Source organism: Theobroma cacao, chromosome 1 (assembly GCF_053813885.1).
Source record: "Theobroma cacao isolate CCN51 chromosome 1, ASM5381388v1, whole genome shotgun sequence".
Lineage (NCBI taxonomy): Eukaryota > Viridiplantae > Streptophyta > Magnoliopsida > Malvales > Malvaceae > Theobroma > Theobroma cacao.
Genome location: NC_142639.1, coordinates 6,963,696 through 7,035,784, shown reverse-complemented (window position 1 = coordinate 7,035,784; position 72,089 = coordinate 6,963,696). Strand labels below are relative to the sequence as shown.

At 33.3% G+C, this 72,089-nt stretch overlaps 4 protein-coding genes, 1 long non-coding RNA gene and 5 pseudogenes across 10 annotated transcripts; 2 read left to right on the top strand and 8 right to left on the bottom strand.

The window, feature by feature from the left end:
* Window positions 1-13,585: 13,585 nt before the first annotated feature.
* LOC18611803 (uncharacterized) lies at window positions 13,586-17,184 on the bottom strand. 4 transcript variants are annotated; one of them, XM_088803339.1, is made up of 8 exons: window positions 16,959-17,184; window positions 16,318-16,419; window positions 15,656-16,138; window positions 15,404-15,553; window positions 15,200-15,298; window positions 14,981-15,043; window positions 14,478-14,914; window positions 13,586-14,373 (listed from the first exon to the last, which is right to left on the bottom strand). In XM_088803339.1, the coding sequence occupies exons 2-8, from the start codon at window positions 16,382-16,384 to the stop codon at window positions 13,726-13,728; spliced, it is 1,947 nt and encodes a 648-aa protein (XP_088659465.1). In that variant the 5' UTR covers window positions 16,385-16,419; window positions 16,959-17,184; the 3' UTR covers window positions 13,586-13,725. The 4 variants fall into 4 exon arrangements, with proteins under 4 accessions (XP_088659465.1, XP_088659457.1, XP_088659460.1 ...); XM_088803331.1 differs by having other exon boundaries at window positions 16,318-16,399; window positions 16,960-17,184; XM_088803334.1 differs by having other exon boundaries at window positions 14,981-15,028; window positions 16,318-16,399; window positions 16,960-17,184.
* A 17,269-nt stretch (window positions 17,185-34,453) lies between these two features.
* Window positions 34,454-36,757, bottom strand: LOC18611802 (uncharacterized; annotated as a pseudogene). Its single transcript, XR_016024138.1, has 5 exons — window positions 36,265-36,757; window positions 36,013-36,162; window positions 35,816-35,914; window positions 35,094-35,644; window positions 34,454-34,962 (listed from the first exon to the last, which is right to left on the bottom strand). The product of XR_016024138.1 is annotated as an uncharacterized LOC18611802 (transcript).
* A 7,321-nt stretch (window positions 36,758-44,078) lies between these two features.
* Window positions 44,079-45,238, top strand: MKS1 (MAP kinase substrate 1). Its single transcript, XM_007048242.3, has one exon. The coding sequence runs from the start codon at window positions 44,269-44,271 to the stop codon at window positions 44,935-44,937; it is 669 nt and encodes a 222-aa protein (XP_007048304.3). The 5' UTR covers window positions 44,079-44,268; the 3' UTR covers window positions 44,938-45,238.
* Window positions 45,239-46,835: 1,597 nt separating this feature from the next.
* LOC18611800 (Amino acid kinase family protein) lies at window positions 46,836-50,645 on the bottom strand. The gene is made up of 7 exons (XM_007048241.3): window positions 50,279-50,645; window positions 49,055-49,190; window positions 48,913-48,966; window positions 48,287-48,378; window positions 47,867-48,093; window positions 47,383-47,559; window positions 46,836-47,242 (listed from the first exon to the last, which is right to left on the bottom strand). Exons 1-7 carry the CDS (start codon window positions 50,503-50,505, stop codon window positions 47,133-47,135), a joined length of 1,023 nt encoding a protein of 340 aa, XP_007048303.3. The 5' UTR covers window positions 50,506-50,645; the 3' UTR covers window positions 46,836-47,132.
* LOC148764487 (uncharacterized) lies at window positions 49,724-50,272 on the bottom strand. Its single transcript, XR_016027978.1, has 2 exons — window positions 49,942-50,272; window positions 49,724-49,804 (listed from the first exon to the last, which is right to left on the bottom strand). It is a non-coding gene; the product is annotated as an uncharacterized LOC148764487 (long non-coding RNA).
* Window positions 50,646-51,458: 813 nt separating the features above from the next.
* On the bottom strand, window positions 51,459-52,072 carry LOC18611799 (TATA-box-binding protein 2 pseudogene; annotated as a pseudogene).
* A 1,310-nt stretch (window positions 52,073-53,382) lies between these two features.
* Window positions 53,383-53,997, bottom strand: LOC108661132 (TATA-box-binding protein pseudogene; annotated as a pseudogene).
* Window positions 53,998-61,789: 7,792 nt separating this feature from the next.
* LOC18611797 (TATA-box-binding protein pseudogene) lies at window positions 61,790-62,404 on the bottom strand (annotated as a pseudogene).
* A 782-nt stretch (window positions 62,405-63,186) lies between these two features.
* Window positions 63,187-63,789, top strand: LOC18611796 (TATA-box-binding protein pseudogene; annotated as a pseudogene).
* A 346-nt stretch (window positions 63,790-64,135) lies between these two features.
* Window positions 64,136-70,322, bottom strand: LOC18611795 (Transducin/WD40 repeat-like superfamily protein). Of its 2 annotated transcripts, none has more exons than XM_018114404.2 (8): window positions 69,362-70,322; window positions 66,987-68,792; window positions 66,790-66,880; window positions 66,526-66,683; window positions 66,378-66,429; window positions 66,165-66,244; window positions 65,982-66,075; window positions 64,136-65,148 (listed from the first exon to the last, which is right to left on the bottom strand). In XM_018114404.2, the coding sequence occupies exons 2-8, from the start codon at window positions 67,935-67,937 to the stop codon at window positions 64,592-64,594; spliced, it is 1,983 nt and encodes a 660-aa protein (XP_017969893.2). In that variant the 5' UTR covers window positions 67,938-68,792; window positions 69,362-70,322; the 3' UTR covers window positions 64,136-64,591. The 2 variants fall into 2 exon arrangements, with proteins under 2 accessions (XP_017969893.2, XP_088658998.1); XM_088802872.1 differs by lacking the exon at window positions 69,362-70,322 and adding an exon at window positions 68,930-69,116.
* Window positions 70,323-72,089: the final 1,767 nt, after the last annotated feature.

The following is a 72,089-nucleotide window of genomic DNA, read 5'->3' as shown; positions in this document are numbered from 1 at the left end:
ATTATGGTAATAACAAAAAGTAATAAAAAATAAATAAATCACTGCAAAAAAATTTGAAACTGACAGTTTCAGTATGCTAAGCCTTTCTCTCCCATAGTGAACTCATTTCAAGCCTATGGCCACCCTATTGCTTTTCTAATCACCATCATTTTGATACTAAGGAAATATCTTGCACAAGCCATTTAATGCCCCTTAGGCAGCTGGATTTGGGGTCACCTCCAACTGCCACCCATAGATTTTCTTTTACTTAAAGCCCCTCACCTGTGAAATCATGCTCAGAAAAACATGATTTCGCTTCTAGATTGTCCAAAAATTTGGACAATTGGGTTCTATAAGAACCCTCGTAATTCATAAGGAAAAGGGGCCATTTTTTCAACAAAAAAAAATCCCTAGTAGCTAGCCAAAACCCCTAAAATAAATTTCTAATTTTGTGAAAACCCAAAAACCAAAACAAAAAAAAATCCTAGCTTTTCTACTAGCAAATATCCTAGACACAATAAAAAGAGAAAACCAAAAAAAAAATTATAAACCATTGAGGGACAGGTTCTGGGTTTCGAAGGGTGAGAGATCTCGTGCTTTCTGCGACATCTCTCTCTTGGTTTTTTTTATTGAAGAAAAAGGAGAAAAGTTCGAAAGGTGAAACCGACAGTGATAGTGGCGGCCTTGGGAGAGAAATCGAAGTAAAATAAAAATAAAAAAGAGAGATAGAGGTTTTAGATTTTAGAGAGAAAATGGAGGAAAATCATCATTAGAGAGAGAAAATATGAGAGTAAAATGAATGAATGAGGTGAAAAGAGGAGGTTTTATACCTAGGGTTGGAGAGGTAAAACGGTGTCATTTTGGAGGTTTAGCAGAGAAGAGGCAAAGCGGCGTAGTTTTAAGAAAAGAAGTGCATAGGCAACCTGCGCCAGACCTAGTGGATGTTATTGGGTTCATTAGACTTTGGGCTTTAACAATCCAAACTTGGTATGGATTGTTTTTGACTTGGTTGTTTGGGTTATTTCATTGGGCTGGTTTATATAGGTGTTTTTGTTTGTTGGGCCATTTAACTTGTTAGTTTAATTTTAATTAGGCTTTATTATTTAAAAGGTTTGTTTTTAGTTTTATTTGAAGTTAGTGGTTAAAATAATATTAGTAATAATAGGAATGATAATAGTAATTGAGAGCATATGTGTGTGTGTGTGTGTGTATATATATATATATAGTTTAGGGTAAGAACATAAAAAATATATATATAAAAAATAGAAACTATAAGTAGAAAAATAATTGATAAATACTTGGCTAATAAAATAAATAAATAAAATATATAGTAAACAATTTTATAGACTTAGAAAGATAAAAAAAATATATAAAAAAATGAGTAAATGTTAGTAGTAAAAAAAATATATGCAGACTTAGTTAAGTAAAATAAATAAAAAATAATAATAATAATAATAAATAAAATAATACACACATGGGAAGTAAATGATATCCATAATTATTTAAGGCATAGGCAATATTAATGGTTAGGAAAGTAGAATCTTTTAGGTAAAGAAAATATATATAACACTAATAGTGAGGATAATCTTATTACTTGGATGGGACCAATGATGGAATATTCGTTTGGAATGTGAGAAGTCGCAATCGCAAATGAGTTTTTTTAAATTAGAAATTTCGATTAAGACCTCACCAGTATGATGGGAGAGTTTTAATTTCAAGTCCCAATGTTTACAACTCTAAATAAATGAAAAACATATTAACCTAATTATTAACCAAACAAAAATATAGAAACAAAAAGAAATAATGAAGTAATGAAAATAATAAATATAATAATAAATATAATAATAATAATAATAATAATAATAAATACTAAGGGGAAATAGATAAAATATATATAGTTTTACAAACACATATAATAATGAAAAATGATGATTTTCATGAAGGTAAATAAATAAAAATTAAATTTTTAGAGATGATAAACCCATAATAATAATGAATACAATTAAAATATAAAAGGCAAATAATCTAGTTACGAAGAATAGATTTATGAGAAGCTAAAAAAAATAGTTAGACAAAACGTAGATAGGTTAGGTTAATAAAAAATAGGAAAGGAGTTGAGTTACAAAAAAATACACATAAATAATAGTAATTATGAAGCAAAATGTTCAGTTTAAAAAAATATAATATTTAAGTAAAAGGAAAGTCTCTATAAGTAAATACTTAAATATAAAAAGGATATAATAAAATAAAAAAATATAGTCAGATAAAAAAATAATAAATAAAAATGTTTACAATGTTTATGTACACAAAGATGAATAATGAAAAAAGAAGTTCAAAGAAATAACAAAAGAGTTGTTAAAAAGTTAAAAAATAAATATTGCAATTTACGAGCATGTTACACATCATCACTGCATCATTAAATGTCATGGCTTGTAGACGTATTTTGTGTACGAGTCAAGGCTTTGATGATGGGACCTTTCGAGGAAGCTTGCGAAGGTGAGTTCTTTTAAAAAATTCCCTTGGTGAAAGGACACCTTCGAGTCCCACCAGTATGATGGGAGGTGTCATAGCCCAAATCTCAAGCCATGACCAACACAAAGGCCTAATAGGTACAGCCCACTAGGCCTAAGCAAGCCTTTCTATATGAACCTGTACAGTAGCCCATCTATCATCCATATTTCTTTAAAATCTATAATTCATAATATTCAAATATAATTTCTTTGAAAACAATTCATAAAACCCAAGTATTTACTCATAATGGCATCATCGATCATAATATACATAGATAGTCTAACAAATGAATCTTAGCAATTCACATTAAGTATACATATACACATACAATGAGCCTGACCGTCAGCACAGTGACTCTAGGCGTGGGTGCTAACATTTAGTGGCATGGTGAACCTACTGAAAGATGAATAAGAGGGAGCACCTCAACCTAGGATCCAACTACCTTCGATCCTGAAACCAAAACATGAATTTGAAAAGAATGAGTATAAACTCAGTGAATGAACATAAGAAGGGAACAAGCAACCAATACTGAAAGTTTTTGAAAACATGATGCATTCATTTTGAAAACAATGCAATTTTGTATGCCATAAACAAAACTCGATGCAATGTTGTCTTTTAACTCGTTTAAAACATTTAAGAAAATCAGCTTTCAACATTTAATACAATCACATAATATTTTCTTAACTTTTTCATAGCATATATAAACATCTCAATAGTGTATAAACATATAAACATACATGCAACCACCAGTCATGAGCTCTTGTGCACTCCCTACACGCGCAAGGCAATATCATCATGTGCACTCTCTATACTCACATTTCAATATCATCATGTGCACTTCCTACACACACATTTCAATACCATCACACGCACCCTTGCCCACACAATTACCAGCACTGTCATGTGCACTCCCACACCGCACATCCACGGTTATATTAATCAATCAACATTACATTTCAAAAAATAACACACATATCAACACATAACAAACATATTTGCATAGTACTATATCTCACATAATTCATTATTTTACTGGTCATAAACATAGTTGCACTATCCAATACTCAAAAAGAATAACATTATTCATTTTGCCAATAATTTAGGACATCTCTAGATTTCCAATACACACATGCCACAAATCAATTGGCAAATCAACATAACATTTCAAGTACATAACTCAGCACATTATTTATTCAACCACGTAAAAGAATTACTTGTGAAAAGCTTGTTTCCGTGAATAATTTTAAAAGAAATCAACCAAGGATATTCAAATATTTTATTCAAACACATATGCATTTGTTCAAAGCATTTTAAATGCAAGTTCACTCACCTTAACGATGCCACCTAACAAAATCTTAATCCAGGTAGTCCTGAAATACCGTTAAAACCTATATTTACCGATAAGCCATAACAACCTCCATCAAGTCATAATTTGAATTTAACAATTCTAATAAATATACACTATACAATCTACACTCTAACCCAACTTTTAACCTAGAATTCTAGTCTAATTCACAAACACATTAAACTAATTGTTCAAGTTTGAAGTTCCTTTACCTTGGTGCTTGAAGTATAAAGATCAACCCAACCTTTTAGCCTTAAAATGAAGATTTGAAGCCAAAATCCAAGTGTTGTTGAAAGTGGAGTAGAAATTGAAAATAAAGGAAAGGAAGAGAGATTTTTCTTTCTCTCTCCTAAGGTTTAGATGTGCTGGAAATTGAGATTAAAAGTTGCAGGTTTAGTGCCCAAGAAGCTAGGAGAAGAAAGAAGTAAGAAGAGAAAGGAAAAGAAAACAAGGACAGAAAATGAAAAAACTTGATATTTTTTTGTGAAACATGTAAATGGCGTTGGGATGGATGAGGAATAAGAAGAAAATATCTTGGTGGAGAGGATAAGGACAGTCATGGCTGAAAAAGAAAAGAGTCAAAGCTTCTCAAAGAAGCTTTGACCAAGTTAATGGTAAAATTACCATTTTGCCCTCTAAGGTTCTTCCCTTTTTAATTTAGTCCTCCCAATATTTTTTTAATTCCAATTTCCTTCTATTATCTTCTTTTACACATGTATAAACAAAATATAAAGTTTGTACCCCAACACGGTGTCACCATAATATTTAAAATATATTTTTACCCGAATTTTAGTTTTATTTTATAACAATGAATGGGCCCCACTACCTTCATTTTTCTCCGAAATTTTTTGTTCTTCCTCTCCCCTACTTAGATTGACCATATACTCCTCCTTCATGAAAAATTTCGACATCGATTAAAATTTTAATATTTTAATATTATTTTATTAATAAAATATTATTTTATTCTAAAATTTTTCATCTGTCTCCTTGATACCCAAAATACCTTATTATGCTTCAGTTCATTTCCGAATCACTTTTTATCTCACAAATTTTTCTTCGATAAAAATATTATTATTTTATTATTATTTCTTTACGTATAAAATATTTTATCTTAAAATACTCTTTTCATCTTTCATCACTTTTAAACATTCCAATTAGCCTCAATTAACATCCGATAAGTTTTATTAGCCACCATATCAAAGTACGGGATATTACAGGAGGGTTCATAGAATGTTTTTAATAAAAAGCTTTCGCTTGCATCAGGGTTTGCATCCACAAAAAATATTATTTTTAAATACAAATGATTACCCAGATGATGGGATTCACTCGTTAAACTTGCGAAGGTGAGTTTTTGGGTATTTCTCTAGATGAGAGAATATCCTTGGAGCCTACCAGTATGATGGGCAGATTCGAGAAATATCCTCAATAAAAGGTTTTCGTTTGGCATTATCTAGATTTGATGCCATGCATTTCATAATTGCATCATGTGTACACCACACCCGTAAAACCAAATAAAATATTTTGATTTGTTAATAAAATAAAAGATAAAATAAACCATAATTAGGGAAACATAAGAATAAAGTCGTTGGTTTAGGATGACATATGATTAAGTGGTACTATTCTTGGAACAAGCGTCACGGGGGTGCTAATCTTTTCCCGTGCGTAACCGTACTCTTGAACCTAGCTCTAAACTTGTAGACCAGATTATTGTTCTTTAGATAGACATAAAATCAATTTAGGACCCCGTCGAAGAGAACTAAAGCATTAGATGGCCAAGCACACCTAGATAAAAAAAAAGATTGGTGGTGACTCTTAGTTTTTTTCACTTTTAGCAAGTGGGTTCTCAGACCCGCACGTTACAACAACACCATACATGTAATGCTACCCTAAACCCAAAAACATTTAACCCACCACATGCTAGATTGAAGAAATATATGTTGTTACATACTATGCAAATCAAGTAAAATGTTATTACATGCCAACCCTTCCATGTCATGACACACCAACTATAATTACTGATTCGTTATACGAAGTACCTTAAAATACACACTTTGGTGACACGCTAAGGATTATGGCGACTATACGGTTTACACACAACACACCAAACAAAAGCTAGAAATACCAAAATAGTTAACCCATTACATGCCAGATTGAAGACCTTTTTATTCTTGTTACATGATATGCAAACCTTTTAAAAAATTTTGATACGACCTTAAACCATGTTAGTAAAAATGTTGTATTTCTCTCAACAATTTACCCAAAAACCATAAAACTAGGAAGAAAACAGTTAAAACATATCACAAGCAAAAACATAAACATTTCATAAAGCAACCTAGCAAAAAATTACCAAACAGAAGAAAGTTTTAATTGACACCTAACTGACCTCTTCACGCAGAATTGACATTGTTGCTATGATGTCATTAACTTTACTCAAAAGAAGTTGAACACTCTGGTCTCTTTGGGAATGACGAATGAATCAAACTCTGTTATTTCTTTCACACAACCGTTTATGAATGTTGAAAATATAATAAAATGTGATGGCCTTTTAAACACCTCAACCGTTAATATGAATGTCGTGGAATTTCAAACGACTTCCTCATTTATCTACATTTTTTTTCTATTTAAATTTATGTCGTGTCACATATTCAAGTCATGGCATGTAACATATTCCATCCATGGTGTGTCACATATATTCTCACCATATCGTGTCACAAATTCTCACCATGCCATATCACAGATTCTCACCTTACCGTGTCACACATTTTCACCATGCCATGTCACACATTCTCACCATGGCGTGTCACAAACTCTAAACCTTGCTGTGTCATAGTCGTGTCACATATTCTCACCATGTCGTCTCACATATTCTCACTATGGCATGTCACATATTCACACCATGGCGTGTCACATATTCTCACTTTATTGTGTCACATATTCCCTCCATGGCGTGTTACAAACTTTAAACCCTACTATGTCACAGCTATGTCACATATTCTCACCATGCCATCTCACATATTCTCACCATGGCATGTCACAAATTCTCACCATTTTTTGTCACACATTCCCACCATGGCATGTTACAATTCTAAACCTAGTCATGTCACACATTCTTACCATGGCGTGTCACAAACTCTAAATCCTACTATGTCACAGCTGTGTCACATATGGCTTATTGTAGCATGACTAGTTCGTGCTTTGGTTTCATATCTTCCTCCTTTCAATTCACCACTGTATCAGAGATTTCTGGTTTCACATCATTCTTGAAGCTTTGAATTCATCATGACTAGTTCCTTGTTTAGTTTAATATCAACCTTCTCTTACTATCTAAAACTCATTTTCAACGGAATACAATAATGCACATGTAACAACAAAACACTAAACCACATTCTCAATCAATATGGCATTCTAATCACTAAACCCACAAAAAAATCGACGTTCACTCACTGACTTATCGTATAATAATTGTAAACTTGTTCATACACTTTCTTATTCCTAACCTTGAATCAAAAGATCGTTCAATAGACCTGTCATGTAATATGCACAGCGTTTTTGTTTACGGCGATGTCCGAAATATTAGAAAAACCATCGCCTGCAACATGATTTTGTTTTGCACAAGCTTCTAGGTAAAAAATGGATATTTTGCACAAAATTAGAGGAAACAAATTCTTTATAGATTTGTTTTCCCCAATATGCGCATGAATGAGAGTGTGCATTAATGAAGAGGTTTCATTAAGGGTATTTTTGTCTCAAAATCTCATTTCTTTGCTAAAAATAATTAAAATTATCTAAAAGGTTATTTCCAAAAACACATTATAGTTTAGGGCTAAAAAAAATTTACCTTAAAAAAATAACATCAAGTTGCTTATTTGTTTTGTTGAAGGGTGCTTAGAGGTAGGATCACAATCAAAGCAGAACTAGTGAATAGGGGTCTTTTTAGAGTTGAGTCTGCATCTTGTGTCTTGTGTAGAAGGGGAATAAAAACTGCCAAACATCTTTTTTTTTTTGAGTGCGTAGAAAGTTGGAGAGTGTGGGTGAATTGGTGTAAAGTTTAGGGAGTTGATGGGTTTCCCATAAAGAAGCAATCTCATTTTTTATGGATTGGAACGAATTAGGTAAGGTTAGAGAAGAAGGGTGTGAAAGCTATTTTTTTTTTTTTTGCTATCATTTGGACAATATGACTCATAAAAAATGAAATGGTTTTTTAAGGATAAATGTGGGATAGAGAACAATGCCTTGACCTCATAAAAATAAAATTAACGTGGTAGGTAGAGGCCATATGGCCTGAGGACTGTGGTCAGGTTTAGGAATTGATAAAATGCCCAACGTCCACCTTAATTAGCAACAAAAGAACAAAGGTGAGGGACTAAGTAGAATGGGCAAACTAGACGAAAGGATGTTAAAGTTCAATGTTGATAGGGTGACGAAGGGAAACCCAAGACAGGCAGCGATAGGCGAGGTCCTAAGAGATAGTGAGGGATCAATAAAGATCATGTTTTCCAGGAGTATATGGGAGTCAAATGCCAATACAGCAGAATTTGTGGCAATTAAGGAAGCTTTCTTAATTTTTGGGGCATCAAAGTAGGTGAGGTCGAATGCAATAGTAGTGAGGAGTGATTCTAGGAATGCAATTAATTGGGTCACCAATCCAGAGAGGGCTCCTTGGAAATTAAAGACTATCATTCTCTCGATTGAGGAGGCAAATAAAAGGCTCAAAAAATGGAGAGTGAGTTACGTCCCACGATCAACTAATGAAATGGCTGATGAATTGGCCAAATCTGGAATATTGAGAGAAGAGAATTTGTTGTTGGTTTAGAATGACGATTAAGATTGAGATATAGCACCCTTTGTCTTTTTCTTTCAATCTCCGAGTCCTTGCTTTTATTTTCATTTTTCTTTTGGACTAATTGTAGTTGCTATGTTCAGCAGGTCTCCCTATTCCAAGTGATGTCGTTCATCCAGACTAACTACTCTCTCTTTGTTTGCAAGATCTAAGAATGAAGGTTTTAATAATAATAATAATAATAATAATAATAATAATAATAATAATAATAATAAGGTTTATTAGAGAAAGAGGAAAAAAAAGAGAAAAAAAAAGGAAGGAAAAATACAGAGAAAAAGAGAAAAAAAAAGGAAAAACAAAAAAAAGAAAGGAAAAAGTCAAAGGAAAAAAATAAAATAAAAATAATTTCTTTTTTTTAGAATAGCTCTATAATAGGCGGTTTTTGCTTTACGATCCTATGTTGGATAAGTTTTTTGTGTTTCCCTAGAACATGGGATTGGATGAGAGAATGTAGGGTTAATGGATACAGCAAGAAGAATGGTAGGAATCTAGGACATGAGTGGAAGGATGAACACATGGGTGAGGGGGCGCAACTGGGTGAAAGGGGAGCAGTTTTACAACTAAAGGTGAAGAAAGAAAGGGAGGGACAATACTTTAGAGTTTGCTTTTTGAGAATGATGTTTAGTGTCACGAACTACACTCCTTTGTTTAAGTATGCGATAGTCCATGTGGCACTTGAGTGAACGTTTCTACACAAGTCAGCCAATACTCGGTTATATTTGATCCAACATTAACAATAACAACAAATCAAACTAAGAGAACCCGTATCAAAATCAAAAGGCACAACGAATGTCATGTATGCAACCACTTAGTCATAAAACGAAAAAATGTTTTATTAATATGAAATTAATTATAAAGCGACCAAGACACGCCATAATCGGGTCATAAGGGCAACCCTAGATGATTCGTTATAAACATACCTTTACTAGTGAGGTAGCCCAACAATCCGTCGACTGCTCACCCCCTATAAAGAGTTTACGATATTTTACAAATATTCAACCAGTAGCCATTACAGCGCTTGAAATGGGCGAAAGGGGAACAATTTTACAACTAAAGGTGAAGAAAGAGAGGGAGGGACAGTACTTTAAAGTTTGCTTTTTGAGAAGGATGTTTAGTGTCACGAACTACACTCATTTGCTTAAGTATGTGATAGTCCGTGTGGCACTTGAGTGAATGCTTCTACGCAAGTCAGCCAATACTCGGTTATATTTTATCCAACATTAACAATAACAACAAATCAGACTAAGAGAACCCGCATCAAAATCAAAAGGCACAACGAATGTCATGTATGCAACCACTTAGTCATAAAACGAAAAAATATTTTATTAATATGAAATTAACTATAAAGGGACCAAGACACGCCATAATCGGGCCATAAGGGCAGCCCTAGATGATTCACTATAAACATACCTTTACTAGTGAGGCAGCCCAACAATCCGGCAACTGCTCACCCCCTATAAAGAGTTTATGATATTTTACAAATATTCAACCAGTAGTCATTACAGCGCTTGAAATGAGAACATTCCTTTCCTAAAAAGTCTTTCCCCCTAAAGACTTAATAAGTATTTTTGGAGGTATCACCACGAACCATTACATTGTTTGAAAGAGACACATTTCCCTTACAAGTACAAAAGACCCAATCTCATAGATAACTCTACCTTATCATGGTCTGATACAAGATTGACTCATGACACTTAAAGGACATTTAGGAATGTCGTTGACCGCGGGGGGACCCACTGAGCAAAAAACCTTCCTAATCGGATTCAGTGTGCGAAAAATGAAGGAAGATATCTTGTGCATGTGGACTGTGGAGGTGATAAAGATCATGTAAGGACTTTGAGGATCACAAGGAAGTGCTTTCGAGGTGGAGGAATCATGTTATGTTCTTCTGAGTGTGTTTTGAGCAAGCTGAGATTTTGGCTTAAGGTGGGGCATATCAAGATGATGATGGACAGTCTTTGGTTTTGTGTCTCACTCTTTGGTGTAAAATTTGGACCTTCAAGTATAGTGTTAGTTGTAAATGAGAATTTATATTTTGTACATTTTTTATTTATTAAAAAAAAACAAAGAAAGAAAAAAAAGAAAAAGAGAAAAACAAAAGAAGAGGAAACAGGAGAAAAAGAAAAAAAGGAAGAAAAATTTAAAGGAAAACGAAAGATAAAGAAGAACAAAACAGGAAAAAATGAGTGAAAAAAAATAAAAAGGAGGTGGTGGGAAGGACAAAGATTCTTGGGTGTGAGTTATAAGCGGGCAGGGGGTTCTCCCTACGTGGAAGGGTGAAGGGGTTCTTTGATTTTTGCTTCCAAGGAACGGTTCACCGTAGGGGGCTCTCCCTAAGTGGAAGGGGGAAGGGGTTCTTAGGTTGCCGTTTCACAGGAAATGATCTTGGGAGCTATGAGATGAGAATGAAGGAGGAGACGGAGTTGAGAAAGGAGGGCGTTACAGGGGTTTTAGAGAGGAGGGAGCTCGGGGGTGGAGTAAGATCCCCCTGGGAGAGTAGTTTTGGGTCTCTCTTTTAGGGATGGTGTCGATTTAGTTTTCTGGTTTCTTGAGTGGTCCATCGCCGGGATATGGAGGGAAAGCTTTCTTTCTTTTGGAGTTCATCTTTTTCTCCTCCCAGTGTTTTGAGTGTAGGAGGGCTGGTTGGATTTTTCCTTTCCTTGATATTTGAATGTTGCATGAGACTCTTTATGCAGGGGAGTCCAGCTTATGCAAGAGGAAGGAAAAGTTAGTTTCAAAAAAGGAAGAGTGACGGCTTGCATGAGGCTGCAAAATAGTACAGGAGCTTCAAGGGATCCAAAGCTGAAAAAGGAGTGGATCCTTTTGAAGGGGGAAACGTGAAGCTTCTTCCTTGTGAGCAAGGGGGAGGGATCTGTGGGTGACTTCTTCAACATATGTTCAAAGAGGGCGTTCTCTTTTTGCTCTATGGCTATTTTGAAGGTTCGAGAGGGGTTGCGGTTCTGTCTGCCACTCCTTGCTGTTTAAAGTTTAAGGTTGGATTGGATCATGTGTTCATTTTGGAGCTGATTAACTCTCTAATTACTGACGATTTCTAGTTGTCAAAGTTCAGGCTGTTTTGTAACTAGCTTAGGATCTTTTGTTGCCCATTGTCACTGTCTGGATTGGGCTTTCTTGTTTAGTCTTTGCTGCCAAAAGCTTTATTGCGCAACTCTCTTTTGCAAATTGTACAAGGGTAAAAGCCATCTTAAAGCTAGCTTCCTATGCCAATAGGAGTCTTCCACCAATTTTGGGTAGTAGACTTGCTATGGCATTGTAGCTTTCGATTCAATAAAATTCACCTTTCAAAAAAAAAATCCCTCAAATATTTATTCCTTTCTTGTTTTCTTTTCAAATTTAAGTTAGAATCAAAACTCATCATCAATGAAGTTAAGTTTCTTAGTATTATATTTCGTCCATAGAAAAGGTTGGAGGAAAATTCTTGTTAAAAATAAGAAATATTTGAATAACATGAAAATATGACTAATATACTTGTGATAAATTATTCTTAGAACTCTAATTCTTATTATGCTTTTGCAAAAGATAAAAAAATTGTCTCGACCTTTAGGAACAAAAAGAAATAAAAAAAATCTTATCTTATATTTTTCTTTATGAATTTCTTTTCCTCCATTTTTTCATAAATAAATAGTGCTAAATTTTTATGCTATTAAAAAAATTATATCTTATACACAGACAGTGAAGTTTTTAAACTACATAAATGAGATTAAAGAGTTGACACGTGTCCTATTAACATATATTTATGAAAATTAATTGTTAAATGGACATATGAAAATTATATAATCCAGTTTATAAAATTTAAAATTTTCTTTATTGGCGTATTGATTTAAAATTTACAATGTTCAAACAGCCACTAGGTTTTGTGAGTGGCACTGGCAACTCTATTTTGTATGTGTTGACTTCCTCTGTAAATCGGGGTTTCAATGCCATCACAGTCTGTGCCCAGTTACGCGGGAGACTTCAAATGACATCTAGGCTATGGATAATAAAATCACTTTTCAAAAAAAAAAATTTGTGCTATTAATTAATTCAAAAAAATAAAAACAATTTAGAGGTGGGATGATAGAAACACTGACATGAGAAATGTATAATGCCAACTTAATCACAAATCTTTTGTGTCTTTATTCAGACTTGTAATTTTAGATTGCAATTGCTTGGTAATGTCTATATTTTTCAAGTTGTAATATGGTTTTTGAAATTTTTGAAGCAATAAAAAATAAAATCGATTATACAACCAATTAAAGTTGCTTTGATTGAATGTAATAAGGTAATTGAATTTAAAAGATTAAAAAATATTATATATGCCAAAGGAGAAAAGGATGGCGGCTTACATTGTTCTATTTTCTACTCTTTTTTAATTTTTAATTTTTTTAAAAAAACAAATTAATCATTTACGGATTCGTGCTGATATTTTAAGCAAATGTTGATTGGAAAAGAAAAACTAATAAAAATTTATTGATTCATTATAAATTTATTGAGCTTGACAATTTAATATATTAAAACTTGAAAATCTTGAATTTAAACTTTGAAAAAGAGCAAATTTGTGAGATGGAAAATGATTATTACCTTCACCTATGATTGTCGTTTTCTTTAAAGAGAGTTTAAGTTTTAAGATGTAAATCTCCTCTTTCCCCTTACCACCTAATCAAATGTACCAAAAACAATAATAATAATAAAAAATTAGAGATGCCGATTTAGATTTAAGTCAGAGATCAGTGGAAATACAAAAATTAGCAAAAATTTTATAGAAAATTGTAGTCAATGACTTTGTCATTCAAATTGGAGGGCTTAATAAAATGGAATCAGTCTTTTCAAACTAGAGACTACTTATATTCCACGCATTACGAAATTTGATGAATGCATTACCAGCCAATTCGAATCCAAACATATGTATGTTCTGGAGCAAAATATGTCTCTTTAGGAAAGGAAGCAAAGTATGCTTTAAGAATATAAGAACATCAGATTGAGAAAAAGAGCATATGACCAATTTAAACCCTGTTGCTTTAGCAGTAGTACAGAATGCAGGTGTGACGAGCTAACGAACGCAACGTGTAGAAGAGCGGGTAGAACCTGATCTAAAGCAGGGCTTCTTCGGCTTGTCAAAGATGCCAGGTCCATAAGTGGAAAAGAAAATCTCAACCAGGAGAGGGAATTGCAACAAGGCGAAAAGGGTAACTGGAAGACTAGCAAGCAAAATAATTGGAAATGAAACCCATGCTATTCTTTCATGGAGAACAATGAACAGGGCAACTCCAAAGGCTATCATCATGGTTGCTATGGAGAAGAAAAGCATGGAAAGCCCAATCATCAATTTTGTAGGCACACTCTGGAGGAAATCTTCTTCTCCATATCGGGATGTCAGGATTCCTAAGAACATCAGCAAAGAAGTTGTGGAAGTGAAAAGTGACAATGCATCAGATATCATGAGAATCAAGAAGGAACTTCGATGCAAATAGAGCGGGACCCCTGCCTCATCATATCCTCCAGGCACTGTAAACACTACCGAAAACATAATGGTGACGATTAGAGCAGTAACAACCGTGCAAGATTCCGCAGTTTTCTTGGTCCATTGCTCCCCTTGTTCCACTAATTTCCTATGATGATCAGTGAACAAAGCTCGGGGTGTTTTGAAATGGTTGTTGATCATCTCCTTGTACTTGGGTTGTACAGCACTCTCCACTTCCTGCAATCAAAATAAGAAAGAATTTATGGATGAGTAATTTTTCTTTTACTTTAGTTTTAAACCTAAAGAAGCTTATGTATGTATGTATGAATGTATGTAATCACCTTAAACCATTGAAGCTCCCGTTGCATCTGCAGAGCTGCACCTGAAACACGATCAAGCTGAGAGGAAGGAGCTAAGAATGCTGCCTGGTGTAACATGTTGTTAAAATCCTTATCCCAATGAGTTGCCACATAGTTTTTCTTTGCACCCATTTTATATATAAGGCTGAAAATCTTTTCTTGGCGTTCAGCGGTTGCAACAAAAAATATGTTCCGGTCCTTGTCATCATGGAACCAAATCACCTCAGGATAATGTTTCATGATCTCTGTGACAAACTCAACTAACCCTTGCTTAACTGCTTCAAATAGTGCTTTCTTTACCAGAGATACCAATCTGTTCTCATCTTCTATAGTTGATGCCTCTCGGCAAACACAAGTTAACAGTTCTTTGGCTTGAACATGCGTCAACTTCAACTCATATATGCTTCTGACTCCTGGGACTGATGGCAACAAGCAGAGTAAGGCTCAAGCAGATATGAAAGGTAGGTAGAGTTGTTGTTTCTTACCAGTAAGTTTTAAGCATTTCCAGAATATTTGCGATAGTAGGTGAAGTGCTGCATAAACGAAACCTGATTTTCAAATTCAAGTACAAATTAGGTGATGCAGTATTTAGAAAAGTAGGGATTTGTGCTCAAATGATTCTAAAAATTAATGTCAGAACAGATCTAAATAAAAGAAAATGCAAATTTCTACTAAGAAATCTGTGACTTGTTTTATATATATACCTCGTTTAGTCAAATTTTTTGGATGAGTTGGACCTTCAGGAGGTTTTTCAATATCTCCCGAATTGTTGAGAGAGGCGTTATGTGGATGCAACTGAATACCTGAAGCCAAGAATGTACAATAATGCAGCCACAGATAAAGCTCAATTTAATGACTCTACTATAGCTCCAATTTCGAAGATAAGTTCCAAGTGAGAAGTTACCAACATTTATATATCCACCATTGCCAAGTTTTAAGTTGAGTTCCACTTGGAAATGCAGATGGCTTTTGAGCCAAAATACGCAGGGCCGTGTCTCCATCTGTGTCTTCAGCAATTGCCAATTGCGGATAGCCCTGGACTAGATCCAAAGCAATATCTGTATGGCATAAAGGAAGAACAGGTAAAGGTTAAATAAGAAACAATGAACAAAAGGAAAGAGTATAGAACCAGAAGAGATAGTAAAGCAATCCTCTCGTACCGTAAAATTCATCGATAATACAAGCAGTGAGAAGAAGGGCTCCATGATTTTTATTAGTTGGATCAAGCTCTTCCTTGGGAGTCTCCTCGTAAAGATACTGCACCAAATTCCTATGCCCATAGAGAGCAGCCACAACCAGAGGGATCTGGTCATATTCATTTGTAATGGTAAGCAACTCTCTATTCTTTTTCAGCAATAACTCTGCAATCTCTGTTACTCCTCCAACGGCAGCAAAATTAAGGGCTGTTGAACCAAATTTCTGTTTAACTGCTATTTCTTGTGCAGACATGTGCCCCACCAACTCCTCAACTATCTCTACATGTCCCGCTAGGACCGCAATGTGAAGAGCTGTGTCGCCATCAGCGGAAAGGCTACTGGACAATGCACTTGGGTGCTGGTCAAGGAATTTCTTGGTAGCTTCCAAATCACCACTATCCACAGCTTTGTACAAGGGCAGATAACGAATGTATGCATCCTTTAAATCTGCCAGGTTTCACAACAAAATAGCTTGAAACAAACACAAGGTAGCATTTTCGGAACAAAAACTTATTTATTAGGTACGTTTTCAAGCTCATTTGAAGGAGTGCCCTCCTTCAATTTCAATTGTACTTGTTCCTAAGTGTTAGTGACCAAAATTTGATAAAACAGAGAGATGGAATAACCTTCATTCTCATCTACATTGCTCGTTGATCTCTTAGGAGCACCAGGGGTAGCTTCCGTGGGCCGCATTTTGTTATGGGAAACAGCCTATTGACAATGGGAAACTGAAAAGAAGAAATGTGAGTAAAACTGCTAGATGAACCAAAATTGACTCTCAACTATTTCCATTGAAATTAAATCAAACTTAACTATGTTAAGCATTAACTCTATTATCTATAATTTGTATTTGGTTGAACCCTCTTTCCCTTCTATGAAGGCATGCACCTGCATGCTTCATAGTTGCCAAATGATGAAAATAAATCGTTCATAATTAGAAAACTTAATAGAGTTAGATATGTAATATCCTTGAAAACGTTTTAAATATTGCTCTGTTATGACTATGTAATGATAAACCAAAGCAAACCCAATATTTCACATGATCTTACATAAAAGAAAACCTATGCAACACATGTATATGATGACTTTATCAATCACTTACAGGCTATATTTTCCAGGCCTTTGTACTGCAAATAAGTGTTGGTTGAACTCAGATATTAGGTAACCAAGAAGGATAACTTACGATCCATATTTATATGGAGAAAATTAACGTCTCAGCTAATACGAAATATGAAGAAGTTAATCAAATAGTTTTTAATTAATTTACCTTCAATGGAATGTTGCAGCTGTTTCATCAAATTGCCACCACCGAAAACACTACAGATCTGTCCAAAGTGTAAGAAATTCTTCTTTGGAAATTGATCTTTTGCCCCTCCTACATGCTTTTCTGCTGCTAAAGGCATAAACAAAGAATAAGTAATGGGATGTTGCAGATAATTTGGAGTCCAAGTTTAAAGAAGAAGAGAGAAAAAGGAAAAAAGAAGATTGTTTGATGCATATATAATTTCCTCAGAGATGATCCAAAAGATTCTGCTTAATACCTATTATTTCTTCTTTTGTCTTTTTCTTTTTGTCTTTCCATCTTTTATTATGCCATGGCATCTTTCTTTAAATTAAAGATTCTTTAAGGTAACTTGAACCAAATTAGAATTCCTTTTGAATACTTTAGTTGCTGTAAAGAATGCCAATGTTCTTGAAACCGCTAGAGTTTTCCCTCTTCTAATAATACCTTTTTCCTTTCCCTTGTTGCAAGAACATAAACGTTTCAGGTTAAACTATGAAAGCATTCTTAATTGAGCCATTGTCAAGCTCATGTAAAAGAAAAATTTGCTGCAAATTAGTTTTGGGTTTAAGAAAGGGTAATACCATTATGTCCAATGATTACAACTTACCGATAATATAGCTTTTCCCCTTTCACTTTTGATCCTGGACCAATGTTGTGGCATCAAAATAATTAAAAGTTCAAAGTGGTGTGCCTACTGCCTTACCTCTTTTTCCTTTTTCTTCTAATTTTATTTTGCCCCCTGCTGCTGTGTTTAGTCAATTGCTTTTGCAGCAAGTTGATCCTGGTGTGCTCTCCTTTATTGTGCAACTGAATCTATCTATACTTTAGGATTTTAAGTTACAATTGTTCAAAAATCATAAAATGTGACAATTTACGAATATGTATATGTACATATGAAGGATCTAACAAATTAACAATATGAGAATACACTTACTTGGGGCATATGTTATTCATCAACCCGTATGATATGGAGCAACGTCATCGGATCCAATGATATTCTTTCAATGATCTCATCATATTTGGTATAGAAAAATTTTGTTTAATGAGATTATATATACAATTAACCTGGATTCCCATTTTAGGATTTAATGTTTGTAAAACTTTTTATTACTTGATGTAAGGTCTTAATTTTTGGTCAATTTAGGATTTTATTTTTTTTATTTTGATTAATTTGAAAAAAATTGATAATAGAACAAAAAATGCAAAATGAAAAGTGTTTCATTTAATTTTTTGAATTACCCTTAAATTATACAATAACAGTTAAAATGAATTAAATCCAATATATAACTTGTAAATTAGTACATCCAAGAGAAGGAACTGATTAACAATTAACCATAATAATTAGTATAACATATAACCAGTGAAAATTTACCATAAAATTTAAAAAAACAAAAAACAAAAAAAAACCCAAGTGGGATTTTAATTTAGGATCTAGTGATCCCAAGGCTTCCACCATATCATTGAATTAAGTTCGATATCGATGGCTATATATTAAGTTCAAAATTAATGGTTATAAAATTTTGTTAGGAAATTATATGTATCAATACTAATTACAATTATAATCAAATAACTTTTACTATACATCAAGCAGTAAAAATCAATAATCTACATTTGATGAGACTTGAACTTGGATCTTAAAATTGTCGAAACCTCTTCTTTACCGTATATACTAAGACAAGACAAGACCTAATAGTCTCTCTCTTCGTCGTTTGACATCAGGACTATATACATATCTAAGCCAAGTCTATAATGAGCATCAACTTGTTCGCGATCATATTGAGCTCAATCTCCAATAGCTCAAAGAATTGAGAATATGCTGAGTCCGAATAATTTTTAGCAATTAATTCCAACCATATTCACAATCTAATTTAAGTTTTTGATTATATATATACACATAGATAAATGTGTGTGTAGTCAAGTTTGAACTTGAGTTTGCCTTTACAATTAAATTCAATTGGACTCCTCTTTGTCCAAAAGAAAAAGGGCAAAGAAATTTATTTTTGAGTACTCAACGGACTTCCAGCAATCAGTCCCATTCTCAAGTAGAGAACAGGTTATATATTGATCAATAATAGCAAAAAGACGAGGGTTGGAAGTAGAAAGGACATAGCAAGTGCCATATTCCATACTGCGACCAAACTTCCAAGAGTTTTACTTCTTCTCTAGCAATGGCTCATAAGTCAGGCCCACTCTCTTTTCGGTGTTCCAATCATAAAGACCCTAATTACTGGATCACAAACATTAAAAAATGTTAACAGAGAATGTGAAAAGAGCTTCATATTTATTTTAAAGATAATTGAGTTAATCCTAATCTCAATATCTCAATATTGCACTCAAGCATTTTGATTTATTAGTTGGTACATAATTCCTACTTAAAAAGTAAGGTTCAAATCCCCTTTCTTCCAATTAAAAAAAAAAATCCTAATGTTGATATCATTTTTATAACTTTTATGTTAATTGCAAAATTATTTTAAAATTAATTCAACCGTTCAATTATGTCTTCAAAGTTTTTAACTTCTTTCAATTAAGTCCAACTTAATTAACTCCTTTTCACATTCTCAATTAACTTTCTTTAGTAATGTATATGACTCATTAGGATATTAATATGTTGACAATAAATATATAAATTATAATCTAAGTTGAATCAGGATTAGATGAATCAAACTCTTTTACAATCATCATCAATTCCATAATTGATTTGCTATTCAAAAAAAATTCCATAATTGATTAATTTATATTTATAAGTCATGAAAATTGACATCTAGTAATGCATCATGCATGATTACCCAAATGTCAAGAAAAGTAATTGTGGCTCAACTCAAACTTTTAGTACATAGTCTTCCTATGTAATTATTATCACTTCATCATATAATATCCTAACAAGAAATTGAGTATGATACAATGTCAACTCAAATTTTGTTTTTGTCATTTTAAAACTTGATATTAGCAATCAAATTCATTATTAGAGAGTAACAAAACCTTTTGTCGGCATCTCTATATGCTTAAGCCAAAGGCATCTATGACTTATTGCTTATCTAGATGCAATGGGATATGCCCTTTTGTTTCATTTAAAGTAATAAATCCTCTATTGATTATTGATTCATCCTCATATGTTTCATGTTATACCCAATATTAATATCTTTTTGAACATCCTTAATTAAAGCCACTTTAGATAGTATCAAAGACTAACATTTCAAACATACAGTAATTTAGTGATATCAAGTCTAAAGATCACTTATACAACTAACACATAAGAATTTATTTTATGGACATTTAAATGATGTACTAAACAAATTTTCATGGAAGGTCATAATCAGTGAACTTGTTGTTGTGATAAGCACCTACATTTTATTCAAATATCTTCATACTTCAATCTATGAGATCACATGTCCACTTCACAAGTGAGAAACATAATCATATGCCAGTCTTTCTACTTTGTTAATATCTTTTTTTTAATAAAATATTGACAAGAAACTTAGGAAAAATATGTTGATGAAATAAGAATCTCATAATTATAACCTTTTGTAATTTTCTTTTGCAAAGCATATAACATTCCATAAACTTTAATTATTTCATCTAATTGACATTGAAGGTTTCTTGTGAAAATAAAGAATGTTTTTTTATTAATTGTAAATGCTTAAAATAAAATATGTATCTGTGTATTACCAACCAATTAGTTTGCAAGGAACACAATTACACTGTCACAAAGGAACTCCGATATTCATTTTTTGGTGATTGCTTATTGGGGAATATAACTTCTAGAGGCTTCCCAAAATTTTTGGGGTATATTTAGATAAAGACAAAAAATGAAAAGAGTTTGTAATCTTATTCTTTGGTACCTAAAGGACCTTTTTTTTGTGAATAAAGAATTTTGATCAAGATAATAAAAGGTAATTCTCTCATATGTTGTAACATTCACTCTGCTGGTTTTAGGATTTAAATTTGAAACTTCCAAGATAGATGCTTAAATTTAACCATTAAGATGTCCCATTAGAGAGAGCACATGAAGCATTTGAATTACATAATAAGAGAACTTTTTCTCCATCTCATAAATCTGAATTTATTTATCTCAAAACTTAATTCGAGACTTTGAGTATAAAATTTTAATTAAATTTAAACAGTTGAGATATACTGTTAACTTATTTTCTCCATTATAAATAAATAATTTTAATTTAAGTAATTATAAAATTAAAATATTTAAAATTATAAAGGTCAAATTTAAGATATATATACAATAAAATATGTATACTTCAATTCTCAAAATTAGCAAAGCGATGAGAGTAGCCACAACCATGCACGACGCTGCATTGTTCTTCATCCATTTCTCCCCTTCTGTAATCAGCTCCTTGTGCTCATGAGAAAACAGAGATGCCGGAGTTCTATTGTTTTCGTCGAACTCTTCCTCAAATTTTCGGGGTAGAATCTTCCTCAACTCCTAATCAACATTAACACGAAAACCTTTTTATCAGCTCCAAATTCATTAACTTGAAATGCAAATGAAACATGAAACACACGATTAATATATAGTGTCTATTTCACAGATATGGGCAGCAAAAATTTTAATAGATAATGTTTCACCTCAAACCATTGTAGCTCCCTTTGCATCTGCAGAGCAGCTCCAGAGATACGATCAAGTCGAGAGGGAGGGGACAACTTTGCAGCTAATGTGAAAAATTGTTGCGGAAAATATCATGCCGAAGTAATGTTATGCGCTGCTTTGAACCCAAATGATATACATGATCGAAGATCTTTTCTTGTCGTATGTAGACACTATATTTTTATATAAGAAGTCAATAATTGATTTATTTTATTTTATTTCATTTGTTATTTATTTATTTACTTACCTTTCTTATGTCATTAGTTTATAGTCAAAATTAATTTGTCTAATGGACTTTGATGTGGTCCTCGTATTATAAAACTGTTTGGGCCTTGGCAATGATTAAGCTAACACTAGACTTAATCCAACAATTGGGCCTGTTATTGGCAAAACAGGCCCAAATGATCAAACTCGAACTAGAATAGATCAAATTAGCTAAAACAGGATTAAGTGTTGTAAACCAAGATTAAAACCAACTGAGAGGAAGAACATTCTAGAAACAGGAACAACTCGAAAATTGGCCAGCTGTCCTAAAATCGAATGAAGCCAAAAACAGAAAATGTACCAGGCCTTTGCTAAGTGTCCCTTGACACCCAAGCAAAGGCCACTTGGTTGCTCCACCAACTGTGGAGCGCATAACGACTGGCAAAGTAAAAATTATAGGGATTTACAAATCCCTTACGCATATAAGAAGAAAATATTTCCAAAACAAAAGGGAGGTCGGATTCCAAAGAGAAAAAAAACCCTAAGATTCCTTAGTAGTAGCAGCTAGAGAAAACTTAGCAACAAAAAACCCTAGAAACCCCTGCTAGAAATCCAAAAACCCTTAGAAACCAAAGAAAACCCCTAGCTTTCATTATCAACTGCATCCAACCACAACCAAACAACCACAATTCGAAAACCAAAAAAAATAGTAAAAATAAAGAAAAGAAAAAGAAAGCAAGTGAGGCGATGGGAAGTTTTTCCTTTTTGGTATTCACTAGGTTTAGGGGATTTAGGATTCGGTGAATCCTTTTTCTTTTCTTCTTTCGATCAAAAAGGAAGAGGGATTTCAAAAAACAAAAAAAAAGGTTTTTTAAGGTCAATGATAGTAGTTTTCTAGTAGAGAGAAGAGAAACGAGAGAGTTGATTTTAGAGAGAAGGTGAAAAAGCCGGTGGTAAAGAGAAAACAAGAAGAGAAATGGAGAGACGAGAGAAGAAAAGGAGTTTATATACCTAGGGTTTGAAAGTTTAAAAAACAACGTCATTTTTTGCAACTATGGTGGAGCAAAGCAGAAGTTCTTGAACGGCACTGATTGGAAGGGGTTCTACACACCAAACAAAGCATTTTATTGTGGTGGGCTGTTGTGATCCTTCATAGAGTCATAATGTACGGATCTAGGAACCCGACTGTTAGACATAGAAAATTTAAAAAGTCATCACCAATCTTTTTTATGTAGGTGCGATTGGCTGCCTACTATGTTAATTCTTTTTAACGGGATCCTAAATTGATTTTAGGTCCGTTGAAGGAATAATGACTTGGTCTGTGATTTTTTTAGAGCTGGATTTGGGAGTATGATTACGCATAAGGAAGGATTAGCACCTCTACGATACCCATTTCACGAACGGTACCATTTAATTATATGTTATCCTATTATAACCAAAACTGGTGATTTTATTCCCATGTTTCCTTAATTATGGTTTATTTACTTTATTCTCTATTTTATTAACAAATTAAAACATTTATTCAGTTTTTCAGGTATGACATGCATATGATGCAATTATGAAATGCATAGCATAAAATCCGGATAACGCCAAACGAAAACTTTTTATTGAGGATATTTCCTGAATCCACCCATTATATTCGTGTGATTCATGAATATTCTCTCACCTAGAAAATTACTTGTTAAACTTGCCTTCGCAAGTTTAATGAGTACGTCCCATCATTGAGGTAGTTGTTTGCAAGTAAAAATAATATTTTCATGAATGTAGATCCTAATACAAGCAAAAACCTTTCATTAAGGATATTCTTCGAGCCCTCCCATCATACTAGTGAGACTTGAAGGTATCTTTTCACATAGAAAATTTTTCAAAAGAACTCCCTTTTGCAAGCTCCTTCCAAAAGTCCCATCATCGAGGTCTCAACTCATGCATATAACACATCTACATGCCATGACATTTAATGATGCAACGATGATGTGTAATATATCTATAAATTTCAATATTCATTTCTTAATCTTCCTACAACTCTTTTATTACCTCTTTGAATTTTTTTTATTGTTTATCTTTGTGCGTGTGTGTGTATCATGAAATAATATTTTATATTTATTATTTTCATCTAGCTATATTTTATTTTATTATATATATTTTTTATACTTAAGAATTTATCTATTTTGTGATATATATTGTCCTTTTACCCAAATGCTATTTTTAAAGCAAATATTTATTTCATAATTATTATTTATATATATTTTTTATAACTCAACTTCTTTCCTACATTTTAATTAACTTATCATATTTTCTTTTTGACTAACTATTCTATTATTTTTATATTTTTTTATTATTATTTTTATCGAGACTCAAAATTAAAATCCTCCCATTGTACTGGTGGGGTCTAAATCAAAATCCCTAGTCTAGAAAAGTTCATTCAGAATTGCGACTTCTCACATTCCGAATGAATATTCCATCATCAGTATAATCCAAGTAACAATGTTTTACATTATTATGTACTTTATTTTTAAAAGCATAAATATTTATATTTTTTTTTGAAGCATGAACATTTTATATTTCTACTCTATGCTTTCAACATTCCTTATTTTTTATTAACTCATTTAAAAAATATTGTGACTTGAAAACTAAAACCCTCCTATCATACTGGTGGAGTTTTAGTTAAATCTCTCATCTAAGAAGATTAACCCAAGGCTACAACTTCTCGTGTCCCGGTAACAATTCCATCATTGGCATATTCGGATAGTATATTCTCATCCACTCTGTTATTATTCTTCTCATATCTTATTTATTGTTTTTATATTCATTATTATATATATTTTACTACATATAGTAATAAATTTTATTAACTTTATTCTTTAAAATAATTATTTGGATTACATTAGATCACTAAATCAAGACCCTCCCATCATTCTGGTGGAACCTCGATCTATTTGGGATTGGTGACTCTTCACCTTTCCCAAATTGATTAATTAGTTATATTTTAATTGATTTAATTTTTTATACTTTTCATTGTCTATCATTATGTGTGTTTTTTTTAATATTTTCGTCTAAGTCATTGTATTACATTTTATTTATTATGTACTATTATTATTATTTTTATATCTAATCTTAAAGTAAATTCTTACTAACATGTTTCTTTAATAAACTACCTATTCTATTTATTGTGAAAGTTGTGACCAAATCAACATATTTTACTAATTTGAGTAAATTTAAGTAAAAGGTAAATTAGGTAAGAGTTGAATAATTTCAAAAGAATGTGTATTTGTAAATTGTGAAAGTTGTAACTAAATCAACATATTTAGTCATTTTATATTATTTTATTTTAACGTAATGCAAGTTATTCATCTAAATTTGACTTTAGGTATGAAATTTTTTCAAAAATTTTTTTATAGAAAGAGAATTCAAACTTAATTTTTGTAAAAAAGATAAATTAATTTACATATTCTAGAATCAAATAATCAAGTAAGAAAATATTTATACATATTTTTTAATACCATAAATCTTTTACACTTAAATATTTGACTTATTAATATGCATATCAATAATCTACTTAATAATTTGTATTTTTCAAATTTTTTTTCAATTTAGTCCCTTAACATCTCGATTTTGTTCAATTTAATCCATGTAATATATATTTTTGTTCAATTTAATCCCTATAGCGTGGCAAAAAAAAAATTTTGAAAACTTTTTTGATTTGCCACGTGGATATGTCAGTGCCACGTCAGCACCACCACGTCATCGAATAAGGCCATGTGGCATTACCACGTCATTACTCAATACCATGTAGCATGCCATGTCATCATCTCAATGCTATGTCATCAAAATGTGATATGTTATCGCTGATGTCATCTTTTTAATGATAAAATTGGATGTCGTTAAGGAGAATGATTAAATTGACACAAGTCTCAAAATTAAGAAACTAAATTGCTTCGATTTTGAGTATAAGGACTAAATTGAATAAAATTGAAGAGAACAGAGATTGGATAAGTCTTTTGACCATAAAACTATGGTAATAATGATCATATTAAAATAAATAACAAAATTAAAATTAACAAATAAAAAAATGGTGTCTACACATAGCCTAGTCATTCTTGGGCTAGTTCAAGCTTGAACAAGGTGAGGTGCAAATATGCAATTCCGTTGGTCTCTATTTAGATGTGGCCTGTTTATTCATTGTGGTTGACCCAAGTTGTTGTGGTAAAAAACATATGGTAGAAGTATATGAGTAACTTTAGTAGGATAAAAATATATTATGAAAAGTATATGTGACGTTTTAGGGTAAAAGAAATAATATAATTAATGAATAAATAAAAAGGAGAGAAAACATAAAGCAATAAACAGAAAATGGTAGATGAATGTTTAGTTACAAGAAGAATATGTTTAGTTAAGTAAAACATATAAAGAAAATACATGCATAAATAATAATTATTATAATATATTTAAATAGGCAAAATGTAGAAAACGAATGAAATGTTCAGTAAAAAGTAAAAAAAAAAGAGAGAAAGATCCAAGTAGAAAAAAAAACATTTAGTTGTAGAAGAATAAATATATGAAAAAAAATGTAGAAATGCAAAATATACGTATATATTGAGTCATAAGAAATAAGGTAGGTTGAGTCATAAGAAATAAGGTAGGTAAATAAGTAAAAATGTAAAAATATATTTAAAAAAGGGGATATTTAAAAATAGAAAAAATATTTATTCAAAAAAGGTGGGTTAGGTAAAATAAATATATATATATATATAAATAATAATGACAACAGTAAAATAGACTATGGGGTTGTAAAAAAATATGGATGTAGGTAAAAAGTAAACATTTGAGGCCGAATATTTAAAAAAATAATAAGGTAGAGAAAATAATAATAGTAATGAAATGTATATTTAGGATCACCTTAATAGTTACTGAAAGCATATAAATTTGGTCGAGAAGATGTTATAATATTAATCATAGGAATAATATATGTAAGTTGCACCAATAATGGAATATTCATTCAGAACGCAAGAAGTCACAATTTCAAATAAACTTTTTTAAGTTAGGGTTTCGATTGAGACCCCACTAGTACAATGAGAGAGTTTTAATTTTAAGTCTCAATATTTGCAATTCTAAGTAAATGAAAAACATATTAACCTAAGTACTAATCAATCAAAACAAACATAGAAATAAAAGTAAACAATGACGTAATGATAATAACAAATATAATAATAATAATAATAATAATAATATATGTAAGAGGGAATAGATGAAATATATAGGAATTAATGATATTCATAATGATAAATAAATAGTAAAAATGAAATTTTCAAAGATAGTAAACTTATAATAATGGTGAATATAACTAAATATAAAAGGTAAATATATATATATATATATATATATATATATATATATATATATATATAATCATAGAAAATAGATTTATCTGAGAAGATGGCAAAATAGTTAGTCAAAAAGAAAATAGGTTAGGTTAATAAAAAATTTAGGAAAGAAGTTGAGTTATAAGAAAAATATATGCATAAATAATAATAATTCTAAAATAAAATTTTTGGTTAAAGAAATAGCATTTAGGTAAAAGGAAAATATACATAGCCAAATAAATAAATATTTAAATATATTAAAATATGTAATAAAATAAAATTATATAAAATAAAATATTTGTTCATGATATATATAAAGATAAATAATTTGCCAAGAAATAACAAAAAGGTTGCGGGAAAATAAAGAAATGGATATTGAAATTTATAGGCACATTACACATCCTCACTGCATCGTTAAAGGTCATGGTATGTAAACATATTTTGTGCACGAGTCTAAGTCCCAATGATGGGACTTTTCGAGAGAGCTTACGAGGAGAGTTCTTTTGAAAAATTTCTTAGGTGAAAGGATACCTCTGAGTCCTACCAGTATGATGGGAGGGCTCGAAGAATGTCTTTAATAAAAGGTTTTCACTCATATTAGGGTTTGCATTCACAAAAAATATTATTTTCAAATGTGAATGATTATCCCTATAATGGGATTTATTTGTTAAACTTGAGAAGGCAAGTTTCTTAGGTAATTCCTTAGGTGAGAGAATATCCCCGAATCCCACCAGTATGATGGGTGGATTCAGGAAATATCCTCAATAAAAAGTTTTCGTTTGGCATTATCCAGATTTTATGCCATGCATTTCATAATTGCATTATGTCCACGTCAAATCTGTAAAATCAAATAAAATGTTTTAATTTGCTAATAAAATAAATAATTAAAGATTAGGAAAACATAAGAATAAAATCAAAAGTTAGGATTAATATAGTATAACATATGACTAAATAATACCGCTCGTGGAACGGGGCGTCATGAGGGAGTTAATCCCTCCCCGTGTGTAATCGTACTCCCAAACCTAACTCTAAAAATTCACAGACCAGACTATTGTTCTTTAGACAGATCTAAAGTCAATCAAGACTCCGTCGAATAGAATAAATTTAATAAGTGATCAATCACACTTAAATAAAAAAACATATTGGTGGCAACTCTATATTTTTTCCCTGTTTAGCCAACGGGTTTCTAGACTTGCACGTTATGACATTGTAGAACTATTGCATTGGCAAAAAGAGTTCAACCTTTTTTGTCTTTCCTCCATATGACTTCGGGATCGAGTTGTATTATTTCATCAATAAACTCAGTCATTCCATGCTTGATACCATCATAGATTGCTTTGTCCAATCCAATTTTGTCCAATTGTGTGTTTCTTAGCCTTGGGATTTCCTTAAATATGTATCTGAGGAGTTCGACGGCTTGGTCATATTTTAACTTTGCATCGTGAATGTGCTTCATATCAAAGATTGCAATTGAAAGAAATTTTTACGGGGAGCGAAAGCAACAACAAAAGTGCAAAACTTTCATTGATGAGGAGATCATGCTGCACACCAAACCATTTTAGGAGCTTCCAACCAAATTTGATTAGCGAACTATACACTTTTCAAATAGGGAAAAAAGACCTTCAAAATCATGAGAAAGAGTATATTTCAACATACCATCATTTTGACTTGACCGGTGCCTTTTAATGCTCTCTTCATCACCCCTTGGTTCGCCATAGGTTATTCCTTCATCTTCTAATTCTACTTTTGTTATATTTATATTTGAAAAAATCATGTCATTAGCTGATCACATTTTTCAACAATTATTAAAATATATATGTCAATAAGATATTTGGCATCATTTATTACTGGTGCGACGAGCCGAAATAATTTAATAATATTTTTTAAAAGCATGAGAAAAAGATTTATTTCTAAAATTTAGTTTAAAAAACTAGCCTTTCGTGGTAGTGTTGCGGTTTAGCACATGCAGGGCATAGTCCTTCCCATGACCTCCCATGCATATGTATAATTAATAATATGAAAAGTGATGGATTACTCTTTGTAGCTTTCTTGACATCATTTCATACGATTAGAACATAAAATGTACCTTGGAGATAAACTTGTACACATTGTTAATTGATAAAGAAGAAGAATATTTTTTTTTAAGTGTTAAGCTTTATTGTTATATGAATCGAGCATATTATGTGTTAAGAAAAAAGAAAATAGATAGGCCAAATTGAAAAGAAAAGGAATGAGAAAGTAGTAAACTTACATGAGTTGTAGATCCAACGTTTCCAAAATACGAAACTTTTTCCACTCAAGAATGCTGATGGTTTATAGGCCAACAACTTAATGGTGTAATTTCTAATGAAGGAGATTTGACTTGAGATCTTATTATCCTTAATTATAGACTATAATCATTGACTAATTGATTATAGACTATTATCATTAACTAATTGACAATCATTGACTAATTGATTATAGACTATTATCATTAACTAATTGACAACCATTGACTAATTGATTTCTTAGTCTACGACATGACCAATGCCTTTGTCTTAGGCAGCACTTATTGTAATATTCCTCCCCTTGTATCACCATCACAACTTGTATTTAAGCACAACATGCCTTATCAATAAAATCATTTGACAGAGTATTCAAACTCTTCATGGTATTAGAGCAGAGGTTGCAGACAACCTAAGCTATATCTAGATGGTTAATAGAGGTGAGGAATGAGCAAGCAAGAGTAATGGGAATTTGGTGCCGACTATAGTCACATCAAACAACACTGTAGTTGATACCAAATCACCTTAGTATCTGCATTCCTCCAATTGCCCTAGTCTAATTTTTGTTACTCATCCCTTAAGTAAAATCGGGAAAAACTATTTCACTTGGAGATGCAATTTTATGAATGCTCTTCAATTCAAGAATAAAATAGGATTCGTAGATGGGTCAATTCCAAAACCAGAAGTCAATTCCCCTGAATTTCAAGACTGGGTGCAGTGTAATGCAATGGTATTATCTTGGTTGATTAACGCTCTCTCCAAAGAATTGCAAGGACGAGCTGTACACGCAGAGACTGCTAGTGTGGTCTGGATTAACTTTAAAGAAAGGTTCACTCAGGGAATTGCTCCCAAAGTTTATGAACTCGCGCATATATCACGCATTACGAAATTTCAGTGAATGCATTATCAACCAATTCTTATCCAAAACATATATATTCTGGAGCAAAATATGTCCCTCTAGAAAAGAAAGCAAAGCATGCTTTAAAAGCATATGAAGAACATCAGATTGAGAAAAAGAGCATAAGACAAATTAAAACCTTATTGCTTTGGCAGTAATACTGGATGCAGCTGTGACGAGCTAACGTATGCAACGGGCAAAAGAGCAGGTAGAACCTGATCTTAACCAGGGCTTCTTCGGCTTGTCAAAGATGCCAGGTCTATAAGTGGAAAAGAAAATCTCAACAAGGAGAGGAAATTGCAACAGGGCGAAAAGGGAAGACTAGCAAGCAAAATAATTGGAAATGAAACCCATGTGATTCTTTCATGGAGAACAATGAATAGGGCAACTGTTGGGAAATTACGGAATTGTCTCTAAAGAATTGCCCAAGATCTAACCCAATCAATAGAATAAAGAAAGAAAGAAATCAAGCACACCCACAAGAACACAAGAATTTACGTGGTTTGGTCTTTTGATGACCTACGTCCACGGGCACAGCAACAGAGAAAAATCCACTAAGATGAAAAATCAGGAGATTACAAGAACAGTCTCAAACTCATAACCCTTATCCCACGTACACCTAAATCACTCTCTCTAAATCTAGGTGATGATTATTCTTTAACCCATAGGGTCCTTTTATAGTGTCAAATACAATAACCTTATCCTAATATAATTAAGAATCTTATCTTAATATAATTAGGAATTGTTATTCTAGTCTAACTAGATTTAAAGACTATTTTAATAAGGTATACCAATTTAATTAGAATTAAACAATCCTAATTAAATCACAATTCAAGACTATCCTAACAAATATCCACCTTAGGCTTGAATTCACCAAGCTCCACCTTACGAACCAATCTCTGTCGACACCGCCATTGCCCTAAAGGGCCTCAAGCACTACGAACATCGATCAAGTCCAAGCAATGCTTGAACTTTATCCCAAAAACTGACTTAGTTAGCATATTTGCCAGATTTTCATATGTAGTTATTTTCTTGACTACAATCTCACTTCTAGATTCTTGTCCAAAATAAAGATCACTAACCAAGTTTCGAAACCATAAGGCCTCCTTCACTGCCTCGGTCACAGCCATATATTCAACTTCAGTTGTAAACAAACCAGCTACTACTTTCCAACTGATTACAGACCCTAAGAGAGTGAACACATACCCCATTCGAGATCTTTTATTATCTAGATCACTAGCAAAATCTGATTTGTAGAAGCCAACCACATTACGACTAATGTTTTCACCTCCTTCACACACTAAGCCAACTTTAATAGTAACTTTAGGTGTTTTCACAAGCTCCCATGTATGATCCCAATGTAGATACTCAATCTTCTTAGAAGACTCGGCATATGTAATTTCCTCATGATAAAAGTAAGGCTCATCAATCTCTACTTCCACAAATAAAACATAAGAATCAGAATCACCATCAAATCAAGTAATGCTTCATTGAGATACCAATTCTTGTACCTCTTGCAATTCTTTCTGAATTTCACTATCATCCCGCACTGTCACAAAAGCATTGATTTCAAGCTCCACCTGCTTGCCAACTTCTTGGTCTGATGTGTTTGCAATTCTAGACTTTATCTCACAAAGTAATGCAGACTTGTCAAAGGTAACATCCTGTCTCACCATAAACTTGGGAAACTTACAATCAGTACACCACAACTGATAACCCTTCACCTCATATGCATAGCCTAGGAATATGCACTCCGTCGCCCTCAACTCAAGTTTACCATCACTCACATGAGCATGAACAAGACAACCAAATACTTTCAATATAGAGTAATCAACAGGCTTACCAGACCAAACTTTCTTGGGAGTCTTAAATTCAATTGCAGTTGATGGAGACCGATTTACCAAGTAGCAAGCCATATTGATAATTTCTGTCCAGAATACTTTGGTTAGGCCAACATTTGAGAACATGTATTTTGCTCTCTCCAGAAGTGTTTTCTTCATCCATTCTACAATACCATTTTGATGTGGTGTTTTGTCGACAGTGCGATGTCTAACGATTTTCTCATTCTTGTAGAATAGACTAAACTCACCTTTGCAAAATTCCAAACCTTTGTTTGTTCGAAAGCTCTCAATCCTTTTCTTAGTCTGCTTCTCGATCAATACCTTCCAATGCAAAAAGGTGGTTAACACTTCACTCATAGCCTTCAGAAGATACGTCCACACCTTTCTTAAAAAATCATCAATAAAGATCCACATGTATAATGATCCACCTTTTGATGCCACCGAAGAAGGACCCCACAAATCTGAATGGATGTAGTTTACTGCACTCTTGGTTCGATGAGTTGTAGTGTTAAATTTCACTATATGTTGCTCACAGAAATCTAGCTTTTCACTCTTTTGACCACATAGCAAACTACGCTTACTCAGTTTTCTAATCCCTCTCTCGCTCATATGACCCAATCTCATGTGCCATAAATGTGTTACATCATCTTCAGGATCATTAGATGAGACCACATAAACAGTTTCAATGACCGTGTTTCCCACTAGATAATAAAGGTCACCGAATAACTTGCCCTTCATGATAGTTAAGGCTCCTTTAGATACATTCAAGACACAATCTTGGCCACTATATTTGTAGCCATTTTTATCTAACAAACTCAAGGATATTAAATTCTTTTTCATGTCAGGGACATGTTTTACCTCAAGTGTTCTTACCATACCATCAAACATCTTGATTCGAATTATGTCAATCCCAACAACTGAGAGAGAGAAATCATCTCCTAATTGTACAGTGCCCATATTAACAGATTGATAAGTTGTAAACCAATCACGCCTATGACATATATGAAAGCAACAAGCCGAATCCAAGATCCATGTATCCATCAGGTTACAATTAGTAATTGCAAGAACATTATCAGTTTCCTCAAAAGTATCAAAGTCATCTCCAACCACGTTTGCAGTATTCTCAGACTTATTGAACTTTTCATCATCCTTGAATTTGGTACAGTCTTGACGAAAATGCCCTTTTTGACCACAATTCCAACAAGTTTTCCCTTTTGCTCTAGATTTACCTTTTCTGTCTATACCCTTATCTCTATCTTTTCCTCTATTCACAACCAAACCTTCTGCTTGATTTTCATTCTGGATACCATCAACTTTCTTCTTCAATTCCTTGAAATTTAAAGATGCTCTTACATCCTCGAAAGTGAGAGTGTCTCGGCCATATAATATGGTATCCACGAAGTTTTCATACGATGGAGGCAAAGAACATAAAAGAATTAGGGCTAGGTCTTCATCCTCAATTTTAACATCGATATTCTTTAAATCAAGAATAACTCTATTAAATTCATTAATGTAGGTATTAACGGATGTACCTTCACTCATCTTGAGAGTATACAATCGTTGCTTCATATAAAGCCGATTCGTCAAGGATTTAGTCATATAAATACTTTCGAGTTTAAGCCACACTGCAGCAGCAGATTCTTCATTCGTGACTTTTCTTAGCACCTCATCAGACAAAGCAAGGAGAATAGCACATGTACTTTCTCCATAAGGTCATCTTTCTCACCATCAGATAAATTTGAAAGAAGATACTCTTTTCCCTTCAGTGCCTTCAACAGTCCTTGTTGCACTAGCAATGCGCGCATCTTAACACGCCACAGGCTGAAATCGTTTCTTTCATTAAACTTTTCAATTTCATACTTGGTCGACGAAGTTGCCATAGCGAGATTCAGATTGACCCAAGACCTTGAAGCTCTAATACTAGTTTGTTGGGAAATTGCGAAATTGTCTCTAAAGAATTGCCCAAGATCTAACCCAATCAATAGAATAAAGAAAGAAAGAAATCAAGCACACCCACAAGAACACAAGAATTTACGTGGTTCGGTCTTTTGATGACCTACATCCACGGGCACAGCAACAGAGAAAAATCCACTAAGAGGAAAAATCAGGAGATTACAAGAACAGTCTCAAACTTATAACCCTTATCCCACGTACACCTAAATCACTTTCTCTAAATCGAGGTGATGATTATTCTTTAACCCATATGGTCCTTTTATAGTGCCAAATACAATAACTTTATCCTAATATAATTAGGAATCTTATCCTAATATAATTAGGAATTATTATTCTAGTCTAACTAGATTTAAAGACTATTTTAATAAGGTATATCAATTTAATTAGAATTAAATAATCCTAATTAAATCACAATTCAAGACTATCCTAATAGCAACTCCAAAGGCTATCATCATGGTTGCCAAGGAAAAGAAAAGCATGGAAAGCCCAATCATCAATTTTGTAGGCACAGTCTGGAGGAAAACTTCTTCTCTATATCGGGATGTCAGGATTCCTAAGAACATCAGCAAAGAAGTTGTGGAAGTGAAAAGTGATAAAGCATCAGATATGATGAAAATCAAGAAGGAACTTCGAAGCAAATAGAGCGGGACCCCTGCCTCATCATATCCTCCAGGCACTGTAAACACCGCTGAAAACACAATGGTGACGATTAGAGCAGTAACAACCGTGCAAGATTCAGCAGTTTCCTTGGTCCATTGCTCCCCTTGTTCTACTAATTTCTGATGTTGGTCCGTGAACAAAGCTCGGGGTGTTTTGAAATGGTTGTTGACCATCTCCCTGTACTTGGGTTGTACAACACTTTCCACTTCCTGCAATAAAAATAAGAAAGAATTTATGATGAGTAATTTTTATTTTACTTTAGTTTTAAACCAAAAGAAGCTTTTATATATATGTACATATGTACATACGCATGTATGTATATATGTGTGTATGTAATCACCTTAAACCATTGAAGCTCCCTTTGCATCTGCAGAGCTGCACCTGAAACACGATCAAGCTGAGAGGAAGGAGCTAAGAACGCTGCCTGGTGTAACATATTGTTAGAATCCTTATCCCAATGAGTTGCCATATAGTTTTTCTTTGCACCCGTTTTATATATATGGCTGAAAATCTTCTCTTGGCGTTCAGCGGCTGCAACAAAAAATATATTCCATTTCTTGTCATCATAGAACCAAAACACCTCAGGATAATGTTTCACGAGCTCTCTGACAAACTCAACTAATCCGTTCTTAACTGCGTCAAATAGTGGTTTCTTTACCAGAGATTGCACTCTGTTCTCATCTTCTATAGTTGATACCTTTCGGCAAACACAAGTTAACAGTTCTTTGGCTTGAACATGCTTCAACTTCAACTCATATATGCTTGTGACTCCTGGGACCGAAGGCAATAAGCAGAGTTAGGCCCAAGCAAATATGAAAGGTAGGTAGAGTTGTTGTTTCTTATCGGAAAGTTTTAAGCATTTCCAGAATATTTGCGATAGGAGTTGAAGTGCTGTATAAACGAAACTAGATTTTCAAATTCAAGTACAAATTAGGTGATGCAGTATTTAGAAAAGTAAGGATTTGTGCTCAACTGATACTAAAATTTAATGTCAGAACAGATCTAAATAAAAGAAAAAGCAAATTTCTGCTGAGAAATCTGTGACTTGTTTTGTATATATACCTCGTTTAGTCAAATTTTTTGGATGAGTTGGACCTTCATGAGGTTTTTCAGTATCTCCCGAATTGTAGAGAGAGGCATTATGTGGATGTAACTGAATAACTGAAGCCAAGAATAATGCAGCTACAGATGATGCTCAATTTAATGACTCTACTATAGCTCGAATTTTTAAGATAAGTTTCAAGTGACAAGTTACCAACATTTATATATCCACCATTGCCAAGTTTCAAGTTGAGTTCCACTTGGAAATGCAGATGGCTTTTGAGCCAAACTATGCAGGGCTGTGTCTTGCTCTATGTCTTCAGCAATTGCCAATTGCGGATAACGCTGGACCAGATCCAAAGCAATATCTTTATGGCATAAAGGAAGAACAGGTAAAGGTTAAATAAGAAACAATGAACAAATGGAAAGAGTATAGAATCAGAAGAGATAGTAAAGCAATCCTTTCGTACCGTAAAATTCATTGATAATACAAGCGGTGAGAAGAATGGGTCCAAGATTTATATTAGTTGGATCAAGCTCTTCCATGGGAGTCTCCTTGTAAAGATACTGCACTAAATCTCTATGCCCATAGAGAGCAGCCACAACCAGAGGGATCTGGTCATGTTCATTTGTAATGTTAAGCAACTCTCTATTCTCCTTCACCAATAACTCTGCAATCTCTGTTACTCCTCCAACGGCAGCAAAATTAAGGGCTGTTGAACCAAATTTCTGTTTAACTGCTATTTCTTGTGCAGACATGTGCCCCACCAACTCCTCAACTATCTCTACATGTCCCGCTAGGACCGCAATGTGAAGAGCTGTGTCGCCTTCAGCGGAAAGGCTACTGGTCAATGCACTTGGGTGCTGGTCAAGGAATTTCTTGGTAGCTTCCAAATCACCACTATCCACAGCTTTGTACAAGGGCAGATAACGAATGTATGCATCGTTTAAATCTGCCAGGTTTCACAATAAAATAGCTTGAAACAAACACAAGGTAGCATTTTCGGAACAAAAACTTATTTATTAGATACGTTTTCAAGTTCCTTTGAAGGAGTGCCCCCCTCCAATTTCAATTGTTCTTGTTCCTAAGTGTTAGTGACCAAAATTTGATAAAACAGTGATATGGAATAACCTTTTTTCTCATCTACTTTGCTCGTTGATCTCTTAGGAGCACCATAGGTAGCTTCCGGGGGCCGCATTTTGTTATGGGAAACAGACTATTGACAATGAGAAAACTGACAAGAAGAAATACGAGTGAACCTGCTAGAGGAACTAAAGTTAATTCTCAACTATTTCCATTGAAATTAAATCAAACTTAACTATTTTAAGGATTAACTCTATTAACTATAATTTGTATTTGGTTGAACCCTCTTTCCCTTCTATGAAGGCATGCACCTGCATGCTTCATAGTTGCCAAATGATGAAAATAAAAGTTCATAATTAGAAAACTTAATAGAGTTAGATATGTAATATCCTTGAAAACGCTTTAAATATTGCTCTGTTATGACTATATAACGATAAACCAAAGCAAACCCAATATTTCACATGATCATACATAAAAGAAAACCTATGCAACACATGTATATGATGACTTTATCAATCACTTACAGGCTATATTTTCCAAGCCTTTGCACTGCAAATATGAGTTGGTTGAACTCATATATTGTGCAACCCATAAGGAAAACTTACGGAACTTATTTATATGGAGAAAATCAACATATCAGATTATACGAAATATGAAAAATGTAATCAAATAATTTTCAGTTAATTTACCCCCGATGGAATGTTTCAACTGTTTCATCGATCTGTCACCACCAGAACAGCACAGATCTGTCCAAAGTGCAAAAAATTCTTTTTTGGAAATCGCTCTTTTGCCCCTCCGACATGCTTGTCTATTACTAAAAGTACAAGCAAAGAATAAGCAATAGGATGTTGAAGAGAATTTGGAGTACAAGTTTAAAGAAGAAGAGAGAAACAGAAAAAAAGAAGATTGTTTGGTGCGTGTATAATTTCCTCACAGATGATCCAACCAAAAGATTCTGCTTAATACCTATTCTTTCTCCTTTCTCTTTTTCGTTTTGTCTTTCCATCTTTTATTATGCCGTGGCATCTTTCTTTAAATTAAAGAGTCCTTAAGGTAACTTGAACCAAATTAGAATTCCTTTTGAATGCTTTAGTTGCTGTAAAGAATGCCAATGTTCTTGAAACAGCTAGAGTTTTCCCTTTTCTAATAATACCTTTTTCTTTTCCCTTGTTGCAAGAACATAAACGTTTCAGGTTAAACTATGAAAGCATTCTTAATTGAGCCATTATCAAGCTCAAGTAAAAGAAAATTTTGCTGCAAATTAGTTTTGGGTTTAAGAAAGGGAAATACCATTATGTCCGATGATTACAACTTACCGATAATATAATTTTTCCCCTTTCACTTTTGATCCTGGACCAATGTTGTGGCATCACGAAATGAAAAATACTTAAAAGTCCAAAGTGGTGTGCCCACTGCCTTATCTCCTTTTCCTTTTCCTTCTAATTTTATTTTGCCCCCTGCTGCTGTATTTAGTCAATTGCTTTTGCAGCAAGCTGATCTTGGTGTGCTCTCCTTTATTCTGCAACTGAATCTATCTATACTTTATGATTTTAAGTTACAATTGTTCAAAAATCACAAAATGTGACAATTTCTAAATATGTATATATACATATAAAAGATCTGACGAATTAACTATATAGGAATCCACTTACTTGGGGCATATGTTATTCATCAATCCGTACAATATGGAGCAGCATCATTGGATTCAATGATATTCTTTCCATGATCTCATCATATTTGGTATAGCAAAATTTTGTTTAATGAGATTATATATACAATTAACCTGGATTCCCATTTTAGGATTTAATGTCTGTAAAACTTTTTATTTCTTGATATAAGGTCTAAATTTTTGGTCAATTTAGGATTTCAATTTTTTTATGTCGATTAATTTGAAAAAACAAAAAATGCAAAATGAAAAGTGTTTTATTTAATTTTTGGAATTACCCTTAAATTATACAATAACAATTAAAATAAAATAAATCCAATATATAACTTTTAAATTAGTACATCCAAGAGAAGGAACTGATTAACAATTAACCATAATAATTAGTATAACATATAACTAATGAAAGTTTAACATAAAATTTAGAAAACATTCATGTAAATTGATATACCCTTTTGTTTCATTTAAAGTGATAAATCCTCTATTGATCATTGATTCATCTTTATATGTTTCATGTTATATCCAATATTAATATCTTTTTGAACATCCTTAATTAAGACCACTTAAGATAGTATCAAAGACTAACATTTCAAACATAAAGTAATTTAGTGATCTCAAGTTTAAAAATCACTTACACAACTAACACATAAAAATTGATTTCATGAACATTTGAATGATATACTAAATAAATTCTCATGGACGGTCATACTCAGTGAACTTATTCTTATGATAAGCATCCACATTTTAATTCAAATATCCATATACTTCAATTTACGAGATCAATTGTCCACCTCATAAGTGAGAAACATAGTCATATGCCGTTCTCTCTACTTTATTAATATCTACTTTTTTTGATAAAATATTGACAAGGAACTTAAGAAAAATATGTTGATGCAATAAGAATCTTATAATTATAATTTTTTAGTAATTTTTTTTGCCAAACATATAACATTCCATAAACTTTATTTAATCTAATCGATATTGAAAGGTTGAAGGTGTCTTATGAAAATGAAGAATGCTTTTTATTAATTGTAAATGCTTAAAATAGAATATGTATCTATGTATAACCAACCAATTAGTTTGCAAGTAATACAATTACACTGTCATAAAGGAACTCCGATATTTATTTTTTGGTGATTGCTTATTGGGGAATATACCTTGTAGAGGCTTCCCAAAACTTTTGGGGTATATTTAGATAAAGACAAAAAATGAAAGGAGTTCGTAATCTTATTCTTTGGTACTAAAAGGACTTTTTTTTTTCGTGAGTAAAGAATTTTTATCAACATAATAAAAGTTAATTCTCTCATATGTTGTAATATTCACTCTACTAGTATTAGGATTCAAATTTGAAACTTCCAAGATAGATGCTCAAATTTAACCATTAAGATGTCCCATTAGAGACAACACATGAAGCATTTGAATTACATAATAAGATATCTTTTTTGCCATCTCATAAATCTCAATTTATTTATCTCAAAACTTAATATAAGACATTTAATATAAAATTTTAATTAAATTTTAATGGTTGAGATATACTGTTAGTGAATAAAGTAATTTGAATCTTAGATGCTCTTCCACTTGAACAATAAATTTGTACATCCATATACTTTTTGTTAGGTTTGTCGTTATTGGTTTGTAACGACCCAAGTCCAACCACTGACCCAGTAACTTTTTGAGCCTAAACTACGTGGCCCTCAAAAGCTTTTGAGCCTAAACTACGTGGCCCTCAAAAGCTTAAGCTCAAGTTGCTAGTAGTGATGGACTTGGATTGTTATATAGGTCTTAACAATCACATTCACATCAGATGTGGGATGTTGGATATCACAATCCCACCCACTCAAATCCTTGATGTCCTCATCAAGGCCACACATCACATCCACGGGACCAAGATCTCACCAGAGCAATGTGAAAGTTCACATCGGACTGGTGCAAGCTCTGATACCATTTGTAACGACCCAAGTCCAACAACTGACCCAGTAACTTTTTGAGCCTAAACTACGTGGCCCTCAAAAGCTTAAGCTCAAGTTGTTAGTAGTGATGGACTTGGATTGTTATATAGGTCTTAACAATCACATTCACATCAGATGTGGGATGTTGGATATCACAATAAAAAATTTCATAGTAACTAAATTAGCAAAAGTTGAGTTGTCAGAAGTGGGATATGAGTGGGTGGGATTGTGATATCTAACATCCCACATCTGATGTGAATGTGATTGTTAAGACCTATATAACAATCCAAGTCCATCACTACTAGCAACTTGAGCTTAAGCTTTTGAGGGTCACGTAGTTTAGGCTCAAAAAGTTACTGGGTCAGTGGTTGGACTTGGGTCGTTACAAATGGTATCAGAACTTGCACCAGTCCGATGTGAACTTTCACATTGTTCTAGTGAGATCTTGGTCCCGTGGATGTGATGTGTGGCCTTGATAAGGACATCAAGGATTTGAGTGGGTGGGATTGTGATATCCAACATCCCACATCTGATGTGAATGTGATTGTTAAGACCTATATAACAATCCAAATCCATCACTACTAGCAACTTGAGCTTATGTGATGTGTGGCCTTGATAAGGACATCAAGGATTTGAGTGGGTGGGATTGTGATATCCAACATCCCACATCTGATGTGAATGTGATTGTTAAGACCTATATAACAATCCAAATCTATCACTACTAGCAACTTGAGCTTAAGCTTTTGAAGGCCACGTAGTTTAGGCTCAAAAAGTTACTGGGTCAGTGGTTGGACTTGGGTCGTTACAGGTGTATCTTCACTAAACATATATAGTTCCTAAATAAAACTAATAATTGTTTAAATCTGACCATCAATAATTGTCCTTATTTTTACATATTTTACAATATAATCTTTATATAAGAGTAATTTTCTCATAAATCTCATTTTTTTTATCTCAAAATTTGAATTCGAGACTTTTAATATAAAGTTTTAATTAAATTAATTTTCACATTTGAGATGTATTATAAGTCAAGAAAGTAAATTGAATCGTAGATGCTGTTCCTCTTGAATAATAAATTCGTACCTCCATATATTTAAAACAGTGGTTTGTACTTTTTGTTCGGTTTTTCATTAGTGTATCATCACCTAACATAGTTCCTAAATAAAAAACCTATCCCTTTTTTTAGTGATAAAACTATTACTTATTAATTGTTATATAATAACCCCAGTCGTAACAATAAAATAAAATAAAATACCTCTTTTTTTAAATTTTAATCAAAATTTCAAACGAATTTATTAATTTTCGAAATAAACATTCCGCCTTAAAGTGTAAACATCATTAACAAATAATATGAAAAAACCAAAATATTCTTTTTTTTATTAATTTAAAAAATTATTATTATATATTTTTTAAAAAAATAAGTATAATTTTTTTTTAAAAATAAGGAGCACCCTATTTTTTTTAAAATTAATAAAAATTGTATAATAGTAATTTTTAAAATTAATAAGGGATAAAATTATCTTTTCAATATTGTCACGTTATCAAATTAATAGAAACATTAACGATTGACTAACGACTAGACCTATGTGTTTAGTGAAAGATATTTTTTGGGACGGGGTGTCCATTTCAAAAACTAATGAACTTACTTGAAATTTTGATTAAAACTTTGAAGGTAGAGTATGTTACCAAAAGAAAAAGAGCAAAAACACTAGCAAAAAATAAAAACAAAATCACGAGATTACATTAATATTTAAAGTTTTATTTTTTTAAAATTTTAAATCACTAAGAACAGGATATAGAAAATTATTGGAATCTCTTTACTTATCTAGCTTGTGTATTAACCCACAAAATATTTTAATAAAGGAAAAATATGCAAACTAATTGAAGTGTCATAGACAAGGACAAAGCCAAGATTTGAAGTCAGGGGGGGAAATTCTATTTTAAGTTAAGAGAAAAATTAATTCAATTATTTAGACTCCATTTAGTTGATATTTTTATTATTTGTTATTTGCTTTTTTTTGAAAAATATTAAAAAGTAAAAATAAAAAAATAAAAAATAAATAGAAAACAAAAGACAAATAGCAAAGGTATAAACCAAATGAAGTCTTACTTACTCTTTTCATTTTGAAATAAATAGATATTTTCAAATTTTATTTTACACTATTGTGTGTTATTCTATTTTTTTTTCTAATTATATGCATAATAAAACAAATAATCATGTAGGAAAATAATTTTATGAAAAGAAAAACACAAAAATATAAGCTTTAACATGAAAGTACGTATATTTGTGCATTGGAGTGTCTGACGCGATGATTAGCACATGATTTTTTTCAAAATAGAAATGTGGATTCTAATTTTTCATTGTGAATAATTAATAACAAACGATTAATATAAAAAGTAATACTAAGCAAACCGTGTAAAAATATAAAATACATATACATGAAAAAAATTAAAAAGTACTCCAGATTTCTTTTCTTTTTTTTTTTTTTTGGATAAATGAATATTCAAGAATTAAGTGATAAGTTTGAGAAGTTTCTATACTGATTACAAATTTTGACAAGGTTATGGGAGGCCAAGTAAATAGTAATATGCAAATATACAAAATTGGAAGTATTATATTGTGATTTCTAAAAGTTTAGGGCGGCCAAAGTAAGGGTTAAATTCAAAATTAAGAAAACTTAAAAGGTGAAACTGATATTTTGGCTACTTACCTTGCGTTATCACGTGTGATTTGATGGAGTTTGTAATTTTTTCGCCCTTTTTGTACCTTTTAGTTCAAATAATTCGAGTTTGCGTTTAATAAACCCACCACAAGGCTAAAATTTTGTAATTTAAAATAATAATAAAATTTTATAATTATATGAAAAGTTAACAAGTATGACCCTAGTTATTTTGTTTTGTTTCAATTTGATTTTCACAAAGTTAAAAAAAAATTCAATTTTTTTTAATCTTTTATTAAGATTTTAAATTTTATTATACAATTAATGTTTCATGCTTTCATTAAGATAAAAATATAAGCAATTATTTGAGGTGATAAATCAAAGTTATCACTCATATTTGAAACTGCAATAATTTTATCACAGCATTTTTTATAATTTGATTTGAACTGGAAAAAAAATTCCATTAGAAAATGAAAAAAATCTAATTTCCCATTGATTTTAACCAAATCTAAAAGTATAATAATGAAATTACATACATTAAAAAATAGGTGATAAATTTGATCTATTATTTTAAGTAGAGTGATTTGAATTTAAAAATTAATAGATTACTGCCACTTTTATATTAAATTTTTAATAAAAAAATTTTATGACTTATGAATGTTTCTAAGGAGTTGAATTAATTACTTTAACTTTTTTTAAGAAAAACACTGTAATAAATGTTTCATAAAAAAAAAAAGATTAGCTAAAGATGAACAACAGTAATAGCAGTTTTTTGTCATCATCGGACAATAAGAAATCTCGCTTTATTCTGATAGCAAATATTGAAAAATAAATAAATAAATATATAAAAAAGCTGCCACCGGAAATAAGGTATATAAAATAATATTAGAAACGATTGTTATAATAAATAATTATTGGAGAAATATTGGAACTGATTTTGCAAAAATAGGCAATAATATTTGCATTGACTTTTTCTTTCTTCGTGTTTATCAAAGTCAAATAATTTGCCTGAAAGTGTTCAAGGCGATTCATTTCATCATCTACCCAAAAATTTCTGATCCTCTCTTTCCCTTCTCTATTCCCGAAAGGACCTTTCTTCATCAGTAGCATCGTCGATCATGGACTCTCAATTTCCCGCCGGGGAGCCACCGTCAAAGCGTCAGCTACAAATTCAAGGTCCACGCCCAACCCCTCTAAAGGTCAGCAAAGACTCCCATAAAATCAAAAAACCACCTCACCCACCATCCCACGCCGCTGGTCCCGCAGCAGCAGCAGCAGCAGACCAACGCCGTCGCGAGCCAGTAATCATCTACGCCGTCTCACCCAAAGTCATCCACGCTGAAGAATCCGACTTCATGTCGATCGTGCAACGCTACACCGGCCTTTCATCCGGTAACTTCTCCGGAGACGGCGACGTCTCGCCGGCGGCGAGGTTGGCAGCGACGGAAAAGGCGAGTCCAAGCTCGAGAGAGAAAATAGGGGACGTGGGGGTCGCGGGTGAAGGTGGGATGGAAGAGGGTTTGATTCGAGCGCCGCCAGGGATACTTTCTCCGGCGCCAGAGACGTTGCCAGCGGTGGCGGCGGGAACATTCTTTTCTCCCGCGATAGCGGGGGGGACGTTCTTATCGCCGGCGTCGGAGGCGAGAATGATGTCGGCTTTGCATGACTGGAGCCCGATGTTACATGGAAGTGGGTTCATGGGTAGCCCTTCTGCATTGCTTTCAGGGCCACTAATATCTTCTCCAACTCTCTCTCCTGATTTTTTCGCTCAGATTTGGAACCCTTAGCCAATTATTTTCTTTCTTTTTTAAAAAAAATTCTGAATCTAATTTTGGCATCACAAATCTGAGATTGTATTATTAGAATTAGGGGCTTCTTCAATTGTGAGGTACTAACTTCTTTTGTTAATTTGAAAGAGAGGAAGAGGTAGAAACAAAACATAGGATAGGGCAAGAGATTTTGTGTTAAAAGATTAGAGTTTGTAATTGTAGTGGCATTTGGGTTTTTAATTGTAAAATTTGCTAATTTGGAGACACTGATATTTTGTGGTACATCACTAATTCATGTTGTATGAATGATGTTTTTCAAGTTTGGTAATAATTTTTTATTTTATTTATCTGTGCTTTTGATGAATTTTGGGAAATGCAGTAATTGATGCTTTACTTGAACTGACTACTGAGGAAGTGGTAGCTCAAATTATTGTTACTTTTATACCATTCGAAAGGACATTTTGGTCAGAGTTTGGGCCACCCTGCCTTCATCTTCATTGGAAGATGTACCTTTTTTTTTTTTTAACCTTAATGCGACTTCTTGTAAATTGTTTGAATGTTTAAAGGAGGACTCTCTTATTTACTTGGTGAGTGTTGGGTGTTTTTGACCTCCAACTCGACCAGTCCCTCCCTAAACCTGTTTTTGGGGAAAACCAACTTGTTTTTGGTTACTACTTAGCTTCCATGGTTAAACTTGAATAAGGTAACAGTACAAACCTGAATGATTGACAGATTTATCTTGTCTTCTTGTGCTGTTTCCATGCTTCGCGGTTCAAAAAGGTTGGATTGTGATTGCTATGCAAGCTCTTTAATAATGTCATGGATGGGATTTCTATTCTATATTCCCTTGGTGTGGCCATATACTTGTGAAGAAAATAATGAGACAGTTGATGATATTTGGCAAAATTAGGAGAAATGATTAAGGTAAAAGAAAATAAGCTGATAACTTCCAATATGAAAAATTACCTCAACAGTTAAAACTTGAGATTTTAATATAAAGATTTGGAGGTTAAACTCTTGAAATGGACCACATAAGCAGATGAATGTTTTATAAAAATGAGTTGCTTCCCGTTTCATAGTCCTAACTCATGTTTATACGAAAAAAAGAGGCCAGGGAGGGCAGAAAAGAAGATGGTCAGGCTGTGTCTGAGCTGGATCGAGAATAGTTAATTACAAGATCCTGTTTGACCAAAAAGTCTTCAAAAAGGCAACCCCTGAAAAATCTGGCTCACAAATGTTGGGGGGCGGGGGGGGGGGGGTGTTGGGTTTCATTCAACTTTGGTCCATTCCCCGACAGTAGAATGTGGCGGTCCTGTTCTCAATTCTAGTGTTGGAACTTTCTTCCATTTTCCACAAAATCCTAACACGTCCAAACACTTTCTATGACATAATATTAAATAGGATGGCAATTGCATCGAAGCAGGATACAGCCAGCCAAGTAGGCGGTAATGGGATACCACACCTTAAAACGGAAAGGGAAATGGATGCTCTCTTTTATTTTTAGAGAGAGAGAGAGACCAGATATGTTAGCTATTGAGTAGATGGCTTTGTGCAGTAACAATAATGATTTGTACAAATCATACCTTTCTGTCACCAATCAGTTGAACCAGGAGGGCGAAGAGAACCTGCAGAACATTCAAATTGAGAATATAAATTAGAGTAAAATACAGCCAACTTTTCAAGTCATAATGTTTAGTGAAAGCAGTTAACAAAGTGAAATCACCTTGAGATGATTGGCAGCTTTGGCACCAATGAGCTCTAATTGGTCATCTTTAAACCTCAGATCTCTTGCACAAATAATTGTGCTGATGATATAAGCAAAGAAATAACATGCAAAAATAGTTTTTTTTCCCCCTTCTGTCCTTTGCGACTGCTTACCACTAACATTAAACATTAAACTTAACATATCAAAGTCATTGAAGAATTACTGTTTGATTGACATTGCTACAATGTTCAAACAAGGCAAAATTCCACCAATTTTATGTAAAAAAATCAGCAGTGATATTATCTTAATCTGTCAAAGAGTGGAATGGATTTCACGCTTCATGCTTTCATTTTGGGTTTTTCAAATGTGAGCTCCAGGAAACTTCCTCTTCAAAACCTCTCATTATGCTTGAGCAATGAATTACCATCCAATACTTTCTTTTTCAAAAAGGAAAAGCAAAGTAGGGAGAAGCCACTACACTGATAGGTAACTGCACCAAGTATCTTCTTTATGTCCTCGCCACTGTTGAATTCCATGTTCCTCCAATCAATGTACCAACTCTCTCACCCTTTATTGCTTTTGAGATGTTACCCGGTTTGTTTAAATTGAAGACAACAACTGCATTGAAGGAAAGACACTTAGATCAAATTAACTCCGATTCTCTTTAGTTAATGCATTGGGGCCAACTTACAAATTCCAAACATAACACACTTATTAGTGATGCTATTATAATACAGATTGCAAAATTTTAAACATACCAGGAATGTTATTTTCTTGGCACAGAGTAATGGCAGTCATGTCCATCACTGAAAGATCTTTTGAAGTCACCTCATTATAAGTTAGTGTATCATGAAGACGGGCATTTGGATTACGCCTAGGATCATCATCATAAACCCCATCAACATTTGTGGCTTTCAGCACAACCTCTGCATTGACTGGACCAACAAATAGAATGTCTAATTAATTCCAAACAATAGCAATATCTTGGCATTAAGAGAACATTTATTTCCAAGACATTAGTAGTAAAATCCCATCTTAAATCAGTTACGATTTATTTCAACAAATTTTACACAATGAGGGCAATTTTATGCAAGATTCAAAGTATCTTCAAAATCTCAGAAATGTTCCAAGTGACTTAGAATGTATAATAGGCTTAATGTATCAATGACCCAAACATGTTTATTCCTAGAATTATATTCCCTAAAGTGTCAGTAAGCATTCTGACTAAAGAAAATGACTTACTTTCTGCACAACGAAGGGCTGCAGCAGTATCTGTGGTGAAGAACGGATTACCAGTTCCAGCTGCAAAGATGACGACCCTTCCTTTCTCCAAATGCCTCACAGCCCTTCGACGTATATATGGCTCTGCAACCTCTGACATACGAAATGCAGTCTGAACACGTGTTGGGATGCCAATACTCTCCATTGTTGCTTGAAGAAATATAGCATTCATTACAGTTGCTAACATTCTAGCAAAAAAAATGCAGCAATAATACACATGAGAGAGAGAGAGAGAGAGAGAGAGGGCATGAGAAGATTTCCCTATGGTAGCTCAGGTCTAATTACTTTCTGCAATTATTATGACTGGTCATTCAAGGAAATATGTGCAAAACCAGAAAGACTTCTGAAACACAAAAACATGCAATCAAATAAATTACTTACCCAATGTAATCAGCAGATGAACGGTCAAGCCCACTACATCCTGCCCAAGATGATCCACGGAAAATATTACCCCCACCAACCACTATTGCAACCTGCGACAAGTACCTAAAAGATTTAGACATATAAAATGAAATCAAACAGTGGAGGTTCTAATCACTTTCAGTTTTGCAAACTCATTCTGACAACCAGTCACTCTTTCCTAATAAGTAACCTCCTCCCAAATTTTTTAATAATTTCACATGATAGTATTTATGTTGTAAGTTGCGTCTCCATGTACTTTCTAGATTACTCAACTTCATTCACAAGTGCGATTGATGCCATTTTTTATTGGTAGTAGGAATTGTTTATCCTGCTCAAACTTCTTTTTGGATCTCATCCAAATAAAGCAGATATTTGTCATAGCAATCTCCAAATTGCAATGCATGGTCCTCCACCAAAATGTAGAATCCAGGATTGCAATACGAAATTGACAACTAATCAACAATTCAACATGGTATTACAACAAAACAATTCAACATAACTGAGAAAAGGAAAAACTTAAGCACAACAACCAAATTTAAAGAAGATTGGAGGAGGAAGAAAACAGTCATGAAAGATATAAATGGAAGAAGGGGCTACAGACTAGCCTCAATGCCCAGGCGAGTCACTGATGCAACCTCCCTTGCAATAGCCATTGTAATCTGAATTCAACCAGAAACTTAATACTTCAATTTTAATCAAGAAACGAAAACATAATATGCAAAGTAAAAAAATTATTCACATCACAACCTTTGGGTCAATATTTTGAGAGTGATCTCCTGCAAGTGCTTCTCCGCTTACTTTAAGCAAAACCCTTTGCCATTTATAAGATGGTTTGTCATTCATTTGCATTCCAAAGGGAGCCATTGATGACATGTGATTATGCCTGTTAAAAGAAGGAGGCTAAAGATGCAGATAAACAAGTGCTTTCAAGAATGTTGAAAAAGTTGAAGGGGTGGGGGAAGGTTGCAGAAAGATTTAAGTAATTGTTCAATGAACCTTGAGCAGGTGCTTAAAGAAAATAGAAAGAATATCCTATATCTGCTATAAAACTTCAGCCACATGTATGAACCAAGAATTTCAATTCAGTAACCTTGAAAATAGCAATGAGAAATTGAACTCTCAAGCATTAAAGATTATCATAGCATATTAATATACAGAAAAAATGATAAGGAGAAATCAAAATTCTAATTCATTAACCAAAGAAGCACTGAAGAAGGAAATATATATCTCAAGTATTAATTAGGTCACTTTAAATTCACCTAGGAAGAGGCTCATACACTAAAAAGATATCTTATGCATATAAGAATACCCAACTGCATAGCTCAAGAGTGAGAACTATTCACTAAGTTAAATTCCACATCTCTCACATGCCTTTTCACTGCCAACATGAGCACAAAGATGTAAGACACAAATATAGAATGAATGATTTTAACATACAACAGGGATTGTTTTGGGCATCCAACTGATACATTACTCCAATTACTATTTTTATCGCACCTGAAAGAATAATTTGATCATTAGGATTTGGAATAAAAAAGACAACGGACTCATCTTGTGCACAACTAGAGTCCACCATAATTGTTAGTTTCACTAGCAAAGATAATTTTATATCACTTTTGCAAAAGTCATAGTACCTTCAACATTTTTGTAGAAACTCCGCCACTGAAAAAGGATTTGAACAAAATAACAGATATTGTCTAAATAGCAAATCGATTTCCACAGTACATAAAATAGTTTCCACTTTCCAGTGCTAATGATATCCAATGTAGAAGTGCAAGGATCTTGGAATTTTTCTTTTTCCCCAGAAGTCATGCCCACTTGTTATCAAAATAGTAATGCAATTACCAACATAGCATCGAACATCACTACAAATCTCAGTAAAAACCCACACTAAGCATCAAAATTCAAAGCCCAGGACAAACTAAAAGACATACAATAAGGAAATCAAACCACCGCACCGAAGAAACATACCTGAAGTTCATGGGGTCTGGGGGGGAACCCATGTCAGATGAAGCCGAACAGTTGATAAACAATCGTCTAAATGAGCTCCGCTGACTCATTATTAAGCCACCTAGATGATGGGTTTTTACAGGAGAAGGACCCAAAAATAGCAATGATGATGATGATGAAGATGAAGATGTAGACGAAGAGATTGGACTGAAAGAGATGATGGGTAGAAAAGAAGTACAGACTGCCATGGAAAAAATTGGGAATTTGATTGCTATTAAAAGCAACTGTAATGTGTTCTTCAAATTGCTGCCGCCAAAAAGATAAGCTTTGGGCTATGCTCTGTTTCTCCTCGAGATAACATAGGGTGGAGTTATGATATTTATTTTTTTTATTTTTGTATTTTTATTGAGAAAATAGACGTTTTTTATGATAAAATATCTCATGAAGCGGATCCATGGAGTAATAGCCAAACTAAATAAAAATGGATTTTCATGTATTTAATATATTTTGTTTCTTTATGCATTTATTTATGAGTTCATAAAATTTATAATTTTGTTGAGCTTGTTATTTTTTATTAGTATATAATTTTGTTGAACTCTAATAAAGCTTGTGTACTTTCAAGCATATTGGAAGTAAAATGAAAGACCTTTATGATATCAACCCTCTAGCATATAATTTTGATGAAGATCCCTTCACTATTGTAATGGATGACAAATTCATAACATGTAGATTACTTTAAAAAAAAAATCTTGGGTAAATTTTTTGGAATACAAGAATTTAATTAGCAATTGTAGTCAATTTTTCTAAATTTTTTTATAAAAATTATTTTATGATTTTGATAATTAATAACAAATTTCTCAACTCTAACAACACACATGACAAGTCTGGGTTTAGTTTTCAAAAACTCAAGTTTAGTAAGACTTATAAGAAAAAGAAAATACTAAATCGACAAAAAAATTTCGAACAAACAATGGTAACAAAATATGCAGGAAATTTCTTTTATAAACAGTTGCGACAAGAAGAAAACTTATCAAATACCAAAATGCAAAATAGAGCAATAACAAGTTTTGAAATTGAAACTTTCATTTGAAGTAAGAAAATTATTGAAAGTTTACATTCAAATCCATTGTCAAAATACAAAAAACTTAGAAAGAAACAAAGAATTACTAAATCCTAATTTTATATGAAATGCTGAACTTCTTCACTTGTAAGTTCTCTTGAAAGACATCAGAACAGGATATATGTTGTCAAAAGCTTGAAAAATTCTCTCTCTCTTTTGAGCTCCAGCAATAACAATATTTCCCGAAGGAAAAATAAGAACAGTAACTTTAGGTGTTTTGACTCTATATATTAATCCTGGAAATAACTCTGGCTCATATATTGCGAACTCCCATGAAAAGCTGCAAGCCGCACAAGACTGATAGGGAACTTCATATCACAAGAAGCAACAATGTTCTGAATCTTGAAATCCTTGAACTGAACATCAAAACCAATTTTCTGAATGATTCGAGCGAACTTGCGAGCAGCCAGTAGAGATTGTTGCTCGGTTTTGGCTCCAGTGCAAACAATCTTTCCGGATGAAAATATGAGTGCGGTGGTCTTGGGTTCTTTGATCCTCATTATCACAGCAGCAAATCTTTTGGGGTTGTATTCGGAATTTCGTGCATGAAACGCAATGGCCTTGAGGTTCAACGTGCAACCCAAGTTCACAGTGGAAACCACATTCTGAACGGTAGAGACGATGGGAGACCCGAGAGTGTGAGAACTGGAAGGCGCCAAAACTTGATTACCTATCGCTAACTCCGAATCTGCCATGTTGGTAAGACTGACAGTACTCTCGCTGGATTGGTTTGAAGGCAAGATTGAAGGGTTTCTTTCACTCAAGAATGGGGAGGAACTAAATAGTTTAAGCAAGCAGGAGTAGAGAGGGCATGAATCTGTTGTCAAGAAGAGACAAGAAAATATATAAGAGATGGCTTAGAAGTAGGTGACTTTATAACTTTATTTTGTAAATCATAATCAAGATGGTACAAGGCATATGAGTCACTGTAGGAAAGGATAATTTTAAATTTTTCGTTTGCTCCAATTTTTTTCTATTGATTTAAGTAAATTTTGAATTTTTATAAAAAAATATATGCACAATACCTAAAAACTCCTAAATTATTAAAAAAATTCAAATAAATATTTTTTGACATTTGATCAAATCATTATATTTTTATTTTAAACCAAATAAACCCTATAATTAATAAAATACCCCTTATCATTTAATTTATACTATTTTTTATGTATTTATTTATGAGTTAATAAAATTTATAATTTTGTTGGGCTTGTTATTTTTAATAGTATATTACTTGCATATATATATATATATATATTATTTCTTTCATATTAGTAAATATAATAAAATGTTTTTTTATGAAAAAAATAAGATAAGGGAATAGTTTTTAAGTTCGCTTCAAAATTAAATGTCCAAATCTACAACTGAGTTGACCTATGCGATTCTTTTAAATTAAAACTATTAAGGCTGAGGTATTACCGTGTACTACTCTAATAAAGCTTTTGTACTTTGAAGCATATTGGAAGTAAAATGATAAATGTATAAGATGTAATGGATGACGAATTCATAAAATGTAAATTACTTTAAAAATAAATCTTGGATAAATTTTCTGAAACATAAGAATTTAATTAGCAATTGTAATCAATTTTTCTAAATTTTATTATAATTTATTTTATTATTTTGATAATTAATAACAAATTTCTAAAGTCTAACCGTAAACATGACAAGTCTAGGTTTAGTTTCCAAAAACTCAAACTTAATAAGACTCATAAGAAAAAAGAAACTCTAAACCAACAAAAACCTTTCGCACAAACAATAGCAATAAAATATACAGAAAATTTCTTTTATAAGCAGTTACGACAAGAAGAAAACTTATCAAAGATCAAATATGCAAAATAGAGCAAATTACAAATTTTGAAATTGAAACTTTCATTAGAAGAAAGAAAACTATTGAAAGGTTACATTCAAACACCATATGATAGCTATTTAATCCATTGTCAAAATACAAAAACTTAGAAAGAAACAAAGAATTACTAAACCCTAATTCTATATGAAATGCTGAACTTCTTCACTTGTAGTTTCTCTTGAAGGACATCAAAACAGGATATATGTTCTCGAAAGCTTGGAAAATATGATCTCTCTTTTGAGCTCCAGCAATAACAATATTTCCCGAAGGAAAAACAAGGATGGCAACTTTAGGTGTTTTCATTCGATATATTAATCCCGGAAATAACTCTGGCTCATATATTGTGAACTTCCCATGAAAAGCTGCAAGCTGCACAAGACTGATGGGGAACTTCATATTACAAGAAGCAACAATGTTCTGAATCTTGAAATCCTTGAACTGAATATCAAAACCAATTTTTTGCATGATTCGAGCGAACTTGCGAGCAGCCAGTAGGGATTGTTGCTCGGTTTTGGCTCCAGTGCAAACAATCTTTCCAGATGAAAATATGAGTGCGGTGGTCTTGGGTTCTTTGATCCTCATTATCACAGCAGCAAATCTTTTGGGGTTGTATTCGGAATTTCGTGCATGAAGCGCAATGAACTTGAGGTCCAGCTTGCAACCTAAGTTCACAGTGGAAACCACGTTCTGAAGGGTAGGGACAAGGGGAGACCCGAGAGGGTGAGTACTGGAAGGCTCCAAAACTTGGTTACTGATCCCTGACTCTGAATCTGCCATGTTGGTAAGACTGACAGTACTCTGGTTGGATTGGTTTGAAGGCAAGATTGAAGGGTTTCTTTCTCTCAAGAATGGGGAGGAACTAAATAGTTTAAGCAAGCAGGAGCAGAGAGGGCATGAATCTGTTGTCAAGAAGAGACAAGAAAATATATAAGAGATGGCTTAGAAGTAGGTGACTTTATAACTTTATTTTGTAAATCATAATCATGATGGTACAAGGTATATGAGTCACTGTAGGAAAAGGAAAATTTTAAATTTTAAGTTTGTTCCAATTTTTTTCTATTGACTTAAGTAAATTTTGAATTTTTATAAAAAAAATATAAGCACAATACTTAAAAACTCTTCAATTATTGAAAATAATTCAAATAAACTTTTTCTTTTTTCCTTCAATATAATTAATGGTTGATTTAATTAAAATACCCCTTATCATTTCTATACAATTTTTTTTTATATATTTATTTATGAGTTGATAAAATTTATAATTTTGTTGAGCTTGTTATTTTTTATTAGTATATTACTTGAACATGCATGTGTATATATATATATATATATAATTTTTTTATATTAGTAAATATAATAAAATGTGTTTTTTATGAAAAAAAAATAAGATAAGAGTATAGTTTTTAATTTGGCTTCAAAATTAAATGTCTAAATCTGCAACTGAGTTGACCTATGTGATTCTTTTAAATTACCCTATAGTATAATTTATGTTTTCAATAGAGGTATATAAAACTTAAATCCTCATCCCAAGAATAAAAAAGAAAAGGAAAACTGAAGAACTATTTTCTTAAATACTTTGACAGAAAAATCAACGAAATTTCCCTGCACAAATTCCATTTTTCCCTATTATTAGTACTCAAACTCATGCTGGCTTAATTAGGAGGTCCTGGCGAGTATAATTTGCCTTTTTTTTTTTGAGAAATTTAATAATACATAAGAATATTATTTCAAAAAAATAATACGTGAGAATAAAAGAGAAAATATTGAAATTATAAGGAAAATACTTTTATTTTTTATTTTTCCCAACTCAGTATTCTTTTTCTACGAAAAATTGCATACAAAATAAAGATATAACCAATCAAACATAACGTTGCAATTATAAACAAAAATATTGATATGTGTTAATAAATAATATAAATGTTTATATAAATAAGAATACATTTGAAATCTTAACTGAATTGGAAAATGGACCATGCTTACATGATTTACAATTTTTTTTTTTTAAAGTGTGTGTGTGTGCGTGTGTATCAGAAACTCCATTGTTGAATGCCTTGCATACACATAAAAGGGGTTGCCATGCTAGACCTTCTTTTGGTGTTAAGAGTAACCACCACCTTCTTTTGGTGTCCTAATATGTTCAAGTTTTCCTGATCATAAGATTTGTGAGTGCCATGTGCTGTTCACTCGACTTGAAATACTTAATATCTCTGGTAATCGTCTCACTGATGCATGTGGATCATATCTTTCAACCATCGTTGAAAAGTGCAAAGGTAAATTGCATTCCCTACTGTTCAGTCAATTTTAATATAGGCTTCTTTACATTTACTAAATGGCTTATCGTTTAGTTTTTGCCTTTGGAATAATGGTGTTGTCATATGAAAATCTCTGTCTTGTATTATTTGAATATAGATTCTTTTACTTGAATATATCAGCTGATGTCCCCTTTGATCTTTAGCCCTGTATAGCTTGAATGTAGAGCGCTGTTCCATTACTTCCAGAACAATTCAAAAGGTTGTTGATGCACTGGATACTGGATCTGCACTAACGTATGCTTATCAAATCAGTGAATAATCCTCTTAAATTCCCATTTTTTTTGGACAAGCTATCTAAGCATCACTCTTTTGGCAGGATATAACAACCCTATATCTGGGAATTGTTAGAATACTAAATTGTAAAATTTAAAAATTGACTTCAAGGTTTGTATTAATGTCATTGTCCTTTAAAGTTTTATTCACCCCTACTTGTAATGTGCAAAAAAGTTCCTAACGTATAAAGCTCGAAGATACAATGAAGCCCAGTGATTAATGATGTTTTGCACTGATGAAATCAATCCACTAAGTACTCATTGAAGTATAACAAGATTATCAAACTTTTATAATATTTTTCTACAGTAAAATAATATAGAAAAAAACTTGAAAAATGTTTGAGAAAGGAAGAAAAGATTTTTTTATTTACTGTTGTAAGTTCTGTTGGTAAAGGGGGTCTTTTTATAAGCTTAGATGCCTGTTTTCAACAGAAATTGTTTGTGTCTGTTTCAAACAGTCACTCCTGTTGACCTTTTTCAACAAACGTAACTTTTTTTTATCTTATTTATTTCCAACAAACATAACCCTTCTCTTAATTTTTAATTTCCAACAATCATAATTTTTTCTTTTATTTTTATATCTTTTATTTGAAAATGTCCAACAATCCCCGACCATTTTCAAATTAATTCAAATTTTCGATAATCTTGAAAATCAATTACATAAATGAAGGTGTCTTCCGATTGAATCTTCACTTAGTGAAAACATATTAAAGTTAATCAAAATTGCATGGTAAACTATGCTTTAAACCAACTATTTCATGTGATTAACCGAACACATCTCACACAATGATTTCAACACCAATGAATGCACAGTATCCGGTGACGCTTTTATGGTCATGCATATATATTCTCTTTTCATGAGTACTGTTAGGGCCAAGCTCTTGAACTTCTAGAAGCGGCCACACTTCACACTCACATAGGTAAATCCCATAAATACTCCCGTAACTAAAGCATTCTAACAAATTTATGTTATGGGTCTATTAAGAGTAAATAACTCATCCTTTCCTTACCATTATGGGAACCTAGCACTTCACTTGGGATAGAGTATAATATATTATATTATAGTGCTAGCAGCCACATGCAAATGATATACTTTGTCTCATTGAACTCAAGACTTGACGTTATACCAAGCATTGAGTCGAGTTTCCACCATGGGTGACTTTTAATTTATGAACTTGAGTCTCATCCCCTTTAAAGTCTTATTTATAAGATCTCTAGTAAGACTTTTTATTAAAGGATCCATCAAGTTTTCACTAGACTTCACAAAAGTTATAGTGATCACCCTATCAAAAATTAATTATTGAACATAGTTATGTCTTAATCCAATATGTCTAAACTTTCCATTGCATACTTGGCTATATGGTTTTGCTAAAATTGCTTCACTATCACAATGAATAGAAATTGGAGAAATTGGTTTAGGCTAATAAGGTACACCATAGAGTAAATTTCTTAGCCATTCAGCTTCCTTAGTAGTAGCAGCAACCAATACAATAAATTCGACTGCCATGGAAGAATACGTTTGCCTTTTATATCCTCAAGAAATAGCACCCCCACCAAGCATGAAGATCCATCCTCTAATGGAAGCATGATCTTCTAAACTTGTAATCCAATAGCAAATGTTATATTTGGCCTTGTATATATCATTGCAATATATTAAGCAACTAATTAGTCTTATATATTGTAATTGATCAACAACCTTACCAGTATTAACTACTAATTAATTTGAAGATCTATTGGTGTAAATGCTGGTATACAATTGCTAAGAAACTTTTTATGCAATTTCTCAATGTAATGCAATTATGAAAAAGTTATGTTGTTTTCATCGTGAAATATTTTAATTCTTAAATGACATTCGTTACACCTATGTCTTTCATTGCAAAATTATTTAACAAAAACTTCTTTGTCTAATCGACTTGTTCCAAATCCGTACCAAAATTAGCATATCATTCACATATAAGCAAATTATAACACTTTTGTTATTTGGGAATTTGTTATATAAGCACTTGTCAGATTTATTTATGTTATAGCCATTAGCTAAAACGATTTCATCAAATTTTTTATGCCATTGTTTTGGTGCTTGTTTAAGCTTGTACAATGATTTGACAAGTGTATAAACTTTATACTCTTGTCTTGAAATAACAAACCCTTTTGGTTATTCTACATAGACTTCCTTTTTTAATTCACCATTTAAAAATGCTATTTTGATATCCGTTTGGTGAATTACTAAGTTATAAATTGATGTAAGGGTATTAGAAATCTAATTGTAGCAATTCTTGCTACTAGAGTATAAGTATCAAAGTAGTCAATCTCTTACTTTTACATAAAGCTTTTGACTATTAATCTTGCTTCTTACTTGACACCAGGGAGAAAAGAAACTCTTGAGGCAAGTAGAAATACTGCTAGTAAATGGTTTCCTCCAATCTTGTTAGATATTTAACAAAGTAGATTCCTGCAAAATTTTCATACTTTCACTTCCATTTTTTTTTCTTTTACATTGATATTCATTAACCCACATAGTTATAACCTAAAACCACCAAACAAGAGGTCTATTGATTATTATGCTAATCATACAATTAAAAAAGAACAAGAAAAATAATTAGCAGTTAGCCTATACTTAACCGTGTCATCTGCTTTGGATTATAAACAAGTTATGGCAAGAGTAGTAACAAAGAATCTAAAAACTAAAAACTTATAGTTCAATACCCATCATTTAGTCCCCTCACATGCAAAACAAATTGGTTCATCATATATGAGGCAAGTTTGTATCAGGATTTGCTCTTTAAACTTTTGACCTCTATTAATGGTTCCAAAATCTAGACCTGAGGCAATTGATAAAGTCTTAGTTTCTCAGGCCTTTTCCTACCTCAAGAATAGACTCGGCCCGTCATATAATTTTAGATTTATGGTTCAGCATTAGTTTGGGATATGCCTTAATAAACCATCATTCTTACTCAAGTTTGCATTTTTTTTATTTTAGGATGACAAGTATTTATTCTTAAGTATATTATGCATATCATATACAATATTGTGTATTAAACTCAAATCAAATCAATTAAGAAAAGAAAGCTTATCTGGTAATCTGGAGAAAAACTCATTGTGCTATTTTCTTTGTCAATCATCAACTCGGTTTAATCAGAAGCCAATTTCCTTAGTGTTCCACTTGCAGCAGTCATTATTGAAACGAAATAAAACCTTAAGATTGTTAGAACACCAAATTGAAAAATTTAGAAATTGGCTTCAATAAGTGTATCAGTGCCATTGTCCTTAAGGCTTTATTCGCCGTCACTTGTAGTGTGTAAAAGAGTTATCGACGTATAAACTTCGAAGATACAATGAAGTTCAGTGATTGATGATGTTTTGCACTAATGAAATCAATCCACTAAACTCATCGTAGTATAACAAGATTATCAAACTTCTATAATATTTTTTCACAACAAAATAATATAAAAGAAAATTTGGAAAATGTTTGAGAAAGGAAAAAAAGATTTTTCTGTTTACTGATGTACGTTTTGTTGGTAAAGAGGATCCTTTTTTTATAAGCTTAGATGCCTGTTCCCAACAAACATTGTTTGTCTCTGTTTTAAACAGTCGCTCTTGTAGGTCTTTCCCAACAGACGTGGGTTTTTTTTTATTTTATTTATTTTTAACAAATATAATCCTTCTCTTAATTTTTAATTTTCAACTATCATAATTTTTCTTTTTATTCTGATATCTTTTATTTGAAAATGTCCACAATAGGAATGTCATTGCCATCACTAATTTATTGCGCAAACTTGCTAAAATGAAAAGGTTTAAGATACAGAGAACTTTTGCCTTGTTTTTCTTGATGTAGTTTATAATTTATGAACGCAGAGTCTTGCTGACGTATTATTTTTTTCAGATTTTCAAATCTTAGTCTAAATGGCTTAAAACTAAGCAAGCCTGCGGTTGCTGGCCTTTGCCACCTTTCTAAAACCTCATGTTTGTCGCGGTTGATGCTTGAGGGCACTGGTATAGGAACTGTAAGCAAAATTTCATGTCCCCATTTCTTTTACTTCAATATCAGCTTGCTTCGAGTGTACGGCTTAACTTTCTTCCTCTGCTTGTGATTGGGTTCTGAGGTCATTTGTAGGATGGAGCACTAGGATTGACTCAAACATTTTTTAGCTCAACTCATGAGCCTTTGAAACTTGATCTGTCTTATTGTGGAGTAACATCTACATACGTTTATCAACTTAACACTGATGTTACTTTCATTAGTGGCATTCTTGAGCTGAACCTTGGAGGAAATCCCATTATGCTAGAGGTTTGTATATATATAAATCAGATTATGACACTTTTGCTGTATGCAAGTACCTTGCAAAAAACTGTTTAAAATTGGTATGAACTGCAGGTTTTGGATTTTGGATGTGAGACACAGGTGCAGTTTATCTGTTCTGGTGCTAGTATAATGATCATTTTTATTATTTTGGAGAGTATGTAATGGAAATCTATAGCTTTTATTTTGTGCACACTATGTGGATTTACCTTAAATTGGGAAGATAAGATAGAACATGAGAGAACCATTGATGCTATAATTATTCTTCAGCTTTGAATTTAAGATTACTTTTCTGTGGAATATGATTGGAGCTATGAACACGGGGTGGCAATGCATTAGCATCACTGCTCATCAATCCTCAATGTTGTCGAAAAGTTTTGATCCTGAACAAGTGTCAGCTGGGGATGGCTGGAATTCTTCAAATAATTCAGGCACTAGCAGGTTAAATTACCAATTCCACTATGATTTTTAATATTTCTATCAAAACTTAATTTTCTAATTTCAAAGTTGGTTTTCCTTGGAGAGAATGACTCTCTAGAAGAGCTCAATCTTGCTGATAATGCTGATAGGAATAAGTAGTTAACTACACAATATGATAAATTGACAAATGAGAGCTCAGAATACTTACAGCCAGACCACACCATATCTGAACCGTCTCTTAATCAATGTGTTTCCAAGGAATGTGATGGTGAACAGGGCATGCAGTAAGCTTGAAGTTGCTGATAGCGAAGATGATGAGATAAGGGTGGGAACAGTTGCATCCGAGTTCGATGACAGCTGTGCAAGCTCATGCCAAAGAAATTCGTCTATGGAGGGCCAGTTCATTCAAGAGCTTTCTACTGCCATTGGTATGGTAAAGCAGTTGCAGGGTTTTAGATCTTAGCAATAATGGGTTCTCAATTCAACCTTCCGAAGCTTTATCCAATGCTTGGTCATCAGGTTTAAGGGTTGGTTTAGCTTGGCGGCATATTGAGAATCAGACAGTCCATTTTTCAGTGGAAGGAAACAAGTGTTGTAGAGTCAAATCCTGCTGCAAAAAGGATTGAATCTAGTGCTTCTGGGTGGATATTGACACGTTGTATAATCACCTACATAGTAACAAACCACTCATCGTAGCAACACATTTCCACTGATGTTGTTCCTTCAATATTGTAATGGAGGATGAATTCATAAAATGTAGATTACTTTAAAAATAAAACTTGGGTAAATTTTCTGGAATAGAAGAATTTAATTAGAAATTGTAATAAAGTTTTCTAAACTTAATTATAAAATAATAAAATTATTTTTATAATAACAAATATTTTTAAGTCTAGCAGCAAACATGACCAGTTTAGGTTTAGCTTCCAAAAACTCAGACTTAATAAAGTCTATAAGAAAAAAAAATAGATATTCTAAATCTAAATAAACCTTTCGCACAAACAATGGTAGCAAAATATGTAGGAAATTTCTTTTATAAGCAGCTAGACAAAAAGAAAACTTATCAAACACTGAAAATGCAAAGTAGAGCAAACTAAAGTTTCGAAATTGAAACTTTCATTATAAGTAAGAAAATTATTGAAAGTTTACATTTATACACTGTACCACAGTTATCTAATTCACTGTCAAAATACAAAAAACTAGAAAGAAACAAAGAATTACTAAGTCCTAACTCTATATGAAATTAGAAGTTGATCTTGCTGCTCTTAACTTCTTCACTTGTAATTTCTCTTGAAAGACGTCAAAACAGGATATATTTTCTCGAAAGCTTGGAAAATATGATCTCTCTTTTGAGCTCCAGCAATAACAATATTTCCCGAAGGAAAAACAAGGATGGCAACTTTAGGTGTTTTCATTCGATATATTAATCCCGGAAATAACTCTGGCTCATATATTGTGAACTTCCCATGAAAAGCTGCAAGCTGCACAAGACTGATGGGGAACTTCATATTACAAGAAGCAACAATGTTCTGAATCTTGAAATCCTTGAACTGAATATCAAAACCAATTTTTTGAATGATTCGAGCGAACTTGCGAGCAGCCAGTAGGGATTGTTGCTCGGTTTTGGCTCCAGTGCAAACAATCTTTCCAGAAGAAAATATGAGTGCGGTGGTCTTGGGTTCTTTGATCCTCATTATCACAGCAGCAAATCTTTTGGGGTTGTATTCGGAATTTCGTGCATGAAGCGCAATGAACTTGAGGTCCAGCTTGCAACCCAAGTTCACAGTGGAAACCACATTCTGAAGGGTAGGGACAAGGGGAGACCCGAGAGGGTGAGTACTGGAAGGCTCCAAAACTTGGTTACTGATCCCTGACTCTGAATCTGCCATGTTGGTAAGACTGACAGTACTCTCGTTGGATTGGTTTGAAGGCAAGATTGAAGGGTTTCTTTCTCTCGAGAATGGGAACTAAATAGTTAAAGCAGGAGCAGGGAGGGCATGAATCTGTTGTAAGAGATGGCTTTGAGGTTGGTGACTTTATAGCCTTATTTTGTAAATCATAATCATGATGGTATAAGGTATATGAGTCACTGTAGGAAAAGGAAAATTTCATGTTATTTAAATTTCAAGTTTGCTTCAATTTTTTTCTATTGATTTAAATTTGGAATTTTTATTAAAAAAATATATCACTAAAGTCAACGTTTATTGACTACTCCCAAATAAATAAAATGGTTAATTGTTATCCATAAATAAATAAAAGGGTAATTTTCCTTTTAGAATAAAAATTCGAAAAATCTTCTGCCACAGGGACTTGGATTTCCATAGGCTCCAGTGTTAAACCCTCTCCTATCTTTTATATATATATATATATATAAACCCCTCCTTATTAGTATTAAACAAAAAACAGCTCTAAATATTCTTTCTTAGCAAATTCTGAGAAGAAAGAAAGAAACCTCGAAATTTTTAGTTCAGGACTAATTCGCAGAGGGTCATTGGTCTGACGACGGTAGATACGGGGCTATATCAATTGTTTAATCTATTTCTATTCTCATGCAACAAACAGTACTTCTATATTAGTCTCATATGCAAATTCTGGGAAGAAGGAAAACCCTGGAATCGTGCATTCAAGATCAATTCAAACTTTCAAAGAGAGGGTACTCATTGGTGTCAAGATGGCAGATACAGGATCATCGGAAAGTAACCAAGTTTCCGATCCATCCGGCCGCCCAACCCCTATGCTTCAGAATGTAGTTTCAACTGTGAACCTGAACTGCACCCTGGATCTAAAGGCCATTGCCCTTCATGCTCGCAACGCAGAATACAACCCCAGAAGGTTTGCTGCCGTGGTAATGAGGATCAAGGAACCTAAAACCACTGCACTCATATTTTCCTCTGGAAAGATTGTTTGCACTGGTGCCAAAACCGTGCAACAATCCCAGTTGGCTGCCAGGAAGTATGCTCGAATCGTTGAAAAGCTTGGATTTCATGTCAATTTCAAGGATTTCAAGATTCAGAATCTGGTTGCTTCTTGTAACGTTTTGGTCCCTATCAGTTTAACACGTCTTGCTTGTCATCATTACGAGCATGCAACATATGAACCAGAGTTGTTTCCAGGATTAATTTATCGGATGAGACGACCCAAAATCACAATGTTAATTTTTCCATCTGGAAAGCTTGTTATTACTGGAGCAAAGGAGAGGGTTGAAATAGATACAGCTTTTGAGAATATATATCCTGTTCTCATGTCTTTCAGGATAAACAAGAAAGACAAGTAATTTCTTGGAAGAGCAGCCAGACCCAGTTTTCCTCCGAAATTAGTTCTTGTAATAGGACCTGACCTTGATTAATTGGTTTAGATTTTCTTTTAATTGTAAATTCTCAAGGAGAGGTGTTTTCATCTCAACTAGTAAAATATATAAGTCTTTTTATCCCTCGTTAATCTTTTGTTGCCCCCAAGAGAACAGAATTTCAAGAATAAGCAAGTTGTTAGCTATTTAAATATTCAAAAAAATGTAGGAGGCCCAATTTGAAATCTTTCTTTCGAAACGATCAAATAGACATACCTACATTACATATATACTGACGACACAACGTACACATGTATGTGCTAGTACTAACAAATTAAACAAGATGAAATTTAAATTAGAGGCTGGTCAAGAAAACATGAAAGAGAGCAGCATGTAACGTTAGTAATTCCATTTCTTCTTTGTATCGCTATGTACTTTAGGTATTATTCACAGAAAACCGTAGGACTATGAAAAATTGTGAGCCGCCTAAATGAGAAGTGCTCTAACATAAGCCCCGATGACATGGTCCAAATGTCGAACAATGATGGAATGACAAACCATGTCAAAAGAAACGACCTCTACTGAAATTCAAGCGGGGTAAAGGGTTGAGTATCAGCAACCTGACTTGGGAACATTTACATCTGGAAAAGAAACAATTGTTTCTTTGATGACTGCTGCTGACTGACTGAGCTTGCACACTGCATAACCCCAGATAGATGCAAGTTCGCTAGAAAGTGGATGGCATCAAGAACTCATAGAAATAGACTATGAAAAATCCTGAAGCAAACTCCTACAGCCTAACAGGAAATCCATAGTTGTGGAATGTCCTGATTGTTCCATTCCACCCACCTGCAACAATCACGAGCCCCCATGTATCTGATAGGGTTGTGCAATTGTTGGCACTACTGTGACAGAGCTGCTGCTGGTCATACGTACAATACTCGTCTTCCAAAACTTCTGCATCACACAAAGGAAGCTTTTCTTCAGGCCACGTGGCAGAAACCTTGCAGGACCCATCAATGGAGAACCAGTTACCAAGAGAGAATCGTTCTGAATCTCTGATCCCGGAAGCACCCTCTATTTGACCCTCTCTGGGTGACCGAGCCCGGCAATCATTAATATGTAAGTGCCTCTGATCTGCAACCTGGCCTAACCAAGGTAATGCAACAGACACATCTTCGCAGAAGAAGTGCTCGCAAGAACGAACAGATTTTGTATGTTTCGATGTTTGGAGGCAAAAGCCATTGTAGTTCCAGACATAAACATGACAGTCTTCTCCAACTGAGATTATATGTTTCCCTGTTGAAGTAAATGATGCCGACATCTGACTTCCTGATTTTGGCAGTCCTGAAGTATTCAAGGAAAATATTAATTTATGAAAATTGTGACATAAGTATCAATAGGGGATAATTATCTAAGTATTGACAACACATGCACAAATGGCAAAGCTATAGTTTAACCTTCAAGCTTACTGCATAGATCATGATAATATTAAATATTCAAGGCTTGTCTAATTCTACTTTATATATTCAATGGATGTGTTATAAGGAATGCCACCAAAAGATTATATATTCATCGGATGTGTAACAAGGTATGCCGAGAATTAAAGCTTATGCAGGGAAAGGTATATGTACAAAAAGATCACAGCTAGTACAGCTGTAAAGGTTGATAGGAAGTGAGATCAATTCAGATCTCTCTCTCCTCTGCATCTCTCAAACTTAATCTTGCAATATTCTAGTAAAATGCAATGTACCTGTGACTGGGAGACACGTACTTGAAGACGTGGTGCATTATCAGTAAATATTCATATGGATCAGCTTTTCACTCTAAATATATTAAAGGCAGTCCAAGAAAGATCTAGTGTTTCTCTCTTCATAAACTAGACCGTGAGAGATTAAATTTAGTCCACTAAATAAGTACACTGAAGCTCAACATGAGAACAGAGCAAGCAGCAGCTGAAGGACAGGCCTAACATGTGAAGATGAACACCTTTCAAATGTGGAACCATGGGTAATGATGTAAGGTGCATCCATTTTCCCAAGCAGAAGCATAAGGAATGAATATAAGGTCGTTACAAGATATTACTAATTTAGTTCAATTTCAAGTTAGGTTATCACTACATGATTTTGCCTCAATTGTATCTCCCAATCCTAAGGAGTTACATAATACAGAGTCCTTACCTTTAAATTTACAAACCATATCTACCCCATCGAATATTCGGACCTTGGAATCTTCAGAAGTTATCATAACTTTGTGTGGTTCATCCTGGGAGAACTGCAAGTTGGAAGGAAACTAATTATCAATGAATGAAAAATATTAGCGTAAGCAACAGACATACAGCACCAAGAGCTTCAGTTTAAAACCTGAATACTTGTGATTTTGTTGCCAGAGGTCTTTTTTCTGCCATGAATATGCATCTCTGCCTCCAAATTAACATGGCTGCCTATATCACCAAAAAAAGAACATTCAGGTAGAATGAAAGGACATTTAGGTGCTGTGCCAGAAAAACAAAAGGAACAATTGAACAACTAAAATTGAATAGTACAATAGAACTCTTATCATGCAAAAGGTGATACCTGATGCTTCAAAAAAGTGGCAAGTGCCTGTGATGGAACCAACGACAAATTCCTGCCAGAATAAAAGGACATGAACTGATTACCATCGCCAAGTTGTGAAATCCAAAACACTAGCAAAGATTATTAATTCAAGTATTCAGAACCACACCTTCCCATCTGGCCGGTAACATATAGCAGTTATAATGTCCCGCACATCCACCCAGTCAACAACTCGCTTCTCAGACACTCCCCAGATCCTAACCTTTCCATCTATAGAACCACTGATGAAGTAATTGTCATCAATGGGATTGAACTGTATGCATGTTACTGTTTCCATCAAAACAATAAGCATGCTCAGAAATTTAGACGGAACTATAATGTAAATAAAATCACAGAACAGGGGATGATAGGATTTAAGTCCTGTCATAGTTACCATAGTTATTATGATGGAAAACATTAAGACATTGATCGCAGCCAACTTGCCACAGTCGAACAGTTTTATCTATGGAAGAAGAAACAAGCAACTGCAACCAAAAATTTGATTCAGTATAACAAAAAACTAAAACAAAGGTCTAAAGCGGAATGAATTAAAGTAAGATAGACTGCTAGGTTTCTGCAGGATTGACTCACATTTGTAGTGGACCATGCAAGATCTAAAACATCACTTGTATGGCCATGAAACTCTTGCATTGGTGACTCCTCAATCTGAAAAATCTTATTCGGAATAATAACCAGTGAGTGGATTGACTTTTTTCTTCCAAATCCTGACTTTCCTTTGTCTATCTTTCTATCCAAATTGCCCTCAGCCATGAAAGGTTTACGAGGGGCATCCGTTGATGTGACATGCCATATACGTACTACCCCATCTTCACCACCGCTTGCCAAATACTGACCATCTGGGCTAAACTTCATTGTCCAGATGAAGCCCTTGTGAGCTTGAATTTCTTGTCGCATGTAAAGTGCTGTAAACTCCATGTATCCTTTCTTATTGGGCAGAACAGTCATTCTGTTTGTTTTATGTTCTTTGAGACTTGATTTTGATACCTTAGATGCACGTCTACTTACTTCTCCTTTCCTCATGGTCATGAAGTGTTTCCACCATTTCTTGAATTTCTTCCTATCAACTTTAGCATTTTCACATGCATCCCAATGTGCTTGGGCTTCCTTTTGTTCACATCCTTTAGTAGAAAAAAACATCTTATTCTCACTCTCAAGAGCTATGTTCTGTTCTTGTTCCGATTCATCAACCACCAAATTGGTTTGACAAGTCATTTCCCTATCACAACAAGCCAAACTCCCTTCTCCATTGTTAATAGAAGAAAATGAAGAACTTGGGACAGCACCATTGCAGTCTGTGATTCTCTCCAAGTCCTTGATCTTTGATGACTTCGCAAACTCAACCAGATCCATTCCAAGCAGAAAACATTCACGTCTTTCCTTCACACTTCGTGGCTCATTTATCCAAATTTCATAATCTGAATTCCCACCCTCCAATTCTTTTGCTACAACTGGCTCTTCAACCGACAAGCAATCCAGTGAATCAAAGAACACATCATTTTCTACCTCATCAGAGCTCAGCATGTCTTGTACTTAAGACCAGTATTCCACATCAAAACTAACTCTCCTAATACTTCCTCTATGCAACCCAAGAAACTTCTTAGAAAGCCTTTAATAGCTTTCAAAGCCCCAATTCACGGACCGAGTTTTGCTCTCTTGATTATGTAAATAAAGGGATTGGAACCAAGTAATTCAACAAAATATATAGTTCCAAAACATGGACACATTCGAGGAACCAACTTCTAATCCAGCAGACCACCAATAGCAACCCTTCTTTGCATGTTATAAAACTTTAACATTTATGGATCCCAATACAAAATTAACATAAAAAAAAAATGATACTCGGAACCCGGAAATGCTGGCAATAATCAACTAGTTAAAGCCAAAGACCAATACTTGAAAGGTTTCAAGACTTGTACCTTGGGTTCCATGCAAAGCAAACAACACAATTCAAAAACTATCACCGACCGCCCTGTGATCATGGGTTGCTCAACACCTCAGGAGTCAATTTTCACACCTTCAAAAACATTAAAAAATGGAACCTGGCAAACCCCAGAAACTCTTCAAGGGCTCTGTATCAATTTTACAGCAACCAAAGGGTGGCAAGTGTAAACATAAAGAGAGAAACTGGCGGTGGAAGGAAAGGTTTTAGAGAATAAAAAAGAAGCACAAAATCAATGCAAACCAAATAGCTTTTAGAGAGAGTGTTATTAGCTTCGAGATTTGGGATTGGAAACGCACGAGCGACAATAAGAAGCGGCGCAGCCCGGGCAACAAGAAGCTAGAGTTGTGCTATCTGCAACTAACCCTTTCTTTTGTCTCTCCCTTTCTCTTGGCTTTTTGTTGGTAATGATGGTGAGGATTATCTCCACCAAATATCTGTAACACCAAAAAGTTGTCAAAATTAATGGAAGAACCCAATTAGGCAACTCTGATATAAATTATACAGTTCCCGCATGAGGAAAATGGAAAACTCCAATAAACAAGTGAAGAAAATTTGAACATCAACAAAGAACCTGAAATTTGTAGACTCTGGTAGAGTTGGGAAATAAAATAACATGGGTCTAAATCACTCTTAGTACCCCCAATAGAGCAAAATTCAAAAAGAAGAAAACAGACAATTCAGCTTTTTAGTACTGAGAAGAAAAAGGTTGCGAAAAGGAAGTAGCACATCATACACATATCGGTGTCGATAGTTTTGAAAACTTCAAAAAAAAAAAAGAGAGACTAGCCATTAAAGCTTGCACAGTTGGCTCTGTTATGTGATTAATTTAGGCTTAATTTAGAGAGTCTGTAAAAGGCCAAGAGGGGGCATTAAATGGTTAAATTACACAGCCTGTGAGACACCAACAGCACTAGTAATAGGCTCAACTACAGCAGCCTATTTAGGAGAAAAGAGTCCCCAAAAACAAAAAGAATAGTTAAAAAAAAACACTAGTAATACTTACAGACTAGTCTCTTCTGAGCTAGCAAAGAAACCTCAACTGATTAAACATATAGGCTTGTTTCCTTGTCAGCACAACAACAACACACTCAGACTCTCTCCCTCCATCTCTTTCTCTGTGTCTCTCTTGGGCTTGGTGTTTTTGCAGCTTATGTTATGTTTTTGTGAAGTTTGATAAAACTGGCAATGTGAGTGTAGCTTGTTAGCTCTGTTCATCTGTTCTGGTTTTTGGGGTTTTTGGTTGTTTCTGTCTGTTAATTTTTTGTTGTGTCTTTTTTTCAGAGCAAAATTCCGGGTTTTTGGGGGGGTTGTTGGAAAATAATCCAAAAAAAGATAATCATCAAACGAAAAGGGTCCTCACTTTGGATTCTGGGTTTTGGACTTCAACAAAGGAAAAAACATGATAAAATAGATTTCATGTCGAGATTTTTTTGAAGTCATCATTGAACTTGAAAAGAAATAAAAAAGAAAGACCCGTTCTTTTGTTTCCATTTCTTCTCTCATAGAGCTTTCAGATACTCAAAGAATCTCCCAGACCCAACCTTGCTTTGCCATTTTCGTTAACAAGAGTTTCAGACCGTATTTCTCTAACAAGGCTTGTCATTTTTGAATCATGTACAAATTTGCTGACAGAGAGAAAGTGAGATTGATTCTATCAAAGGAACCAAAAGAAATAAAGGAAACTTTACTCCCACGTGATCCCTCTTCAAAACAACCAACACAAGAAGAAAAGAAACAGTGATTTCTCAATCTCATAGCTGTGATTTTTTTCATGTACTAACAAAGTCTAAGATTCTGATACCATCAATCTCCCAACTCATTGCCTTTTTCTGGCTAAAATATGAGCCTGGTTTTGGTCTGGCCTGAGAATTACGTTAGCAGAAGAGAAAGGACTAAAAAAAGGAGACAGAACTGAGGTGAGCTAAGCTACGGGGTTGTACGGTGTGACATTGAAGAAAATTAAAGAGAGATGATAAGATGGGTGATGGGGCATTGATCCGTCGGTAATGCCTTGGGAGAGTGTTTGGAATCTTCCAAAACCAAGTGTCACTCTCTTTTGGTCATGATGGCAATGGGGTTGGCTACACCACACCATTTTTTTTTCCCGTAGCAGCCTATATGATTTGATGTAGGCTTTTGGAGGTTTTAGATCATGGCAAAAGAGAAGGCCACGGCCTTTGAGGCTTTTATGTGACAATAAATCCATGCCACCCTGATGAAAAGGATTTGGAAAATAACCTTACCTGAGGCTGCACTAAGGGTAATACATATATATGTATATGTCCCTTGACTGGAAAAAGTAGAAAATGCCATGAACAATAGAAAAAGGATTTAGTTCTGTTTTTTTTTTCTTGGTTTTTTTTATTAAGCTGAGGAGGTACACTTTGAAATTGAGGCAAGATAAAATGACATGGAAAGGCAGTCTTTGGTGGATAAACATGATTATGCATTTGGAATATTGATTCAAAAGGAAACAAAAAACTATTTGTTTTACTTATATTCTTAGATTAAGCATTCAGTGTTCATGCATCAGAAACTTACTATTGACAAGTCTATCCACATTTTTTTTTTCTTTTTGCAAAGGTTAACACACATGTCTTCTTATTGGCAAATAATAGTTGCTCATAGATAATCTGGTTTGAGCTCTAGACTACAAAGGAGAAGGTCGAGAAATTAAAATGGCATTGTTCATAATTTCATATGATTTTGAAAGTGATTATACTGTATATGTGTATTCGGTTATATATTTATTTAAAAAATAAAAAATTATGTATCAATTATTGAGTTAAATATTTTGATGTTAAATTTGATTATTTAAATTATGACTTTTTAGATCATTTAGCACTATTTATACTAGAGTTTGTTAGTTGATTTTTTTTTTATTGAAGTTGTTAATTAATTTCTAAAACCAAATTGCAATATTCTTCCTGCACAGGCTAGATGCTTGGATATGAACACATGAGAATATAGCTTTAAATTCCCTTGATAGAAAATAAAATGACAGAAACCATGAATGGCAAACCCTGCCTGGCAAGCATCTGTTGTTTCTGACAAACCAAATTATAATCCGCACGGCTACTCATGTGGATTGGGGGCGTGTGAGTGGTGAGATCTAACCTTCGACACTCGTGTAAAATTTTTTTATGGCCACTGTACTAAAATGATCTGGCTAAGCTGCATTTTTTTTCTCTATTCTATTATTAATCAATAGTATATTCATAGTGGATTACCAGCAAAACACAACAAACAGGATCTAAAGTGACAGTGAATACAAAAAGTAGAACATAGAGGAAAAGCCATCCACATCTGATTGGTTATTTGTTTATTTCAGATCAAGAATGATTGACACCCAACTTGCTGATTCTATCTCTATCTCATTCGCTACACCCTGTTTAGGCTTGCGTATTTCCTTTTTAATAAAGAGGAAAGGCCTGGCTGTTCCTGCCGATTTATAATTCAGCTTTGTAAAGCCTAATTTTATCTATTGAATCAGGACACATGCCAACTCTCACTGCACACAGTGAGGATTGGCCTTTTTCTGGTACAGCAAGATTAACACCATCCACATTTTGGAAATATTGAACTGTGGGAGTATCTATGTTCTTATACTTCCAATTGGCTATAAACCCTTTCAAAAATCTTATTTAACTGTGTTTTCAATCAATTAGAAATGCTAAGAAGAAGTAAAAACTAATAATAGCAGCGGATATAACAAAAGCACATAACATTGC

Coding starts and splice junctions, on each gene's coding strand:
- LOC18611800 (XM_007048241.3), bottom strand. CDS start 50,505: ATGGCAGTCTGTACTTCTTTTCTACCCATCATCTCTTTCAGTCCAATC. Junction 49,191..50,278: donor CCAGACCCCATGAACTTCAG/GTATGTTTCTTC, acceptor TTCTTTTAACAG/GCATAATCACATGTCATCAA. Junction 47,243..47,382: donor CCAAGAAAATAACATTCCTG/GTATGTTTAAAA, acceptor CCTTCAATGCAG/TTGTTGTCTTCAATTTAAAC.
- MKS1 (XM_007048242.3), top strand. CDS start 44,269: ATGGACTCTCAATTTCCCGCCGGGGAGCCACCGTCAAAGCGTCAGCTA.
- LOC18611803 (XM_088803331.1), bottom strand. CDS start 17,094: ATGCCTTTAGCAGCAGAAAAGCATGTAGGAGGGGCAAAAGATCAATTT. Junction 16,400..16,959: donor AGCTGCAACATTCCATTGAA/GGTAAATTAATT, acceptor TGTCAATAGGCT/GTTTCCCATAACAAAATGCG. Junction 16,139..16,317: donor CAATGTAGATGAGAATGAAG/GTTATTCCATCT, acceptor GAAACCTGGCAG/ATTTAAAGGATGCATACATT.
- LOC18611795 (XM_018114404.2), bottom strand. CDS start 67,937: ATGCTGAGCTCTGATGAGGTAGAAAATGATGTGTTCTTTGATTCACTG. Junction 66,881..66,986: donor TTGCATGGTCCACTACAAAT/GTGAGTCAATCC, acceptor TTTTGGTTGCAG/TTGCTTGTTTCTTCTTCCAT. Junction 65,149..65,981: donor TATGGTTTGTAAATTTAAAG/GTAAGGACTCTG, acceptor TGAATACTTCAG/GACTGCCAAAATCAGGAAGT.